This window comes from Denticeps clupeoides, chromosome 9, assembly GCF_900700375.1.
Source record: "Denticeps clupeoides chromosome 9, fDenClu1.1, whole genome shotgun sequence".
NCBI lineage: Eukaryota > Metazoa > Chordata > Actinopteri > Clupeiformes > Denticipitidae > Denticeps > Denticeps clupeoides.
Genome location: NC_041715.1, coordinates 18612922 through 18673869, shown reverse-complemented (window position 1 = coordinate 18673869; position 60948 = coordinate 18612922). Strand labels below are relative to the sequence as shown.

The following is a 60948-nucleotide window of genomic DNA, read 5'->3' as shown; positions in this document are numbered from 1 at the left end:
TATTTTAACATTTCTTCAGAACATCATTTACTTCGGTAATTCGTCTCTTTAGACCAGTTCCCATTTAGTCAGATTTCATTTTAAAGTACTTGAATTTTTCTTTTCATTTTATTCACAGCAACAGAAATACACTGAATGCCAATTATAATTATGAATTATTGATAGTTATGATTCTTTTTAATAATTATAATTGTTTTTTCATTATTATTACCTCTAATTAATCTTGGTACATAAAATGACAAAAACAGCAGATGGAAAAAGAAGTTTTAATAAGAACGAACACTGTAACGTATATATAATACTGTTGGTTTTGTTTCTTGACAAATATAACTCAGTTATAAAAGTTTCCTCTTACAGAAGCATTCATTTCTAAAACATTTCCATTTCTGCTACCTGATGTTTAATATTTAGACAAAAGTGAAATTGTAGCAGCGGAATGGAGATGAGAGGTTCTGTCCCCGAATCCTGTCACTCCTTGTGCTGTAAAATTTGTATTTGCTGTAAACTTTATCATTGGTCCTTCAGCTTTAAATCCCAAAACCACACCAAGAACACACAAAAAGACACAAACAGTGTCGTCTCAGAGCAAACAAGAAGTAACAGTGAGGGGATTCCTGTAGAAAATCAAACATCAGCCATCAGTAACAATAATGCAAAGGTGTGTAAATCCTGCACAGGTCCCGAGATCAGCTGAACCCAGTTCATTATTCACACCTCAACCCTGAACAAACTGAGAAACAGAAAAACTTCAAACTCAGGCGTTATAAACAGATTTTGTACACATCCCGTACCAACAAAATGCTGCTCCCGAATCTTTAAACAGCATTTGAAACACATCCTGCCAATAAGTGAGAACATCACTGACATCAAAATAACACAGGCCACAACAACAGAGGAAAATGTGCAGAAGTACTGAAAATCTGCTGAATACCATCGTGATCAAGAGTTCGGATGTTGGATTCTTTCTTATTCACTGATCATGTGCTTTCAGATTATTTCTGAAGTGTCGTTATTTTCATAAATAAATGCTAAAAAGCAACACAGAGGCAGGAATATCAACACTTCTACCGGTAAGTATGGCTTCAAAATAATTATTGATTAAAAGTGCTGCATTGTAAATGTATATTCTGGGTAAGATCCCAGCGTTCCTCCATTATGGAGGTCACATGACTTTAGTGACGAGTTGCAGTCACATACAAGTGACCTCAGCCGTCCCATCATCCTGCTCAAATCCCCCCTCCTCCAAGTGGGCCGAGGCACTGGGATAACTTGCCCCGAACATGGAGATCTCCCTGATCCCGCCTGGGCAGGGAGGCAAATCTTCAAGCTGACTCAAAGACGGACTTGACACATCACTGAGAGGGGATGTCTGCAGGGACAAAAGGCATTGTATAATTGTAAATTAATTAAAATAAGACTGAAAAATGAGCAGATGTGAGGAGAAGCTGAGCCACCACATGATATTAATATCCTGCATTATGGTCCTGCATGAAAGTGAAGTGATTGTCATTGTGAAACACTGCAGCACAGCACACGGCGACACAACGAAATGTGTCCTCTGCTTTTAACCCATCACCCTTAGTGAGCAGTGGGCAGCCATGACAGGCACCTGGGAAGCAGTTTGTGGGGATGGTACCTTAGTGCCACCTTGGCGGTTCGGGATTCGAACCGGCAACCTTCTGATTACGGGGCCGTTTCCTTAACCGCTAGGCCACCACTGCCCCATGTCAGCAACTCCTCTGCTTAAGAAAGTAATAATTCACAGTAAAAAGCAGGAAATTCATGAGCCAATAAAATAAACCCATCTGCACAAAGACACTTTTGTGACATTAGTGATGGAAAAAACAGAAGCTCGTGTCCTAAATCTTTAATCTGGGTGTTTTCTTCTGGTTTCTACCTGATTCTTCTGTGGTACCAGTTGAGTTCGTACTGGTCTCTGCAGAAACACAACTTGCTTGGTGGCAAGATTGCCTTCACTGTAAAGGGACAAAAGGCAATATCATCAACAACATTGAGGGCTTCAGAAATATTCATTTTCAGCAATGAGTCATACAGACAAAATATACACTACCACTTAAAATGTTTCAAACTATAATGGAGCCATTTTTGAATAATCCAGTGCAAAAAAACATATTTAATTTTTTTTTTATCAGGAGAAAGTGAAGTATGTTTGATGAATCTGTTTATTGCCGCTTTTAACCTTCATGGCTGCTTTGTTCACTATTGTCATCATCAAAAGCCGCTTGATGAGATGATCATTAACATGAGTGAATGATAAGAAAATGTTAAGTATAAACCTTTATTTACATTTACATTTACAGAATTTATCAGACGCTCTTATCCAGAGCGACTTATAATCAGTAGTTACAGGGACAGCCCCCCCCCGGAGACACTTAAGGGTTAAGTGTCTTGCTCAGGGACACAATGGTAGTAAGTGGGATTTGAACCTGGGTCTTCTGGTTCATAGGCGAGTGTGTTACCCACTAGGCTACTACCATCTCTTCAGGACTGTTGGAAACCGTCCCTGTTGAGTAAATTAATGCATGAGTGTGTCCAAACTGTTCACTGGTAGTGTATTCAAGCTGCAGGAGCCAGAGAGAAGAGTAGAAGATGCACAGAACTTTAAATTGACCTGCAGAAAATCACTGTAGACCAGAGCTGAGAGTGGGTGTGGCTGAGTCAGTGAATGTGTGTGTGTGTGTGTGTGTGTGTGTGTGTGAGAAGGTGAACTGTGCTTGTTCATTACTTGTCATGACGGATGATGGGTGTGGGGAGCACACAGGTGAGCAACCATCCAAATTCTGCAAGCGTGTGCAGAAGTGGTCCGTAATCGCTTTTCACGTTGGATCCCTGCAGGGAACATAACAAACAAAGCAATAAACACACACATTCATGTGATCTGCACTTACAGACAGAAATGCATGAAGAACAAGAACATGAAAACAAGTACAGTACAGAGACAAATGTTTAAACACACAAAATACATTAAAATAGTGATTGTGGAACATAACCTCACGCTAACTAACAAGCCACGCCCGCTTTGAGAATAGCGCTCATTGACGCTGAATTGTTGCACCTTTCCATTAGCTTTGTAAGCATCAGATCGCCATATCTGACAGAGTTGAAATGCATGGATTCGCAGCCCGACACTGGTGTTACCTCAATTACAGACCACTGCTCCACTACGATGGTGTCATTAGCTGGCAGGGAAGCGCTTCGCTCCTCGTACACAAACAGGCCCTCCAGCGACCTGGGCACAGGCTCTCCTAAGAGCGCGACAAGCAGAGCATCAGTTAAAATCAAACAAGAGGCACAAACATGGTGCCTGTATTATTCAGGCCATTACAATATAACAATATTAACTTCATACTGTCCCTCAATCAGGATGTATATATCGATCTAAAAAGTCTGACGGGATACTTACTATATAATAATCAATAATAAACAGTTCATGCAGGTTAATATTATGTACCTTTCGGTGTGTCCCAGTACACAAAGGAGTCAACAAGGGACCAACCCTTGCAGTAGTAGGAGCCAGTGAGCTGCAGCCAATCGGCTTCGAGGCCACTGATGACTTGGCCCTTCCTGGACACACGCATGGACAGCGCCCCCTGATGGTAGCAGCAAGCCGGGGTATCCACTGGGACGCAGCCAGGGGGCCAGGAATGGAAAAGCACCATGAGACTCAGGTCTGGAGGACAGAGAGAGCAGGGTTCCTCAACAGCCCTGTAATGATGAAATCTGACATGTCTACGTGCCTACAGGAACAGCGGATCACCTTGACTGTCCCTGTCGTTGCCTTGGTCCTGGTCCCCTGGTGGGGTACTTGGGGAGTTTCCAGGTGGGGAGTGGCAGCCCTTTCTAGGACTGGACATGCGACCATTACAACCTCCTCCCAACTGCACCAGGACTGAGCCCACAAATTGGATGCCACCCTGCGCAGTGCTGTTCACCTACAAAGCGACACACGGCTTCATCCCACTGTCAGAGATTTAGGGGGTGTATTAAACGACCATTTTACGGACTGTGATCTTTACTTTACTTGACTTTACTTTGCAGAACTTTATCCAAAGCGACATACAAGAGGAAGACACCAGCAATTCTCATTCGGTTTCCATAGATTTTGAGTTACAAAACTAAGAGCCCTGATAAGGCCGAACTTGTCAAGAATAGAACATGCCAGGGAATTGTTAAGTGCTACACGAATATATATATCTTTGGTGAGTGTGTGTGTGTGTGCATGCGAAAGGTACGTCTTGTCCACGTAAATGTTACCGCCATGACTGCTGGTGTCTACTGCATTTAGCAGGACCTGTTAATCAGGCGCATGAAGTGATGTGATTGTCATCGTGAAACACTGCTGCACCGCACATGGTGACACAATGAAATGTGTCCCCTGCTTTTAACCCGGGGAGCAGCGTGCAGGGACCTCAGTCTGATTACGGGTCCGATTCCTTACCGGCCAGCGCCTGCCGTGAGCACCCATTTACATTTACAGCATTTATCAGACACACTTATCCAGAGCGACTTTTACAATTATCTTATGCTACCATGACTGAGGAAACTTTCTTTTTTGAAGGCGTTGATGTTGAAAAGCAAACCTAAGACCGTACATCCATGCAAATGAATATGTTTATGTTTAAACCCCACTTATGTACTGCAGTCTGCTTTAACAGACATCAGAATTTCTGTTTTTGCTGATTATCATGCACTTTAACAAGCTGAAGCTGGTCAGACATTCCCATGAATCGTGGACTTCAAGTCCTTTAAAGAACTGACCCGGTCAGTGAGCGCTCTGACTGTATCTTTGGTCAGCACATCACCAGGCAGCGGCCACTCCTCCACCCTCAACACCGGAACATTATGACACATAGGAACCTCCTGCTTACTGCACACAGACAAAAGGGACACACACACACACACACACACACACAAATCAAATAATCAGAAATCAAGAAGGAGAGTATCCAGCAAAGAGCAAAGGAGTAAGACAAGAGCAAAGATTTTGGTTCAACTTAAATTTCAACCAATCTATTACAAATGGTCTTCTTACGAATGTGACCCTTAGCTATAATCCTTAGCTACACAGGCCACATGGAGCCATGTACGATGCAATTGGCCATAGAGCAACAGACTTTTCGGCAGTAAACCAATAAATGACCGATAGTAATGAGCCACCTCACACCAAACAGGTGCCATAAACCACTTATTAATATTAATCAGGTCGCAATTATGTTGGCAAAACTGGTATCTGGTATCTGTAGCATATCCTTTAAATGCTGTGTATTGTGACGTGGTGCCTCCATAGATGTGACTTCTTGTTCTAGCACATCCCACAGATGCTCGATTCCTTGAATAACTGCAGTGTGGCAGGGCACAGTAATCTCCTGCTGTTTACATGAAAGTAATGTTAAGGCATCATCACACTGCCTATTTCAATAGTGCTTCCTTGTGCCACGACTTCCCCAATGAAAGGAAATATGAATTAAACCAGGTCACCTTCTTTCATTGCTGTGGTTGCAGTTCTGATGCTCTGCTGCCTGCTTGCCCATTGTTAATGCTTCAATTCCAAGGACAAAATGATCTCTTTCACTTTCAACAACGAAATTCACTTCACCGGTCCATAGTCATAATGTTTTGGAGTAAAAGAGACTGTTTTTGTCATTGTGACATGCTGCATCACCATGAAAGGCACTCGGGTAGCAGTGTGTGGGGATGGCCCATATGGTTCACATGTGTATGTACTGACTGTCTAAGAAAATTTACGGCATTTATCAGACGCCCTTATCCAAAGCGCCCTTATCCAAACCAAAGTAGTTACAGGGACAGTCCCCCTGGAGACACTCAGGGTTAAGTGTTTTGCTCAGGGACACAATGGTAGTAAGTAGGATTTGAACCTGGGTCTTCTGGTTCATACTAGGCTACTACCACACAGAAAATGTTCCAAAGGTGTGTGGGTATGGCTTGTGTTACCTGGGACGTGGTCGAACCAGTACCGCTCTGTAGAGGAGGCTGAGTGGGAGGGCCCTGGTCCTGCCCACAGACAGGATGATGGGATGAACAGTGGCCAGAACGTAGCCCTGGGTGTAGTACGGCTCCAGGGCCTGGGGCAGATTAAACAGAGAGGGCAGATACTGGACAGTTGCCCGGCTCCCTACAGAGACAATGAGAAATATTAAATTATGAGATTACTAAGTAAGATTACTATTATCATCATCACAAAAATAAGCAACACTGCATTCGTGTTTCAATGAATCATATTGGTGATCAGTTGATTTACTGACTAAAAAAAATGAAACACTGTACAGTATCCAACACTTTATTATAGATACCCATAATGTTACAACTGACTAAGCATGAATAAAGAATTTAGGTGATGAATAGTGTTTATTAAGATGCTAAATTTAGCTATTTTGTGTGTTTGCCTACCGAGAGAGACCTCATACTTGTACTAGGAAGACAAGTTAGGACAGGTCAGTAGGAATGCCAATTATATACCCTATTTAAAACACTAAACTGGTCCAGGTCCTTGAGGTGCTGCAGAGTGTGGTCTGTGAAGTTTTCCATGTTTGTGTGCTGTGGGACAGGATTCTGCACATCTCTGCTCCGGGAGCATTAAAACGTTCACCAAAAACGCCCCTGCCCCCATAGCACTTCCTGTGTCTACAAAAAAGCAGCTATTACTTCCCCCCTCCTCCAACACACACTCGCAACATTCCTCAGCTGGATCATAAACCAAAAAGCATTTCACAGAATTCTGGTATTCTGACTGAACTGTGTGGATCTGGCACGAAATATGGGATCTCAATGCGTGACAGACAGGTGACAGGGACATTGGACGTGACGACAGGACAGGGAAAGCAGCTTCACAGCACGGATCCAGGAGTCATTGTTCCCCCTCCCTACTGCCCAACCACACACTGGGTGCCCTGTTCCCAGGAAGAGGAAAGGAGAGGAGATAGAAATTCCCTCCATCTGAAGCGAGACAAATCCTCATCTCTTTATTCTCTCCGTTAATCTCCAGTAATCCGCCATTTTCAGAGATTAAGAGAAAGTGGATTATACGGGACCGTGGGCTACGGTCTGATGTGCATCTCACCTACTAGACAGGACAGACGGGGTCAGCATAGCTGACCTTGTGGCCTAATAAAAAAACATGTCAGAATTGTGATGTAATGACAGAGACACAAAATCCATCCAGCCTTCCTGAGACCCACTTCTCGGGCTGCAGCAGAGCCCTACTTTCCCTCATTAGCACAGGCCGGGCCCTTCTCGCTCCTGGGGGGAGGCTGGGTCGGCCTGCAGGGGCCTTCTGGCCCAGATAGAGGGAACGAGCCTCTAATCCTCAGCGTGGCAATGCCACCTGGGCATCCAGCCTAAGCCACTTTGGCCACGGAAAGGGGGGAGCGGCCAAAAAAAAAGCCACTATTCTGCCACGTCTGCCTCGAAAACGGGAGCGATCATATTTTAAAATTTCATCTTTGAAATCCTCTTTCCTTCTAAATGACACTAACCAGCTGACTGTATTTCTCTGGAAAACGTCTTCTGCACCTCTGTGAGTAAAAGTCAGACAACTCCGCCCGGCAGTGCTCTTCGTCAACGCCTTTAAAGTGTGTACAAGAGGGGTTATGCACAATTTCATCCGCATTTAGTTCCGTTTAAACCAGAGAACTGGTGGTGGCGAGTAACTGATCTGGGTGACGTAGCATATTCAGTACCGTATGGCAAGTATAACGATCTATTAAAAATGTAGATGCTCAGTTGCCGTTATAGGACCCGTACAGTGTTTAACCCATGCAACATTAAAACATTGACGCGCTTCACTTCATTCTGTCTGGATAAGCCGCTGATCGTTCCTCCAGAGGCTTTTCACTGGTCGAAACCTCACAGCCCTGCTCCTCTGTGTCAACAGGTCATTTTACCCAGATGTGAACTTGACTTTTTACCGACATCCTGTATTGCATCCGCACAGGCGGAGCAACAATAAGCCCAGTTCCGTGCATTTATGCGTTATACGGTATGGTCAGACGGAACGAAGGTGCAATATTCCTGTTCCTTGAAGCGGAAGGAAGCACCCAACTCTCAGATCATCTAGCCTGTCGACCATCCAGGCAAAGAGGAAGAGTTTAACCTCTGCAATTTAAAAATTGCTTCTCTTCCAATTTGTCGGCGTGTCTCATCTTTAAATGTATTTTTATGTCATAAAGCGCCTGAAAGACCATGTTCGACTTGCGGCAGGTCTGTGAGGAGTACAGAGCTTTGTAATGTAAAGCAGAGACTGAGCAGTTTCCACATTTTTACACGACCTGAAATTGACTGGAATGTTTTTTTTCCTCATTAAAGCATAAAAAGAGACGAAAGATATTCCTCATCGTATCGGTGAAAAGCGGACGCTGCGTGGAGCCGGACCCCCACCTTCCATGCTGAAGTCCAGCAGCACGTAGTCGTACACGGCGCCGCTCCTCGTCTCGACCTGCGGCCTTTTTAAAGTGGAGTAGATTTTGCCCGGACTGCTGTCCTCGGGTTCCTCCAACTTCCGCAACCCGCACCCCATCGCGGCGGCGGCGGCGGCGGCCCGTCCTGCTGACCGAGGCCGAGCGCGGGGGCCCCTCGTCGGTCGCGCTGCGGGAGAAGGTCGGCCTCTAGTGCGGGGCTGCTGCAGCCGCCCTGGCTTCTGGAGACCTCATCCCGTCGGAAAGTTGTTCGGCAGCTTCGGAAACTTCAGGGACTCCGAGCACCGCGGTCGACCACGTCCCGTCACCCGCACGGCCGGAGCAGCCGAACGGCGGAGATTATGGGCGGACGGGTGGGGAGATGGGAGGTGCTGGTGGGAGATTATGGAGGAAAAACACGCAAACAGGAGCAGGGCGACCGTGAAACGTCCAGCGCGTCGTTTTCGAGACGCATTCGGTTGTTCGCCTGAGAGTTTAATTGCAGTCATTTATTTTAACAGAGAAGCAGAAATGATATAAATCCAAAAGTGACGAGAAGATGTACAAAGTATTAAAATAAAACACTGTTATATAAAGCAAAGTATCAAAATAACGTACAACATTCTGTATTTTAATTAAATGTGCTTCAGAATACCAGTACAAAACATGAAATATAGTCTATTGAAGTGTCTTTCTTATACCGCAAATACTCGTGTTACCACTGGTTCAATTGTTAATGTGTAAGGATTAAAAATTGTATGTATTAAAATGTGTTTCAGTTTTGTCACTACAGATAACTGAACAGGATCAGGAGCATTAAACAAAGAAACAAAGTGCTTTCCTCGTCTAGACGGGCGTCTTTTTCCTCTCTGTAAATACCTTCGACGTGAAATATCAGCGCATCTGTAACCTTAAGGTGCTTAAACTCCTCCTGCTGCACAATGTTCCGATCTAAGACATACAGAATATGTATCGTAGTGAAACTTGGCCATTCTGAACGGGGGCGGCATTTAATACAAAACCCACCAAATATCGACCAGTTTTCCAGATGTGTATGTAGGGGACTTGGAAAACGTGCTTGGCGGGCGCCATCAGGCCACTAGAGGGCGCTGCCCGGCTGCGTAGCGCTCCTGCGTGATTACGTCACCGTCCCACGTCGCGTTCCGGTTCTGTGCGCTTCTCGGGGAGTTATGGCGGCGTACCGGGGACCTTCGTCGAAATGGTTCTTCACCCGGGAGCAGCTGGAATCCACGCCGTCGCGTCGCAGCGGAGTGGAGCCGGACAGGGAGCTTTCCTACCGGCAACAGGCCGCCAATCTGATTCAGGACATGGGTCAGCGGCTTAACGTGTATCCTTACGTCCGGCGGTCCGGGGCCTTCCGCGGGCCCGCCGTGTGGGAAGGCGGGGAGGCGGACAGATGGTCTGCGTGGGGCCTGGTTCGTGTAAGAAGCTCGCAAGGAAGAGTGTTTTTGTCGCGCGGCCACACGCGGTTTCACGCGCGCTGTTTGAGGGAAAGTGTCGCCGTGTGACGCCGCACGCCGGACTGTGACCTGGTCAGGTGCGTTCGCGCTCCGGAGCCTGTGTGATGTGGTCCGGCTCCTCTCGTTTACCTCCTTCCTTTCCGAGAGCGGTGCGTTCGCGAGGTCCTGCTTCATCTCCATCTCCATCTTCCCGCCGAGGCTCCTGCAGCCTCTCGCCCCGGTGCCCCACGTGGCCCGGCGGGGCCTGCAGAAGTGTGGGCGACTCCCACTCTCCAGATGTCACCGGATATAGAAATATTTATCAGCTCCGCTTTTCAGGAAGCCTGCAGGGTGCTGAAAATACCTCGAACTCATTTTGCTGCACAGTGCAGCTTGCACACGCCGCACATCTGAGTTACAAATCAGTAGATCACGATAAACTGTTGTACTTTACGCAAGGTGGAGTAAAAAGTTCAAGAAGACGCCGTGTGACCCAAGATTTCAGGTCAAACTCATTTGCAACCTTCTCAGGGTGTGATATTGAGAGAGCAATATTGTTGTGTTTACTATGCACTTACAGAGTAGTATAAATGTGCTTGTGAATAGAAGTTCGGTTATAGAATGGACTATGATATTCTGCAAATATGAGCTGTAAATGTTGAAACCTTCGGAGCATTTAGACTAAAACAATTCTCTTTCACTGAACTTTCCTTAACTTCGTTCCAAAGCTCCCAACTTACAATAAACACTGCAATTGTTTACATGCATAGGTTTTACATGTACCATTCTTTCACCAAATTCCATAGAAATGTAAGTATACCTACAGTTTTATGCATCTTTATGATCTTTTTCGACATTTAGAGTAGTCTGTAATGTAGTGCATTTTTCTCCTGACAGATCATTTCTCCCACCACCCTGTTCTTGGCTGCAAAGGTTGAAGAGCAACCGCGCAAACTCGAGCATGTCATTAAAGTGGCACACGCTTGTCTAAATCCTCAAGAGCCTCCGCTAGACACAAAGAGTAATGTAAGTGGCTTTCACCAGTCGTCCGTGATTTGATACCGTCAGAGCTGCCTTGAACGTTTGCTGCAGCCTCAGTCAGACACTGTTAGCTCTTTCTAATCCCACGTCAGCCAGCTACTGTGTCTAGGTCAGTGAAAGGCTGACTTTCTGCTCTTGGTAGACAGGGTGAGGAGAGACACATTACAGGCGTCATGTAATGATTGTCTATTGAACTTCAGGCTTACCTCCAGCAAGCCCAAGAGCTGGTGATACTTGAAACCATAGTGCTGCAGACATTAGGTAAGTAAAGGCCTGAAAGAGCAGTGTACAGTGAGAGTCTGATGACGTTCACAGTCAGTATGTTCTCTCTATCGTTTTTTTTTTTTTTTTTTTTCCAAAAGACACCCTTCGTTTCAATTTTTGTTTTCTGGGGCCTCAGATGTAACGCATTTAGATCAGTCGGAAGAGCTTTTCTAAATCTTTCGGTCACTGCACAATTAGGGTGGGTAAAGACTAGTGGTGTAACGGATCACTCCCCTCATGGTTTGGCCTACAAGTGAACCACATTTATTTATTTATTTTTAAACGATAATTGCAAAGTAAAGTCATATTTCCACAAATTGTGGTGCAGCAGTTGGTGTTGTGGCCTGCCGTCTGCAGGGTGGAGAGTTTGATGCCCTCCCCGTGTTGGCACAGGCTTTCCAAATACACCCCAAAGTCTTGTACGCTAGGCGGTTTCGAAATTGGCCTTAGGTGTTAGTGTGTGACCCGGACTCCGTATTCAGCAGTTACAGAAAGTGAGTGTGTTACTTCCATATATTGAATCGCAGAGTTGCAATAAATATACAAATCAGGCAATTTTGGGTTCATAGGGAGGTGAAAACCTGGGACAGAGAAATAATGAACCTGTCAGGTCACTGAGTGCACAGATGTGACGTTGCATATACAATATTTACTGTATATAGTTTTATTTCAGGACAGCGCCTGGACAGTTGAAATGACTGTCACAAGTACACGTAGACAAAAAGCAATGTTGTACCTTTTCATTGCAAATGTATATTTATTCCACGTTCTTTTCATTGATGGCCATAGGTTCCTTTCTTTTAAAGGTGCAACGAATCAAAATAGGGTGCAGTATTTCACCTGTCTGAAATATGTAGAGCTCTATTGTAAGACACATAGATATGCATAGGTCCTCTCTATCTACATCTCGCTACCTCACAGCCGATAACGGTAAAGATGACGTGACCGGTGGAACACGGCTGCAAATTCTCATCTCAGGTGGGCCTGAGGGCCAAACTTGATGCAGCGCCATTATCCGACGTGGCTTTAAATCTAGGCAGAAGTCAAACTTCTTAATCATTTCTACTTGTTTGTCCTGTTCTTCCACCAATCCGATCTGCCAAGTGTGTTGTGAGTTTGGTGATCCGTTGCACACCTAGTAGTACTATCCAAACGTACCAGCAACACTGTAGTAGAATTATTTACAAAATGTCTCTTCAGCCATCACTGTTTATTTTTGACTCTCCTTATTCAACTTGTCACGGATTCAATTTATTATAAAGTCAGTAAAAACTCTACTGTTTGAAAAGTGTACTGCTTGAAGCTGCATCATTTTACAGATTTAGCGTCACTTGTGATGCGCTGGCTTTGCACTTGCTGTGTGTGTGTGTGTGTGTGTGTGTGTGTGTGTGTGTGTGTGTGTGTGACGTACGGAGTGCAGTGTGTTTAGAGCACACGGCGTCACTCCGTGTGTTTCAGGAACTGGACAAGCGGGTGCCTGGAGTGCCTTCAGCATCGTGCTGTTCATGTTATTACTGTGGCCATGGAAGTAACCTTCTACTCTGTTTCCAGGTTTTGAAATAACTATTGAACACCCACATACTGATGTTGTGAAATGTTCCCAGCTAGTGCGAGGTACACACTTTCTTCTAGTCTCTGCTAAAATGATGCTTCGTTAGCAAATCCCATGATTTTTTTCATTGTCATTTAAAATTCTTCTTAGCATGAGGTACATGCAGAGGTAGGCGCAGGCACGCTGCAGCTCTGACTCCCTGACCTCTAACCTGTTCTCTCGCTCTCTGTCTGTCCCCTCACAGCGAGCAAGGATCTGGCTCAGACTTCGTATTTCATGGCTACCAACAGGTTGTTATCCTGACCCTCTTTGTTGCACTGTGACCGCACACTATAGCTTCCTTTACTGCAGGGTGCCCTGTCTGTGGCCAACGCCCTCTATGCGCTGGCGGGTGCTGGGACGCCTCCCTCTCCGCTGCCCCACCCCGGGGCGCGGTGGAGCCGGTCCCGCCCCCCGGCTGCCGTGCGGTGTATTGTACGAGGGACCAGAGTTGGCACAGAGGGTTGAATGCAAAATGCGAAGTGTAGTGGTGCCCTTGACCCACACGTTTACTCGGTTCAGAAGTGCATATGTCTTTGTTTTCAAGACATTTTGGTAGCCTGAATAGCAGCTAAAGATTACACAGATGTAAACATTGAGCAATAGAAGGCTTGCTGGTAAGTACACTGACCCTTATTTTTTATTTTTTACTTTTCTGTTCATGTTCTGTAACTTTGTCTTGGTTTTATTTCTTTGAATATTTAATTCAGTAGTGTTTAAACTCTGACGTACTGTTTAGACATAAAACCAAAATGTCCTAACCCATTAAGGACCATTTATGTTCAAAAGCTGTAGGATTTGGCCGAGCCTTGTCAAATTTCATTAATAAATCAAATTGGATTTGTGCATTGAGATGAATAATGCATGAAGAACGGTGTTCTGGACAGGTTAAAGGTCCTTAAAGGGTCTGTTGAATTGCATGTGATGGTGTCTAGGAAGAATTAGTTTAGGAGCGACTTGCTTATGATGTCTGGACGTGTTGCTTCCATTTTCAGCACCCGTGTTACATCCTGCAGTTTAAGTTGACCCTGCATGCATGTATTGTTTATGCCACCCATTTGTAATCTTTTTGTGGAGCAGTCCATCTTTTATTGTATTTGTACTTTATGAACATTGCACCACGTCCAGGCATTGGGTTGACATTCTGCCTTTACCAGAATGCCGTAATTATTGTAATTATTTAGTCCTCTGTAATTCTCTTAAAATGTTAAATGCTTGTCTGAGACTGTATGAGAGACTAATTTAACGAAGGACCTTTTTTCTTTATTATGAATATTTCATGGTTATTGGTCAGACTTTACCCTGGGATTTCACCAGGCACAAGGACGTCGCTGTCGCTCGATTTCTTAAAAGCTGCCTAAGAAGCAGCATTGTTGTAATCTACTGGCCGTATATAACTGGCTGATCAGGTGGCTTGTTGAATATTTATGAGTGGTCACCAGCCACGTGTAAAAGGGAACTCCAACTTGTAAGTTGCATATTGGACTGTTGAATGTACAACACAAGTAAATAATACTTTGGAAAACATTGGAAAAAGTATTTTTAACAACTAAGTAGCTCAAATCTCAGGATAGACTAGAGGAGGACAACTTGTGCAGTCTACATGTGAGTCCTGGTGGGAATTGAGAATGGACAGACGAGAAGTTTAAGTTCGTGCCTGTTGGAATTCCATGGTTATTCTGGGTTGCACTCTGTTTTGGGCTTGGCAATATGGCTTAAAATTATATCACAATCATTTGGCTGATTTGAAAGCTGTTTTTTTTTTTAACAATCAATTGACATGAATTGAGAAAGTAATATACAAATTCATACGTTGGGAATCCTGTACAGTTCCAAAGTAGCTTGGTGATGCGACCTGAACAAGAAATCAGTACTACTGCCATGTTTTTTTTGTTTTCTTTTAAAAATCATGATCTAACTGCTTTACAAATAGTTATAGATCATGTGACCGGTGTAATGAGAAATTAGACCCATATCTTGAGGGAACGTGTAAATTTACAACATCAATTTATCAGCCATCCCTAAATGAATGGTGCCTTTGATTAGCAGGTTGGGGAGACTGTGCTGAGCCACTGTGATATTTTTTTTTAAAGAATATTGCCCAGCCTTACTCTGCAGGCGCTTGTTAGAAGTGTAACTGTAATGGAATTGGACTGAAAATGTCTTTTGTTTGAAACCTATTCTGGCATACTGTATGTCTGCCAGAACTGTGTCTGTGTGTGTGCTGGTGGAATCTCAGCAGTGCTCTGATGCCCTGCCCTCTTTCTTCCACCCTGATAGCCTGCACCTCACCACCTTCTGCCTGCAGTACAAGCCCACTGTCATTGCCTGTGTCTGTATTCACTTGGCCTGCAAGTGGTCCAAATGGGAAATCCCTGTGTCTACTGATGGGAAGCACTGGTGGGAGTACGTGGACAACTGTGTCACACTGGAGCTGCTGGATGGTGAGGTGCTATCTGTTAGGACATTTACAGGCACTGAGGAATATTATGACTGTTTTTGTTGTTGCACCGCTGTCCCTAAATGGTCTGTTATGTTCATTCCAGAGCTCACGCATGAGTTCCTGCAGATCCTCGAGAAAACACCCAGCAGGCTGAAGAGGATCAGAAATTGGCGGGTAGGACATTTGAACAGTGCACTGGCTGAAGCTAATGGCTGAAAGCAGCCGTTAAGCTGTTCTTTCATAATGAAAACTCTCTATACTTTCAGCTGTGAATGGAGTGGATGACATTCTTGGCTTTCTCAATTCCATGCAGGGCTTGTGTCTTTAAATTATATAATCAGTAAATCTATGTGTAAACTGAAGTCAAGGGCGAAGTTAAATTAATAGCTGCTGTGTTGTTGTTTTTTTTTTTTGTCCTTCATTGGCCGCAATTTGGTTTGTGATACATCCCTCTGTATATAAATTTGCATAGCTGTCAAATCATCTCCATCTTGTGCATTATGTGAGTAGAAATCTTTTCTCTTTTGTTCCCCTCTGGTCAGGCCACACAAGCTGCCAAGAAGCCAAAAGGGGAGGGTCAGGTGGCTGAGGGTGGAACATTAGCAGGACCGTCACTGGCGCAGGATCATCCGTTGGTGGTTGATGGGCCCGGCGCTGCCTCCTTGGCCAGTAATTCTGGTGCGCCCGTTTGTCTGGACACTCTCGCCAGCATGCAGGGCGGCTCCTATTCGTTCGGCGGCCCCAGCAGCTGGCCTGGGGAACAGAGCTACCCCGAGATGTACACTCTCAAGCAGGACTTGCTCACCGTGTCACAGAGCCGGTCCAGCAAAGGTGCAGACTTCCAGACCGTTAAGCAGGAACACAAAGCTGCCGACGGTGGCGCCAAGACCCAGCCTCCTGCCTTCCTGCCACCGGGCGCCACCCAGAAGCTGTCGCTAGACCAGTACCGTGAGCTGGCGGGTCAAAAGCGGAGGCAGGAGCAAGTGGGTGTGGAGGGGCGAGACCCGGCGGACCACCGCAAGCATGAGCAGCTGCAGGGCCACCCCCAAAGCTTCTCCCATGACCCGGCAGCGTGTGGCAGCGGCGCCACAGCCGCCTCTCCTGTCAGAATGAAACCTGTGGCCGGGCATAATAAACCCTCAGCAAAGGACAAGAGCATCACTGCCCTCAAGCTCCGCCTTCCGCTGCCTTCACAAGGTGAGAAAAGTGCAGGCAGGAGGGAAGAGCTGAAGATGAAGATCCGTGTTGCCTCAGAGCGGCACAGTTCCTCGGATGAGGGCGGGGCCAAAAGCAAACATTCCAGCCCCCTGGTGAAAGAGAAGTCCCAACGCCACCATCACCATAAGCATAGCCACACCAGCAAGCCAGGCCCCGAGGGGCTGGGGGTTGGAGTAGATGCGGGGGGTGGCAGTGGTGGCCTCACCCCTGGTGCCAGCTCCTCACGCAAGAGGACACACGTGGACGCCGCCCACAACCACCACTCCAAAAAGAGCAAATGCCCCGTGGGTGTCCCAGGTAGTCCCTCTCCTTCGTCCTCTGTTTGGCCATGTGTGTGTGTGTGTGTGTGTGTGTGTGCTCTCTCTGCTTTCTTCTTAACCCTCCTCCCCCTGTCACACAACAGATGGGCTGCCCACAGAAACTGGACATGGAGGTGGTGACCTGCGGGCCTGAGGCGGCCAGTGGCCAGCACGTGGTCTGCGGGGACGCTTTTCACACGCATGACTCGCCGCTAAGGGCCCAAGCGATGAGCTCATGAGTCCGCCGAGGTTCGGAGAGCCAGACGGGTCTTTGACTGAACGAGGAAAGAGAATAAGAAGCTTCCCAGTCTTCTGATGCCTCGGCGGCACAATCTACAGCCGCGCTCTTCCGTGTGCTACTGTTGAGCTACTGTTGAGTTTTGGAGAGAGCGAGCTCATTGTGTGTGTGTGGGAGACTGACCAAAACTGTTTGACCTTCATGAGGAAGACATACTGAAAAGGCAAGAGGTGCATTTTTATAAGTGATTTAAGCAGAATTTCCACAAATGTGCAAGATGCTGATCAATATTCTGAGCTGTCTCTGCTGATACATGCCTTATGGTTTGTTGCAGGGAGGCATGAATGATGCTTTTTTTTATATATATAAATCTAAACATATCGAATTGTACCATATTGTATTGATCTGCATGTTTCAGTCATCAAAGGGATCAGCAGAATGCTTGTTTATAGGAAGTGGAGATAAATGTACATACATTTTTGTATGTTTAAAAAAAAAAAAAAAAAAAAAAAAAAAGACAGAAAGACCTATATATGTACATATATACCACGAATGCTCAGGTATGGAGTTGCTTGTAAGTAAAACGGAAAATGGCAGGATGAATATTGTTTATTGTGAAAATGTAAGAGCCCATGGCCAAAGAACGGAACAGCATCGTTCCAGTGACGATGCTCGGTTGGTGCGGAGCGGGGATCAGATCGGTGGTTGACTGACCACGTGCCCACGCCCCTGTTTTGTTGCATCAACAACAAAAGAAGCGAGAACGCTGATCTACGATACGTTTACACTACCCGTGCTGTGAAGTGCTTTTAAAGAAAGCTCCTGGCTTGCCGCTCAGGCTGTAGATACAGAGCTTTGACAATTATGGAATAATGTAAGGACATATTAATGTTGGACATCTGCAGGAAGTGTTTTGCACTTGCCTGCCTGTCGCTAGTAGTTTCCAGCTGATGGGTTATTTTGAATTCCAGGTATAATATTTCTTTGTTTCAAATGTACAGAGTCTGCATGAGGCCAGAGCTCTTAAGCATTCTGTTATTTTTGGTTGGTATTAAAGTAGCTGGATCTGGAACCTTAATTTTTTTTTTCCCCTCCCTCCCATGATTTAACTAATAAAATCTAAGGTTTTCATCACCTTATCCCTGAAAATGAGTGCGACTGATCTATTGTTCTGCTTCCTTATTTCAGCAGCTGTTTCATTTGTTTAGGAAGAATGCTTGTTCAGTGAAAGCAATCTGGTAATGGCAAATCATCATGTAACCACTCAATCATTGCTCAATCATTTTGATGTACATGGCAATAAATATGTGAACCGCCATGCAACGTACATGTTCTACGTATCCAGTTCATGAATACAGTGGCTTTTCCACATTAAGTGCCGTTCTAAAACAGTGAATGGACGTTACCTTTAAATCACTGACTGCCTCAGTGTTAGTCAGGTCCCAGTCCTGGGGGCAGGTCGTTCATGAGGGCCGGTTATTTTACCCATCCCTTTTTTTTTTTTTTTTTTTTTTTTGGATGCGGCACATCAAAGCTCCCTGAACATGCTGGGTGGTAGTAGCCTAGTGGGTAACGCACTCGCCTATGAACCAGAAGACCCAGGTTCAAATCCCACTTACTACCATTGTGTCCCTGAGCAAGACACTTAACCCTGAGTATCTCCAGGGGGGGGACTGTCCCTGTAACTACTGATTGTAAGCCGTTCTGGATAAGGGCGTCTGATAAATGCTGTAAATGTAAAAGAACCTGCAACGCCTGTGTTGTATTCACTACAGAAGAGGCTTCAATCAGTTTAGTAACTGCATATAATTACTGCACATAACACGTGCTCGAATTAAATATTTTAAATACATACACATGTTATAATCATTCCACGAGAAAGCTATAGAATACCTTAATGAAGCGGCCTGCCTCGAAAATAGCTTTTTCTCACAGCTTGCCGCTGTGTTTGTACCCTACATGCGTGTCGGAGTCAGTGGGGCGGGGCTACTTTGACCACGCCCCCCTGAGTGTTGCGACGAGCGCCGCTTGGAAAAGTGCGGTAGTTCTTCGACGCTCCCTAAATTCTATCCCATGATGCACCTGAATAAATAAAGTGAACACAGCGATGGCGGCTGACAGCGACGTGAGTTGCGCCGCTCCTCCCTTTGCACCGAACGTCTAGACGGTATCTTTGATGGTTTGACGACATTAATCCGGTTGCTTTTACGGTTTCAGCCCGAGTCGGAGGTGTTCGAGATCACGGACTTCACCACCGCCTCGGAGTGGGAGAGGTAGTCATGACGAAAATACCCTCTTTTCCCCACACACGGACACGCGGGATTCGCCCGAAAATGCAGCTCCGAGCGCGTCTTCGCAGACGTGTGTGCGCGCTGTCGTTCGCGGCATGCGGCGTGTTTAGAAGGCCCGGTGGAGGATTAGTCCAGTCGGGGGTAGAGCGGCTCAGCAGGCCCCGTTCGCACGTTGTCTTCTGTCGTCGACCGCGTCGCGGTTTGCGTGTGCGACGTCTGACTGTGGAAGTGTGTGTCCGTGCCTGTAGGTTCGTGTCCAGGGTGGAGGAGGTGCTGAACGACTGGAAGTTGGTGGGACAAGATTCCAAGAATCCTCTGCAGAAGGTGGCGTCACAGTGACGTGTCGACTTTCATCTGAATTTCATGATGCATTGTGGGGAATGAATTTGTGAACAGCTTCTGCGTTTTGTGAAACAGGGTGAATTCAACAGCGGCGTCTGGGAGGAGAAATCACAAGAGATCAGCTTCGCCGACTTCCGCTTCTCCGTCACACACATCTACCTGAAGCAGGAGGCGGCTCCGAGTGATGGGAAGGATGCAGAAGAAGGTAAAACTGCCTCTTCGTGGAATGCGCTGAGATCTTGCTTTCGTTGGGACCGACAACATTTACTGATATTAATTAGGGATTAATATCAGTAATTTAATTTGATGCTTTAAAAAATATTACCGCCGCCAAATCATAATGATGCTAAAACTCTCAATTCTGAACATTCCGTAGTAACAACAATGCCGACTTGAATGTTGAATGAACATGTTTGGTATTTTGGTATTTATTATTATTATTATTATTCATTGTATATTTGTATATTTGTGCCATTGTTGGGAGTATAAATCTCAGGCCAACCATCATTGCAGTGTAACTGTGATCTGTATGAATTTGACACTCATATCTGACGTTGAATCGGTTTTGACCTTGGAAGGCTGAACCAGTGTGCTGGAGCATTTGTAGGCGACACAAAAGCTCAATGCTGCCGTTGTTGTGGAATTTAAATAACTTTATTGATCCTGAAGGGATGCGATTCTGGTGCCTCTGCAGGGGCCTGCTGCGTTCGTTCTTATTTTGTCCAGCAGGTGTCAGTAGGGTGACAGCCGAGTGTTCATTCCGGAACGCCCCGGCTCTTATCGCCGGTAAATAGCAGGGCTTTCGTTGTACGCTGACCTCTGACCTCTTTCCTCTGCCTACAGATGCCGTCCCTGTGGCCATGCAGGACCTGCTGTGCATGAAAAATGACTTTCCACCACGAGCACACTGCCTTGTTAGATGGTACGGCTTCCATTCATATTCAAATAACTCCCTACCCTGCTGTGAACTCATTCCACTGGAGTTCATGCTAGATTAGAATGACAATATATTCCTCGTAGTGTTTTAATTGTCAAGCTTATGGTGGAAAACATTTAAAAATAAATATCTCCATTGCCTTTTTTTGAACCACCTGCATAATATCTTACACATCCACATGTTATTTAGACCGTGTCTTAATTAATTAATATTATTAATGCTGATACCCTTACTTAAAACCCCTGCAAAGGCACATGTTCACTATGGATAGTTTATAAGGTGAAACTCTGAAACGAAAGAAAACTTAACTTTGTTGATGCCTGTTATGGCCCATTACAGTAGTGTAAGTTGTAGAGAACTTCATCAAAGTCCAATGGTCTGTTTATTCGGTGCTCCATCCTGGTAACTTTTTCCCCTTCTTATCAGACCAAATAGATTCTCCTCAGAACCTTGGATTCAGACATCGGTAGGCCCTCTTTGAGTGTTCCCTGCCTGACCACTGTGCCTTTCTGCTGACTTCAGGTACGGTGTGAGGGAATTCGTGGTCATATCCCCCGGTGTGAACTGTGAAGCCATCATCAGCGAGTCCAAGTGCAATCTGCTGCTCAGCTCTGTGTCCATCTCTCTGGCCAACATTGGCTGGTAAGTGGTGAACTGGCCTCTCCCAGAGACGTCTGTTCAGTACTAAATAAGTATGAATGAAGATATGGGTTCGGCAGATCATTTATTTTCAATAAGTTCTCCAACCTGTACAGTATTGCTTTTAAAAACATTAAGATTGCAAATGAAATTGCACCAAGGTAGCTCTCACCTAATTAAATGTATCCAATATATTGTACAGTTTTTATGAGGAGAGATGAGGTGGTGTTTCATTAGTGTTGGTCTCCCTGCAAAGTGACAGCAAATTTAATTAACACCATATAAACCTTATCGTCTTATTACTCCTACCTGAGTTTTACAGTCTATGACGTTCATGTTCTGTGTGCATCTCTGCACAGGATGGCGGTAATTAGATAAAATGACTGTGCTAGGTGTTTGAGTTATGAATATTTATTAATAGACTAAAAATACACCGCATACATTTCAGACAAAGCCTGCATTTTCTGGCAACACATTGACTCGCTGTTTTTGTCTGAATGTCTAAGGTCTGAGTTGACCCAGCTCCCCCCCTCACCTCACTGAGTCTTTGAGCATAAATACATTTTATTAATTAAACTCTGCAAATGTATATATTTTTTTTACTTTATTTTAAAGTAATGTATGATAGTCAGCCAGTCTGCTCCACAGAGAGAAGGCTGGTTCCATGTTTATATGGATGATTCCGGACTCCTGAATCATCTTGACATGGATGTTCTTGGTTGTTGTTAGAATAATTAATTTGTTCATCTTAATTACTGTGAGGAGCCCAGTGGTTTAAATAATATTAATAGTGTTAGTCTTTTACAAGATGGGATGACATTGGAAAAAAGGTTTGACATTGGAAAAAAGCCTTTTAATAGGCTGTGATGTACAGCAGCGCTGGATTCATTGTAATTGAAAATGTCCAACTTCTGGGACAGGGGTGGACCTGTGGCCTGTAACCCGACTGCTGTTGTGCATGTTCTGTCTGTCCTGAGATGTTTGATATGTTAACCGTGCACTTGTGGCACTGATGTCTGTAGGGTTGTGTTCAGCTGTGTTCCATTGCTTCTCTGCTTATTGTGGCAGTTCTGGAAAGTTCTGAATTCCTGAATCGTTCTCTATGTCAGTGTTGATTTTCAGCAGCCTTGGACGTCAGGGTTTTCATTGGTGGTCCTATAATATACTATAATGTACTCCTTATATATACATTATGTGAGTGACAAGGTTCCACTCTTGGAACAATTTATAGGCACAAGCAACCTAAGCAACATTGTTGCAGCATTGCACCCTGTTTTCCACGGTTTTATAGCATTCATAAAGTTAGTGAGCTGAATTTGCCATGGCACTAGAATAACCCATTTACTGAGTAATGTTCTGAGTATTGTTACATGTGACATGTCACTTTATCTTTAAAAGGCCAGTTCACAAGAGCTATTGTGGATTGTTATTATAAAAGTGTTCCCTCTCCGAAGTGAAAATGCAAGAGCACACCATGCATGGGAGTACCACAGTTCCACCTAATTATAACAGGGATTTAATTACAAATGTACTGTAAATAAAATCATTTTACCTTATAATTCATGTAACAAAAAAGGAGACAAGGACCAGAATCCCAGAAAGTGGAGAATGACATGAAGACATTTAAGTGAAGCGCTGTGTGGTGATTTCTTTTCAAACACAACCCTGAAATGTATAATTTTTTTTTCCCCTCAATATTGCACCACAAAGTCATATAGCATGTTGTTTGAGGACCTCCAAGCACGCGGCCACAAAATGTACAACACACCACCTGAAACTTGCTGGACGGCGCAGGGCAGGTTTCATAAACGGGTTCTCGATGTTTTCCAGCATTTTACTATATGGTGCTGATCGGCGCTCCTTCCTTCCTGTCTCAGCCAGGTTCCTGTGTTCGTCCAGATCCAGCAGAAATGGCGCCGGATGTACGCTGGCGAGTGCCAGGGCCCTGGGGTGCGCACCGACTTCCAGATTGTCCACCTCCGCAGAGTGCCCAGTCAGTACAACCACCTCTCTGGGCTGCTGGACATTTTCAAGTCCAAAATAGTGAGTGTGCCCCCCCCCCCCCCCCCCCCCCCCCCCCCCCCCCCCCCCCCCCCCCCCCCAACCACAGTGGTGGGGCACAAGAGCCGTGATGTGAATTTACAATTTAATGCATTTGGGTTCTCAAAAGGAACAATTTGTGTCCCAAATGTGTCATCGTGTCCCAGTTTTGTAGGCTGCTGACTAAGGGTCATTTTTTGTTCTTCAGCCTCTATTTAAGCTCTATTTAAGTTTTAGAACTTCTTTATCGCAGCTGTGATTGTCTACACAAAGCTGGTGACTGCCATGCGATCTCCCTCTGTCTCTCTGCAGGGCTGTGGTCTGACCCCACTGCCACCCGTCAGCATCGCCATCCGCTTCACCTATGTGCTGCAGGACTGGCAGCAGTGTTCCTGGCCCCAGCAACCCCCTGGTGAGCAGGAAACAGGAAGTAGAGCAGTGCATCTTGGGGGATTATTACTATAGGCAGTGTGTGACAGCAGGAACTGTGATTAAGTAGAGGCAGAAATCATTTCTCAATGATTTAAGTAACTTGTTTTTGTCATTATGGAGCACTGCATCACAGCACACGGTGACACAATGTAATGTGTCCTCGCTCTTAGTGAGCAGTGGGCAGCCATGATCAAGGGGATCTCAGTGGCACCTTGGCGGTTACAAATCTGCTTCCTTTCCCACAAGGCCACCACTGCCTAGCAGTATAGTCAAACTGGTTGGTCATAAAGTTCGCCTCTACACACATGCAGATATTACATCATCAACGGCCATTTACAACTACAAGGGTAATTTACGTCATCAGCATTGTCTGGACAGGAGTTTGGTTAGTTAGAGGTTAACTACTGTGTTCTTTCAAAAACATGGACTTTTTTTTTTTTTTAATTGCCCCTAAACCTTTGAAAAGTGGATAGTTTGTCCCACTGCTAAGAGTTTAACGTCTGGACTGTAGAAATGTCCATTCATGGTCATTTGACAGCACTGTTGTTGTTGATGGAGGAGGCAACCCTTAAAATCCAAGTTTTTCCTCACTAGTATGGGCATTGGAGAATAAGCGATCAACGAGTAGATACGTGTTTCACAAATTATGTTTGTCATGCGTTATGACATCCTAATAATAGATAATAAAAAAAGTGAAGTGATTGTCACATGTGATACACAGCAGCACAGCACACGATGCACACAGTGAAATTTGTCCTCTGCATTTAATCCACCACCCTGAGTGAGCAGTGGGCAGCCATGACAAGCGCCCGGGGAGCAGTGTGTGGAGACGGTGCTTTGCTCAGTGGCACCTTGGCGGATCGGGAATCGAACCTGCAACCTTCTGATTACAGGACCGCTTCCTTAACCGCTAGGCCACCACTGCCTATCCTGTCAGGGTTCCTACGGGTTCAGTATAGGCATTTCCAGACAGGGATTTTTTTTTTAATACAAATGTGTATTTACGTGTCTTTGTCTGTGTTTTGCTCAAACCCTCTCCTGCTCTAAAAATGTGCAACATTCTACAACGTAGTATGCAACATTCTACAATAAAATGTAGTGAAGTCTGTGACGACATGGGTCCTTACATTTGCCAACTTATCAAACAAGATATTTAAGGAAAAACTAAAACAAGATGCAGGTAGAGGATGTCAGAGATGGAGTCGAGGTTTTGGTTCGTTCCATTCAACACGGCAAACTGACAATATTCAACAATTACGTAAATGCAGTTTTGAATTCTATATCCCCTTTGAATGTCCTTTTCTGCTTAATACCCAAACGTTATATTGGACATTTCTTTATATAAAAGGTTCATGGAAAAGTCAGGGAATTGTAAGTCTGACTATCTCAGAATTAAAAATAAAACCTCAATAAATTTTTTTTTTTTTTTTTTTTTTTTTTTGTTCCTCAGATTTTGATGCACTCCTTTCAGGGGAGGTGGGGGGAGTGGAGTTTGGGAAGCTGCCTTTCGGAGCCTGTGAGGACCCTGTCAGGTGGATGCTTGGTTTTTATCTGGGTGAACTTTATAAGATACAGTCTTACAGTTTTATACAATACGGTCTCCTCTGTTCTCAGCGAGCTCCACCTTTCAGCGACCTGGCCGCACCTGACTGAGGGCATTGTTGTGGACAATGACGTTTACTCGTGAGTACGGCATCTCGCCCTCTCTCTCTCTCTCTCTGGTGCATGCTGGGAGTCGGGTCAGAGCGACTGGAGTAACGGGTGGTGAGAGTGTGCTCCTTTGGAGGTGGTTTCTACGTCGTGACTGGGTGTGAGGATGCCGTCCGCACTGTCTCTCCAGGATGGTGCGATGGTGGAGGATGTTCTGGTGTCTTTGAAAGAGCCCCAGTTGGTTGATAGGATGGTAAATGAAATGTTTGTGCAGTGACCCCGCTTTTTGCCCCCTTAACGAGAGTAACGAATTCACCTTGAGTTTGACCTGGCCATTGCTTTCCTGTCTTTTCATCACTTTCCTTTCACATGGACCAGCTTAGGGTGGGAATTCTTAATGTAAATGGTGGGAGGGATAGACAGAACAGAGTAGGAAACCCACAGTGGTGTTTATGTTGGGACAGACTGCACATCCTGAGTCATGGCACAAGCCTGAGTGCAGGGGTGGCAATATTGTCCTGGCCAGGGTTGGGGGTGAAGATGGTGGATATTAAAGACCATTTTGTCATAGCAAAGGTTGAAATGGAGGGGTTTATTTCTTATTTCTAGAATGTTTATTCCCCAAATGTTTGCACTGAACGTGTTTACTTTTTCAACATTTATGAATGATGTGTTGGGGCCGTGTCGGGTTGATTGGTGCATAGTTGTGGAGGGTGACCTCATATTCAGTCCTCAGTCTGCCTCTCCAGTATAGTACGTAGTGGATACGTGGAGGATAAAACACCCTGCAGTAAGGCAACGTTACGTTGGTCATGTTGTATGATAAGTGCAGCTTGATTGGATAGACTAAGGTAACCCGGTTACTAAACATTTTATTTTCCCAGTGGGGTTTTCTGGCCACCATTTGGTTACTGCACGTCTGAGCCTGTCCACCACCTCACGGTGGCATTTGAATGTAAAACTGTTGCCAGACGTTACCTTTTGTGAACGTTTTGTGGGTTTGTGGGCACACTGGAGGGGAAAATGGCTTCCTTTGAGACTCTAAGGCAGTGGTGGGAAGTTGGAAAAACACAGATAGGGTTGATTTGCCAGCAGCACTCTGTGTGCTCCTGCTGGATGGAAAGATCACCACAGATACTTTGGGAACGCGTCGGCATGCTGTAGGGTTTTATTCTGCACTGTATGCGGCTGAGCGCCATGACACTAGGTGTGAGGCGCATCTGTTACAAGGTCTCCCGGGCCTGGATGCAGAGCTTACCTTCCAGGAACAGACCACAGCGGTTGGCCAGCTGTCATCAGGACTGCCACCGGGACTGGATGGTCTGCCATCAGACTTCTACAAGCATTTTTTGGACTGTATTGGAGCTGGCCTGTCAGCAGGCAGTACTATCAATGTTGCCTAAGAAATGTGACTTGGAGTTCTTAAAGAATTGCTGACATCTGACTATAAAATTTTGGCTAAATGTTTATCCAACAGACAGAAAAACTGCATTTGATGGAACACAGAAATCAACCATATTGCATCCCAGAAAGGTCAATCATGCACAACCCTTCTAGATGTTGGCAGCGGTCTTGGGAAGAATCTTGGGCTGATTTCCTTGGATCAGGAAAAAGCTTTTGGCCGGGTTGATCACCAATATCTTTTTAATGTGATTGTGCGTTATCGGCTTGTGGATGTTTTTTTGAAGTGGGTACAGATGCTGTATTCAGGGGTCTCCTGCTTGGTCAGAGTTGGGGGTGGTTTAAGTCTCGGTTTGTTTTGGTCTCAAGCAGCATAAGGCAAGGCTGTCCTCTGTCAGGTCATCTGTATGCCCTGGCAATCAAATCTCTTCTGGTCAAATTAAGAGAACGATTGTCAGGTTCCCAGGTGCTAGGGGCGTGTCTGTCCCCAAAGGTTAAAGTTTCAGCTTACGCAGATGATGCCACTTTTTTTTTTAATGATGGTAAGGATGTGGAGGCCCTTGAACAGGTGCTGTCCTAATATGAAAGGGCTTCATCAACTAGTGTTAGCTGGGACAAGAGCAAAGCTTACTGGCTTAGTGGAGTGCAACAAGAGATCCAGTTCCCCAGTTGCCTGGAGGCTTGGAATTTGGCAGGGATGGAGTGGGGTCTGATATCTATCTCTGACAGAATTGGGAGGGATTAGTGGAGAAAGTGTAAACCTGATTGTCAAAATAGCGATGGCTGCCCCATCTGTCCTTTCCATTTATTTTGCAGACGCTTTTATCCAAACCGACTTACAAGAGGAAGACACCAGCAATTCTCGTTCGATTTCTATAGATTTTGAGTTTACAAAACTATGAGCCCTGATAAGGCCGAACTTGTCAGAAAAAGAACATGCTCGGAAATTGTTAAGTGCTAGATGGAAAAAACATTTTTTTTATTTTGTGCAGTGCGTGTGCATGTGCGTGTGTAAGTGTTAGACTCGTCTGAAATACTTTTTAAACAAGTGGGTTTTCAACTGCTTCTTAAAGGTGGTTGTAGTCTCGGCTAGTCGAATGGAGCAGGGCAAGTTGTCCCACCAGCCAGGGACAACAAAGGAGAATAGAGGGAATACATTGGGATCGGAGACCCAGTGAAGAGGGAATTTTCAGTCTCATTTCATTTGCAGATCTGAGAGGGCGTGCAGGAGTGTAGCTAACTAGTAGTGTGTTGATATAAGAGGGTACACTTCCATTTACAGCCCTCAAAACTCAATGCGAGCAGCTACTAGTGGAGAGAGGTGAGAAGAGGGTCCTACGGTGTTTGGTGGCCAACAACCTCATTGCCTTGTCTTTGTGGCATAAATGTACTGTGTTGCAATCTCCATTAGGACTGGTACAGCAGATCCAGAAGATGTTGGAGATGTATTTATTTTTGGTCAGGGCAGCACTTTGTTAGAGCATCTGCTTTGTACATTCAACTACACGAAGGTGGGCAGGGTCTGGTGGACGTGGCTTTTCATCTTGTGGCAGCTCAGAAACGGCCACTGGATGGACACTGCGGCTGCTCTCTTGAGGAGGGCTGGTGGTCTGGGACTTGACAGCCACCTTTTTCTCATAGACCTACCGGAGGCTGCACTGGTGAAAGGTCCTTGTGGTGCAACAAGTGCTGATGCTGATCCCTGGACCTTTGGTACTGGAAGAACCATTGTTTTGTTTTTTTTTAAACTCCTTCTCGCCGTCCCGACTGCTGTCCTCAGCCACTCTGTTGCGCTCTCGGTTGGTGGCAGCTGGCTGTGTTAAGTTGGGTCACATTGTAGACTCAAGCCTGGCTGATTTTGAGTGTGTATACGGGTGTGGCATCAGTTGGTTTTGCTGGGACAACTGGTGGTGGAAATTTATGGTTTTCTACGACCTGGCCTGCAGAACATCCTGGAGGATCCTGTGGCTCTGGGTGAATGGAGGGAGGGGAGGAGTTACCCATTTCCAATCTTTGACTCTTGCCATTGCTGCGCCGGACCAGAATGCTGTTGAGGGGCAGTTGCTGCCCCTGGATGTACCTGGGCAAATTCTCTACCTTGGCGGCACAGACTCTCTGTGGCGTTTTGTCATCCAGATGGTCTGAAATTTTGGGGTCTGGCTGTTCCCCCAATGGCTGTTGGCGGACACTGTACAAATGTCCGATAGACAAAGGAATGAGAGACCTCCAGTGGCGGATTGTACATGGGGCCACAGCTACAAACAGACCTTGATCCTAGTGTGGGATTGGGCTGCTTTTGTTGTCAGGCAGATGAGACTCTTTGTTATTTGATTCATGTCCCAGGCTGGGGGATCGTTTTCTTCCTGTTGTCCCAGTGGTTTGAGCGATTTGGATCAGTTTTTCTTTTGTCTTGTTCATTTTTGGGCCAAAATTCTATGTGAAGGGAAAAGATAGTGTTACTGAATTTTCTCTCTGGTGTCGTCAATTTGGAAGACTCATAAAAGTAAAAGGATCTGCCAGGGCACAACAGACCTCACTGCTGTGTTTAAGGGGTTAGTGGCAGCACGTCTGTGTGTGGAGTAAACTTACTACAAATTGGTGGGGAAACTGATGGCGTTTTTTAGTTGGGGGTGCAAGGAATTTTGTGCACGCGAAACTAGAACGATGAGCTTGTTTTGAAACTGGCTGCTTTCCTGGATTGTGAGTTGTCTGTTTTATTTTTTTTGTGTGGTTTCCCTTCCCCTTGTGTGGTTTTCTGATTTTATTTAATTATATTTTTGTAACCTTACTGGCTTGTAATAAAGTGGTCTTTCTCTCTCTGAAGGACTGCTTAACATCAAGTTCTCAAAGTCTTAGTGAAAGTGTGGATATTTTCATTTGGACAGCATTTTTTTTTTTTGCTTACTGAGGAGGTCTGAGGGTTTTAGTCTTAGGCTTTGAAAACTGCTTAACTACAAGCAATTAAAGTTTTAACGCATTTGTAGTCGTTACAATAAATCCACAGAAAAACTGGAATGTAATTAAGTGTGCTTTCTGGTCTTTTTCAGCGACCTGGATCCCCTCCAGGCACCCCAGTGGTCCGTGAGGGTGCGGAAAGCAGAGAATCCTCAGTGCCTGCTGGGTAAGAACGCTTCAGCTTCTAAATGCTTAATGCACTTGTTGAGTGAATTCGCCATAGGGAGTAACCCCCCCCCTTTTAAACATCCGTGCTGCCTGTTAGGAGAGTTCCTCTCAGAGTTCTTCAAGCTGTGTCTCCACAAAGAGTCCACTGAGGATCTGCTTGGCAAGAGCTCTTTGGAGGATGAGGCCAAAGGTCAGTGCAATATGACTAGAATCCTATGCACAGGTAGTGATAAATATTACCAGGCAGTACTCTCATTAGATTTGGATCAGCATATGTCCTTTATTCCAGATAACAGCGACATCAGTCATGCTCTCTCTAAGCTGACTGAGCCCACGGCGGTGCCCCTACCCAAACTCTCCGTCTCCAACATGGTGCACAGTGCGCGCAAACGCATCCGCAGACACCGCCGCGCTGACGAGTCGCCGCTCAGCAGCGACTTGCTCAACAGCATTCTGCTGGTAAGAGAGGCTAAAGTCTGCCTGAGTCTCCATATGGGTAAAGAGGTAAATGGGACGGAATGAATGCGCTGCTTCGGTCTGTTAGATGCGCTCTTCATTACACGGCTCATAATCACAATCATCATCATCACCACAATGCATTTCACTTAGTTGGTAAAATTGCTTCACACCATTCAGCTTTCTCACTTTTCTGAGATTTTGGTCCTTTTCTCCCTTAACGTAATACTACAGAGTGGTGGGGAAAGTGGGGAGTGGTGAATATCATTGTAAATCACTATTACTACTAAACAATATCTCATCACACGTAATGAGCCCTTCTTGAAGTTTTTTTTTTTTTTTTTCCCCCCACCTCCACAGTACCTCTTTCCGGATGCTGCTGAAGATAAACAGTCTGAGGGAACACCAAACAAAGGTGTATATCCCAACCTGGAGGGGCAGCTGACTCTGAAGAAGGAGCTCGACGACGCGGTATGTAAAGCTCACAGTCTGAACAGATTGCTCCTACGGGGAGTTACAAAAGTTTTCAGCACTATGGAATATTGGCATTGTGCTCATTTCATAATTAAATGAATAAATTAAGCATCCCACTACACAGTAGACATTGGAACCGCTATTAGCATCCCTTTAATTATCACAGAATAGAGCAGTCAGCATTTGCTACCCACCTAACTGCTGACTGACAGATAAAGTTTCATAGTGAGGCTTTTAAAATGTAAAATTCGAAAACAATATTAACAATAATCTCTCCCGGTGCACCACTAGAGGGGGCACCTCTTATTACAGTTTGAGAACCAAAGCTATTTAAACCAGATGATCCCAAAGTCAGAAGTCAGTGTTTTACAAGGAGGTTGCCTGATTGTCAACATATGAATAAGTTTTTTGTGTGTGTGTGTGTGTGTATATACATACATACATATATATGTATGTATGTATGTATATATATATGTGTGTGTGTGTGTGTGTGTATGTATATATATATATATATATATATATATATATATTTTTTTTTTTAATATTGCCTCCTTGTGTATAAAAGCTGTTGTTACCTAATGCCCATTCTGGTCATCTGCATTTTTCCCTGCACCCCACCACACCTTTATCTATGTGGAACATATAGAATAATCATATAGAATAATTGTTAAATGATACACTCATGAAGGTTTGAAATGAATGTTTCCCCAATACAGAACCTGTTCAGTCAGCTGAAGTCGGCCCCCCTGGACAGCCTGACTTATCGATTGGCCTTGTGTATCTGCTTGGTGAACTTCTACCATGGGGGCGCTCGCGGTGTGGCTCATCTATGGCAGGAGTTTGTGCTCGAGATGCGCTACCGCTGGGAAAACAACTTTCTTATCCATGGGTAAGAGACCCCACCTGTAGTCCCACCTCAGTTCCCGCCGTGCCCTGTTTGTGGATCAGTGAGCCCAGTAACAGCATTTCTGTTCTGATGAGTGTCTCTTTTTCAGGTTGGATGGAGGGCCGCCTGACCTCAGATGCTGTCTTCTTCATCAGAAGCTCCAGGTGAACATCTGTTCTCAATTCCATGATTCTGAATCTTATAGGTTGAAATGGGTGTTCTGTTCTGTGTCCAGCAATGTAGCACAAGTTTTTGTAGTCTAGCATACACACTGGGGCCTCTGAAAGAACAGAACGTGTATTTCATGTAATGGCTTCTGAAGTCAGGCACTTACTGAACTGTTCCTACTCCTAAAGTGGTGGATACACCAATCAAATGTGGATTGCATTAGGGTTAAAATCTGTAGTTTTCACTCTGTGTTACCCCTCTAGATGCTAAACTGTTGCATAGAACGGAAGAGAGCAAGGGATGATGGCAGGAAAGGCACAGGGGTTGAGAAGAAGGGGGGCTGTGAAAATGGACGTTTGGCCCCTCAGAGTGCCAGCCTAACATCAGCATCTCCTGGGAAGTCATGGGAATCTTGGAGTGACAGTGAAGAGGAGTTTTTCGAGTGTCTGAGTGACACTGACGAACTGAAAGAAGTTCAGCCCACCGAGCAGGAGAGAAGCGCTTCTGGCAGGACCAAGCCAGAGGGGCGCCTGCAGCCCCATGACAAGCTGACCCTTCTCAACTCCGACGAGCCCTTATACATCCCAATCACACAGGTACCCGCCACACGACTACCCGACACGTTACAACCACCCGGCTACCCGGTACGCTTATCCTAGGGCTGTGTGATATGGAATAAAATTCATATTGCAATATAAATTTAACCATAGATGGTATATTTGGCTATATATATAATTTGATAAGTAAATTTAAATGTAACTGTTTGTGAAAGGGTAATGTGTCCATAGCAAAGGCGCTGCAGCAGGAACTTGTATTATACATTTTTTACAGATACGTCAACATATAGCATAACCGTATACCAGATAAATCGATATCTGGGCAATTCTACTGAAAGTGGACTTTCTGTAACACCCATAAGCCCAGTGAAATACCAGGTATTTGTATGGTGTGAGTGATTATAGACTATTTTAGAATTTTCGGTATTAGGCTGTAGAGTTTACATTTAAAAAATTGTCCGAAAATATTTAATAACACTATGCTTGTTCATATTTTATCATGCAGTCCCTCCAGGATTCCAAGATTTTATTGTGTGATTCTTAAAATCCTAATGACTTTTTTTTTTTGCACAGGGCACCAAACAGGCTCAGACTGCTCCTGGTCATTTCCAGGCCTGCAGTGGTGCAGATTGGGCACTGACACGTGCACTGCATGTAGTGATTCTGCTGGTCACCGCGTGTTTCTGGGTTTATCCTTTAAACTTTAGATTTTAGGATTACTAGTAATTTCTAATGAAATTGAAGGCCTTTTTTTGGGGGGGGGGACTCGAATTTAGGACTTCATAATGATCTGCGGAAACCCTGCCGTGTTCTCTGTTCTCTCGCCCAACACTAATGGCTGACTAATTCTCTGTTTGTAGAGAATGCTGCACTGACCTGTAGGTGAGCTAACAAATGGTCTCCAGTCAAGAACCCCGGCCAGTGTCCGTTTGTGCTTTGGTTAAAACTTATTTTGTCTCCTGTTTCTGCTTAAAGCTATAAAACGTTTAGTGTCTCGAGTCATTAGGATGGTCATTAAGAGATTATTTTTGGAGGGTGCCGGGTTACAGGCCCTCTGGGTGCGTCTTCATTAGAGGAGTTTAGTGTTCATTAGCTGGGAGGGGCTGTGGAGACCAGAGATCCACTAATGAGTCTGGATGGACACTTCCAGCTGAGGTTCACCCTATTTTTTCCCTTTCAGGAGCCAGGTCCTATGACCGAGGACGCTCTGGAAGAGCAGTCAGAGGTGCTCGCCAAACTGGGCACGTCAGCGGAGGGAGCCCACCTGCGCGCCCGCATGCAGAGCGCCTGTCTGCTGTCAGACATGGAGTCCTTCAAGGTGAGAAGCTGCCCTCTCATAATGCACGTCCTGCATATTTATTAGTAGAATGCAAGACGTTTTGATGTACATGACCGTGAAAGTCTGAACATAATGTCAGCAACATGTTCAAGATTTCATTTATTAGAGCATGTTAAATATGACTAATCATTCATCTAAATTTAATTTTCTGTAATGTTCTGTCCAGTCCTGTTGAAATGTGGATTTGGGAATAGAAAATTGATTCCAGTTTTAGAATACTATTCTTAATAAGAACTGGAATTCTATATTTGTTAATTAATCATTATAGCTATTGTTTATTCCTCTGTGGCCTTTTTGTCTTTTATTTTATGACCTGAGGTTATTTTAAAGTTCAAATTGAAACAGGGAACTGATTAAGTTCAGAATCGGTAAGCAGAACTGTAGTCAATTAACATTCAAGTGATACCCCAACACAAGTTGAAACCCATTTTTGAGGATGTCTTACCCAAGTTCTGGAGTAAAAAAAGACGACTTGTCTTTACATCTGCAGCAGTCTTTGAAATAAATGGTAGATGCTGTGGATGGACTATATTTAGAGCAGTAATTGTGCTAGGCCAAGCATCATTTGGCATTTTGTCTTTTTAATTACGTTCTCACACTGGGTGGAGGAACCCGAGAGTTGCGCTTGTGATAAATGGTCTGACAGGATAAAGGAGAGGTGGGTGCAGCAGCGCATCTTCATCTCACAGACCAGGAGAACCGATGCTCTTTTCCCGAAAAAGCATGGCTCAGTATTTCTGATCATCCACTCCAGTCATGTGAGATGGAAGTTCAGGCTGAGGCCAGCTTCATTGACCCAGTCACCCTTTGTTTTAGTAGATTTAGTTTGAGAGGGGATGTTTCATCATGCAATGTCATGTGACTTCACAGGCGGCCAACCCCGGTTGTTTGCTGGAGGACTTTGTGAGGTGGTACTCTCCGCGGGACTATGTGGAGGAAGAGGTGACCGATGAGAATGGACAGACGGTTGTGCGTGGTGACCTAAGCACTCGAATGAAGATCCCTGGCAACATGTGGGTGGAGGCCTGGGAGACGGCCAAGGCCACGCCCGCTCGCAGACAGCGCAGGCTATTTGATGACACCAAGGAGGCAGAAAAGGTCTGTAACCCTCCTGCTGCTACATCATCTCCCTGTTCATACTGTAGGTCTCTACACAGATCAGCCAAATGTAGTAAAGGATGGATTGGAGGGGGGATGGATGCCAGCTCTGACTCTGGTTTATAAAGTGGGTCGTAGCACAAGGTGCCACTTGAAAGTGAGTTCAGGGAAGCTGAGCCAGCGTCAAAGAGACACTGTCCATCCATCTGCTGAAACATTCTGAAGATGCTGCAGCTTCACTTCTAACTTTTTTTTTTTTTTTCCTGAGATTATTTATGTTGTGCCCTTTTCTGCAGTTGTGGTCTTAAAAAAAACAGCAATATGTCAGTGAGAAGGAGAGTTTTAGCAGTGTGTGAATCAATACAGCAATATATCTAGTGATGCGTTATTGATCAAGTTTGCATTCAATACTGATGTTTGTCGTGTGAATATCATATTCAGTGTGATAATAATGATAATGATTTTTAACCAGAAAAATCCTTGATTATCAGAATAAAAGGGCCTTTTTGGTAGCAATTAATACCCATAAAGGTTTATCAGCATTCAGTGTCACATACAGAATGTCTAATAGATTTTGACTGCATGATTTGTGAGTATGCAAATAAGTCAGTTGGTGAACTCCTTGCCACCTTTTTGGCTTTTGAAGCCTCTGCTGTTCTAGACCTGGTACCAAGATGTAATTTTTGAATCGTATTTAAATGGCACCCCATTTGAACGCTTCATTTTTGCATTTGATGTGGTTCGGTGCTTCCCCAGGTGCTGCATTATCTTGCTGTGCAGAAACCGTCCGACCTCACCAGACACCTGCTGTCCTGTGTGATCCACGCCGCCATCCTGAAGGAGAAAGAGGAAGGTGAGCAGAGCCCCACATGGAGCAGTAAAAATAAACAGGACAGGACCGTATGAACTGTTTTTATGAAACTAGGTTTAGTGTTTTTTTTTTTTTTTTGTTTTTTTTCTTGTGGTTTTGTCACAGAAAAATTGCACCGATTACACAAGGCTTGCAGAAGAAATGTTGACATTCTTATGATTTTTATAAATGCTCAGCTCTCCTTCTCCATGTTTTCACTCAAATTGCCTCTGCACCTTTTTTATGGGTTAACAATGTTACATGCGCTGTATTATAATTTACCTTTTCTGCACCCTCTCTCAATGTCATGTCTATTTTTTAACATCTCTGTACCAGCAGTGAGAGAGAGGAATGGCAGAGTGACTAAAAGCAATGATCACTTTTTACAATTTCCAGAGGTAGCTGAGGACATCCCATCTGTGCGCAGGTCCATCCAGCAGTTGGTGTCCCTTGCTGGGAAGCTGCTGCACCACCCCAGTCCAGACTACAAAAAACTTGAGGTGAGGGGTTGTCATGTGTTTTTAGATTTTTTGTTTTTATTTATTTATTTATTTTCAGCATTATGCATCTGGTTTGGATTTGCATAATAATGCAAAACTGTAAAACACATGTAGGGGTCTGTGTGTGTGTGTATATATATATATACACACACACACACACACACACACAATCACATATATATATATATATATATATATATATAAATATACACATATAATGATGTGTGTATGATTGAAAAGTTGTGTATCCCTGTAATTTGCAGGATCTCATCAGCCAGGTTGCGGGGGTGGAGGCTGTGATCGCCCACGCCCGCTCCCTTAAAGCCAAGTTCGGGCTTGGGAAGAATGACACAGGGGAAGAGGTGGAGGGCCTTCGACGGTTAGTCTCTTCGCCACACCCTCTCAAATCTGACTACCCCCCTCTCCTTGGCTCGTTCTGACATAAGTGCTTGATGGAGCACAAATATAAAGAAATGTGGTCCTCTCTCTCTCTCTCACGCATGCACGGCTGCACGCACACACACCTCCCTGATTTGTTGAAGCGGTTGTTATAATAATAGCTGCTGGGATAGCTGACGGAGCAGAACATTTTGGTCTTCATTAGTCCCTAGGGTCAAACTGAGAGTCTAACCTGCCTCGTTAAGAGAACACCCAGAGCAGGCTACCAGCGTGTGTGTGTGTGTGTGTGTGTGTGTGTGTGTATTCTCGCTGAATTCATCATGTGTCTTTCGTTTCCAGTGATCTTGTGAGTTCTCTCATTATTCTCACCCAGATTTGTGATCTCATTGCTGGACGAACCAGAGGTGTCGGTGATTGATGCTGGGCGGAGTTACGTTGGCAGCATCATTCACAAGCTATTCGTCAGTGCTCAGAGGGTAAGTCCCGCCCACAGGTTCACACATGTGCTCATTTTACAGCTCCACCCAATCACTGCAGGCACTGTAGCTTACTGTTCAATCACACCATCACAGCACTGAATAGTGTGTGTGTGTGTGTGTGTGTGTGTGTGTGATTTAATTTCACTGGACCTGTAACTGACTAATGAACTATGGCCCAATCTTATTGATTTTATGTGTGTAAGTGTGACATTTAGTGTATGTGCTACAACTCACATCTCAGTCTAACCAAGAGAGCAGGACCCACAACTGTTTATTTCTGTTGTGATGCACTGGTTTAAAGGGTGGAACTGTTTCCCCCGTTCACACTGAATGTCACATTTATAATGACCCCGAGCCTTTTTGTTTATAGTCGCATAGTTTCTGTTTGTGAACTTTAAAGATGCACTCCTGTTTTTGGATGCATGTGAATGATGTTGGTATGGCTTCAGTTTGAGAAGCACGTGTGCATTCTGAATCAGGGCTATGCCTGCAGCTGGCAATCATTTTCATTTTTAATTTAGTAATTATTATGGAGGTCAAAATATTGATGTATCTATTATCAGTCAGCTCATTATTTGGTCAATATTTTTTCAGATTCTTTAAAATCGTTTGACCTTTTAAATTATACAAGGTTTGCTTATTTACTCTGATTTAATTTGTAACATACTAATATTTATTGAAAATCTGATTTTTTTTAATTGCTGTTCTGTGCATGAAAAATTCATGGAATTCAAACTTGCTATATAGGTGCCTGCAGACCATTACGTGTGACACATTCCTGTGAATTATTCACTTGAGTGTTCCGACCCTTCTTGCATCCCTGCTCTTGCATCCTCTGATCAGCTGGAATACTGTTGGTTAGCACTGTGTGGAGTCTTGTCTGGTCAGAAGCAGATATTTGGGATTTCTGCAGGGAACATGGCCCTTCATTACTCTGGCTGTGAGTGCATGCAGTGAAGGAAAAGGGCTTGCCTGATCTGTCTGTTTAAAAATATAATAATTTAAATTTCCCCCATGCTGCTTCAATTACCCTCGTCAAGCTGGCTGACTCCAGTGATGAGGTAACCGCTCGCACACGTCTTCGCAATCCCCATCCGAATCCTCCTACACCACCCACCATTTGTTCCCCCAGTAGTAAGCATGTACCCACAGGAGAAGCGGAGGGCGTTAAAGTGTATTTCTTTATTTTTTTTAAAAATGTAAAAAGCCTTTTGTAGCGCAGTGCCTACATACCGCCCCCTCCTCCCAAAAATATGATGCGGCGACTGCTGCCTCCTTGACAGTTTCCTGCCTTTCTAACCGTCATCACTCCTTTCACTGCTTTCCTTTTGGACTGGTAATAAGTAGGGCATTCTGGGTGAGATGGAGGTGAGCTGCTGAATTCTGTTGTGGTGTGTAGCTTGTTTTTGTGTTTGCACAACATAGTGAAGGTTCCCCCTTAATTTATTCCGTCTCTTGACATTTTCACAAAGAACATAACTGTAATTTGAGAATTTTTGAGTTTGATTATTTTATTACCAGGCCTCTTACATAAATGATTTAGCCATTGCTCTTGAATCATTATGCCCCTCCCCCTTCTCATTCAGGCTGCGCTATTGGCTCCTATGGAGGATGAAGTGGGCCGAACCGACGACAGGAAGGCGACAGCAGGGGGTGCTGTTGGGGCCGACTTCCCACCTCCTGCCGGGCGAGAGATCCTGCTGCGTACGTGTGTCCCGCGGCCAGCTCCGTATTCCAAGCCCCTTCCCCAGCGCCTCTTCTGCGTCCTGATGAAGGAAGACTTTCGCCTGGCTGGGGCCTTTTCATCAGACACCTCTTTCTTTTGAAGTGGTCAGTGGGCTAGATGGGCCACAGATGGCTGGGAGTTCAGGGTCCGGTTTGTCTCTGACGCTCCGTGTAGACAGGTGCCACTTCGCTAAATTAGCTCCACTTGATTTGCTCCTGATGGTCTGCTGGAAGGCCTGCGGCTCGCTTGGCGTCAGGGCCACGAACTGTTCAGCTGGTCTGACCAAGGGCCAGGCCACGCTCACCATCGCAGATCCTTTCTCCATATTTCAGATCAGACCTTTCCTTTTTATAATTAGAATTTTTGCTCTGTATATGTCTGAGAAGCTTTTAAAAAAAACATACAAAACTAGTTTGAATCCATCCAAGTGACAGAAACCGGTTCCGAACAGAGTTTACGTCCCTACTGACTGGAATGAGGAGGTTTGTATTTTAACATTGTTGTGTTTGAGCGCCGCTTTTTCTGATTACTCAACACTACTTTGACACTTCCATGTGTTTCCATATGTCCTTGTCATTCTGGCATTTTTATGTCACTGTAAAAGTGCAATTATATAGACAGGAGTATATATATCATTAAAATGTAGCCTTATGTATTAAACAAAAGATAATTATATGAGTATCCTGGTCATACGTGTTGTCATCTGTGTTTCCTACTGACGTTGGCCAAATAAAATATTTTAATGTCACAGAAAGGACGTGTTTGTTGGATCAATTTTATTTAAAGACCTATTGACTTGTCTATATTCCAATAAAATAGGGGGCAGAATTTAATCTGTCATAGAAGATCCAAATATTCTTTTGTTAAAATCATTCTACACACTTAATCAAGCACTTTAGGATGCATTGCTACATATTATGTCCATTCTCCTGTTCAGCTCAGATTTTGGTATCAAATCTATATTGTCCTCAAACACAAACTTAACTGAGTGTAATTAAACACTGGGAAGGTGGAATGTTACCTACAGGGGGTGAAATGTTGACCGCTTCCAGCCTCTTCCTGTTCCCCGTGAGGCAGGACAAGCAGGCTGATTTATTGATTTATTTCTAAAGCGAGGACACGAATGGCTAAAAGGGTAGACAGGAACACAAACAGAATAATAATTAGGGACTGAGGACAAGAACACCATGATGGGAAACGGAAGCACTCAGACAACGATTTCCAGCCCAGTCAGGGCTACACAGAGATCCTATCAAATATTCATATTCTGATTACAGATTGGCGTGTTATTTCATCGTTTCATTGATGTGTTGTTGTTTACCAATATTTACAGCCTAAAATACTCTTTGACTGCTACTTTTCAAAAGGTACCTTGATAGCAAGACTACTCATTTGAAAGGTCACAGCGCCCTCCAGTGGTGTCTCCTTAAATGACACTAAACCAATTCTTTTTACAATCAGACCTTTCACAGATTAGTGTTCAATATTTTATTTACCTTTTGAAGTGGTCAGTGGCTATGTTCCTCCTCCAGTCACCCTTTAAATTATACTTCATTTTGCAATGCAGTTACTTCACACACAATAAACACCATGTCCATATGTGTCCATGCAAGTCACATTCACACTACAAAAAAAGATAAGAAAAGATTCTTTCTTAGTCCCACAAGTGGGAAATTTACCCAATTTATTATATCACAGTTCACTTAAAATTTAAAAAAGAGCTGATATACAAGATGCTGTGCCATGTTTTGCGATTTCATAATTCAAAATATCCAGTTACAGCGCCATCTACAGGAGTGGAGGTTGTAGTCGCACACTGACTCTCACCTCCGCTGACCTGACAGCAGGACACACTCAACAGTACCACCCGGTGGACTAAATTTGTATAAAAATATCGACATTTGATGTGTAAAATATTGCTATTTATTGCTATATTGATATTTTCGAACACCCCTACATGTCACAATACAGAAATCTCAAACTTGATACCTATTCTAAGGATGCGACTGAATGCTATTGTCAATAATACAGGGGGAGAAAAACAAACATTTTTAATATATATTTTTTTAAATAAAGAATGTTGTGAGAATATTTTTAGTAGTCAGAAGGTATGTATGTGTATACATAAAAATGAACGAATAAATGAAATGAATTATTTTAATGTTTTTAAGGCAAACAAAAAATGCTTCATGCTGCAGATGTCAAAAATATACAGTACAGGCAACAGTTTGGACACACCTTCTCATTCAATGTGTTTTCTTTATTTTCATGAACATTTACATTGGTAGATTCTCACAGAATTCAGTATCTACTAAATTTCAGTGTCGATTAGTATCTCAGAATCATTTTTTAAATAATATTCATTCTTTCTCCCAATCAGTGATGAGGCTGACTATTGCAAATGTATAATTTGCCTATTTCTCTAACTTTTCTAGCTCTATCCATCTCTCTCTCACGCTTTCTCCCTCAGCATAGAGCTGTCTTTACACCAGTCTGACTGAGGTTATTACAGATTCTCGTTAGCAACCAAGATGGAGCTTCAATCTGGAAAATCTGGATTTGTGGCTTTACTCCATGTCTCTATAGAAGACCGGTCCTCTGTGGGAACAGTGGGTGGCCTCTGCTTCCACCAGTTCCACTGCAGGATGTCACTGTATGCTCATGATAGATACTGGAGAGGACTTAAAATTCTTTAGGGGTGCTGAATATTTTATGTGCATTGAATATTGAGAGTTTGGTCCAATTGTCACCACCTCTACATCATCCAGCTGTATCCTTGATTCCTACAAAATTCATAAACTGTAGACATCTGACATATATCCAGGTGGTTAAGGTGGTTCATGTCAATTTGGCCTAATTTGTTCTCAGACTCTGCTAGCTGTCTGTTCTGTGTGTGCTGAAAAAAATATGTGGAAGTGAGAAACTGTAAATCTGGATGGTTGCGAACTCTCACTCTGGCCAAGATCTAGTCAAAAAGGAGAAATCATAAAAGCTTATTTAAGTTGATGGGTGAAGCAAGGGGTTGAAACCTTTCAAGATCGATCCTGCTGGTTTCTCCAACACTGTCCTCTTCACTCTCGCTTTATAATGTCGAACACATGTCACTCAGAAACAAAATTTGTATCCCAGTTATCTATCTTATTAAAGGCCTTTTTGAAACTGACTTTTCTGTCCAAGGTAAAGTTCTAGCATAGATATGCTATTTATTACACTGGAATGATGTTTTTTTTTTTTTTTTTTTTTTACATACTAAAGTGAAAGGTCAAAGATCAGAGCACCAGGACATGACTAAAGGTCACAAGTTTCAGAGGTGCCAGAGCCTATCCTGGGTTATTGTGGCCTGTAAATTTAGCATTAAATTATACGGAAGAAGTGAATAATTCTTGTTGCAGTAATACACGTAAGCGTTCTTCCCGCTGCATACACTCTAAAGAAGAAAGTGTCACAAGGGGGAGGTCTGCTGATTCTGATTCCCAGAGCTGATCCCAGTAATGAGACGCCCAGTGGACCTCACCCCCAGTCACCAAGAACACAGGGACACTTGCCCGTTTCTGCACTGATAAAAAACCACGCAGAGGCATTCAGCAGCGGCAGAATGAGAAGCTGAGCTGAGGGAGCAGCCGCCAGCGGTTGGGTGGCGAGAGAAAATCCTCTCTGAAAAGCCCCCGTTGAATCGACTACCCACCAACACCCACATCCTACAGCTGCATATCTCCTCATCCCTCATTTCCACCCCCTCGTCCCCAGCCCGCACGCTGGCTCTGTTATTGGCTTCCTGGGGGAGATCTGCTTCCCACACAAATCCAGAACACTGATCTTCTCCCAGTGTGATGCCAAGGGCTGAAGGAAGCTACTGCTCCTCCTTCTGCAGCCTGATGCCCCCTTGGATGCTCTCCTGGCTGCTTTTGATCGCGTTCCAACCCGGTTTGTCCATGGTCATAAACCGTTACAGGAAATTGAGTGAGAACTGAACTTTTAAATCTTCCTTTCACACAAGCGGCTCACAAATAGTCAACCTCACTGGTCAACTAGCAGGAAAAGCCACTTCCACAGAGTCTCTTCACCTGCTCCACCATGGAGGCCTGAAGCAACCTCAAACAGCCCGTTTCTGCTGCATTTCCCTTGCCAATGTTTTCCAGCCAGTGACACATCTTATCTTCCTTCCAGTGGATTAGGTTCTCACCCCACCCCCCCCAACTGAGTGTTCACAGCTACAGGAGCTGTGGGAGAGCAAACAGTCTGTGGGTGACGTACAATCCTCCTACTCTGTGTGCTCCGCTATATTGGTCTTTGCCAGCAGAAGCCAAAGGAAAATACGAGTGGCTGGGCCAAAAGTGCGATGCTGAAATGCATTTCATTTCATATCTGCGGGTGCAGATTTCATATCAGAGTTTACCGTTTTTATATGTATATGACGCATGATAGGTTTATGCACAAAGATGATCAGAGCTGGACACTCCTTTTTTTATTTATGATCTAATTTTTAACTGTGACTCCAGGAAGGGACCTGAAATATATACAGATGAGAAAGAATAACATATGGGTCTGTAATATCCTGAAATCCCACCCAGTGAAATTTCTTTATAACTATAACTAGATTTATAACTATAACTTTATAAATCTGGAACTGGACTTCAGAAGGAACATTATAACATGATTCTCTGTCTCACCTGTCCAGCCACAACCTCATCCCCTGTAGAGTCTTCAGGAAAAACTTGAAACATGAATATCAGACCACAAGCCCACTGGACAACCACCCAATTTCCTCATGTCCACTTTCACTCCCATCCAATGAATTACTACATTCAGCCACAAAGTAATATGTATTAGGGATTTCTTATTTATCGTCATTTGATATTTTCTGCATATTCTAGGAACTAAATTAAATTGGGTTTTTATTGGTTTGTAAAAGGATTATGAAATATATAGGTCCTGGCAACTGACAGATCCAGCTAGTGTTGCTTTCTTATATGACACAATATTCTGACCCTTAGCAATGTAGATGATTAAGGAATCATCCATTTGAACAATCGTTGAACGATTTATATGTTTATGCAATCAAGCAATCAACTGTAATAAAATATATTGGCACAAAGCATTTAAAAATATTTTAAAATAGAGTTTAATCATAACTCTTTTACATGACTCAATTCTGGATTACATGTAATTGTTATTATATGTTCATATGTTTTACAACATACTGTATTCTGAAGTTAATTATACAGAATCTTAATTAACAATCACAACTTGTCAATATAGCCATACATTTAGATAATTCACAAATTTCTGATTCTGATGTTTTGAATCACTGAATGTTGTAGATATTGAAAAATGAAATATCTATAACAAAGGAAATACACCAATGTTATATTTAATATTATGCTTTAGAAGTGTGTACTTATAAAGCATAATATTACAACATATTACATAATACATAATATATTTAGATTTATCCGTTTCTTGCTTTTTTATTTTTACTTTTTACATTTTTTTGGATTAGTTTGGTTATTTTTAGTTTTCTGAATATGCCATTCTATTCCTAAAATCAGCAACAACCCCTGTTGGTAGCCTGCAATAACTGTATATACAGTAGGCACACACACACACTCACAGATCTTTGCACTTTATGTCTTTCATCTGAACAAACAATATCTCAACATATTATTAAAGTAAAATGTCTATATTCAGTAGATGTACAGGGGGATGTAGGTGAGTCAGTTTATTCTCAAAATAAAAAAGGTGCTGGGCATCGGTGTGGCTCATAAAAACCCCTGCACACACACACACACACACACACACACTCACACACCTGTGTGTGACCTGAGCCCCTCTTCAGCCCCAAGCAGAACAGGTTCAAGCTGGAATGAGGTGCATTCTGACGTTACTTTTGTGAATAGTACCTGATGTCTGGAACAGGTTTTGAATGTATTTCAATATATTCTCCAAGGTTCCAGAATTGTATGGGGAATGGGCTTAGAATTTTAGAGTTTGATGAGGTGACAACTTTGACTTTATGTCTAGCAGAAACTCCCACTTTAAATAAACCAACGGGTAAGGCGATGTGTGCACATCCGCATGCAGAGCCTCTGTTCAGCAATGTGCTTGACTCATGAGTTCAACAGGAAAAAGGTTTCAGAAATAGACCCTGTCTCCATGTCTCCTTGGCCTGTCATTATGGGCATTAGAAAGCAACAGCTAGGGAGCGGGGGAGGTTGCAGCGTTGGCTTTCACTCCGTTTTTTTAAAGGCACGACTGGAGGTCAGCAGGTGTTGATATCTGTGGGGTGATTGTGCTGATATTGTAACTGCGAGAGCTGATCTGCTTGCAGTGTAAAGTGCTTGACCTCCAATCTCCATTATCGCCTCACATGCAAACACTAGGCTATTCCATTCAAAAATAATCTTTATGATTCACCATGGTTAAAAGTGGTAAATATATGCTATAATACTGTGCATGCAGTTGTTGTGTGAATGGTTTGCTGTGGTCCTTTCGGCTTCAAGTCTTTTTTTGGTTAACAACCAATGCCTGAGCTAGTTTAACCAATGCAAACATATACTTGTTAATAAAAAATATTTTACAAGATCTTTCTGGCTCAATATCAGATGCCTAATGACAAAATGTGGGGATTAAATTATCTTTTGGTCTCGGCTGAATAAAAGTTTTGGTTGTCATGCACACGTGGCTCTATCAGTTTATTCCATATGGTATCACCACTGTTGCAGAATTTAATGGAACCTAAACATTGTCGGGATTCTGATTGGCTGGTGGGTATGTAATGCGTACATATTGTTCAGAATTAATGCACCAGCCAATATATAAGAATGCGGCAGCCTATATATACAGAAACCCGTACTCTTGGTCTGCATTAACAACATGAATTCACTTTAACAAACTAAAGACGCAATACAAGCATGCCACCAAACATGAATAAGGATCACCTTAAAGTATGGCTTCACACGTTTTTGTTGGCCATATTATACCAGCTACCAGCATTTTACTGCTATCCAGCAGACCTAAGGTGTGCATTAATGCCTTCTTAGACTCTGTCCCATTTAAAACACACTTCATTATATACGTCTCTCACTCTCATTCATTTCCATAATCATATATTTGCAAAGAAGCCTTGTTGCAATATTTTTTTTTGTTTTAAAGATTAATAATTATATGTTTACTGATGGGGAACAGCAAGGAGAAGAAATCTTGTTGAAGTCAAGACAAGAAAAAAGCACAAAACTGTACAAATGTTCCTGAGCCTGAGCCAAGTGAGAAAATCACAGGTGACGTGAACCCGTGGTGCTTCTGTCTAACAACTTGTGAATCGTGGTGTGTGCGAGCGCTTTCGAACGCATGTTAATGTGCTGATGTGTGACCAGCCTCTCCGTGAGGTATCGGCAGAGCAGACTCCAAGTTCCTCAGAAACCCGATTCAGCGGAGCACAGCGGTTCGCACTGTCTATAAAAGTCTGGAGGTGTCGTGTTAAGGGCGGCATCTCCAGTTTGAAATGTGTGATTTACAGCCACCTTTTTCCCGGGCTCGCCTGCCACTGGCACTCTATTTCTGTCATAATTAATTCATAAGTTTGAGAGATTGCTTCTCGGCAAGTGCAACTTTTCTTTTCAGTGTGGATGTGCTGTATAAACAACTAGGCTAAAGTCACAGTGAAGACAAGACACATGCGGCAGGCTAATGCAAACAAGTTCACACTAATCCAACAGAAATAAAGAGGCTCATTAGTCTAGTTTCATTAACTAAAACTAGACTAAAATAGTGATGAAAAAAAAGACTGAAATGCTCAGACCTTTTGTTGTGTATTTTGGACTAGTGGGGAACCCATAGTTGACTGAAAGTTGACTAAAATGAGTATGGATGTGATTAAGACTAATAAAGACTAAAATGACAGCTGGACGCAAAGACTAGACTAAAGCGCAAATTAAGACAGGCCGCCTTATATACATTATATACATTATTATCCCCACAAAAACAGTGCAGGGGCCAAATCAGAGAACAGAAGAAATCAAACTGTTTATTTTACATTTTGGGCATTTATCAGACGGCCTTATCCAGCACGACTTATAATTAGTATTTACAGGGACAGTGACCCTGGAGACATGTATTGCTCAGGGAACCTGTGAACCTTGGGCAGTGGTGACCTAGCGGTTAAGGAAGCCGGCCCCGTAATCAGAAGGTGGCCAGTTTGAATCCCGATCCGTCAAGGTGCCACTGAGGTGCCACTGAGCACCGTCCCCACACGCTGCTCCCTCGGCACCTGTCATGGATGCCCACTGCTCACCAAGGGTGATGGTTAAAAGCCATCGCGGTGTGTCACCGTGTGCTGTGTATCACAATGACAGTCACTTCACTTTCACTTTGTGGTCGTCTAGTTCATAGACGCGCTAGTTACCCACTGGACTACTACACCCTATTAAGATGTGAATCACTGTGCACCATAACTGCACCTGCAGAAATGTGGATGCTGGGGTCAGTTATGATTATTACACGGACAGGACTAGAACACTAGTTAGGATTTGCCATGCCCTTTTTGTCATCTCACTATTGTAGGTCATGGCTGTAATTGCTCTGCGTTTGGTCAGTTTGAAACGTTTTCCATTTTGGGTGCTGTGCAGCAACAGCATTCGTACCTGATACCAGATAAGATGCCGTCAGTCAAGCAAGAGCAGTGTGTGGTGCAGAAGTAAGACAGGTAGGGGCTGTCTGTGGTCCTTACGTTAAAGAGGAAAGTGCAGCCTGCGGTGCTGATGTAAGATGGGGAGGATCTGTCTTTGGTGCTGATGAAAGCCAGGAAGGAGCTGCCTGTGCAGAAGGGCTGCTGCTGCCAACAGACTGACACCCAACAGCAATAAGTGACGTACAATGCAGTCATATTTTTTATGGGTGATAAAGAGTCTAGAACGTGTCTAGAACATTCATTTTCATGCGGGCTGGAGCCACCTCAGCGTCTGTGTGAATAGCTGATCCTGCTGAGTCCCCTGACTGCTCTGAAAGGGCTGGTTGATGTGACAGAATCAGAATCTTTTGTGTAGATGACATCCACCATGACTGACTTGTTTTAAAATACGCTGGACCTGTCCAATCAGGGGTCTAGCAGCTGCATTAAAAATGTTCTGCACATCATCTGTAGTGACTTATCAGTTTAACGAATATGTGCGGAAGGTGAGGAAAGTGGAGGAAAGTTGTGAAAACTGCACCAAGTTTGAGGCTTTGACTGCTCTGAAAAAAGAAAGGCCCAGAGATTGCGGTGTTGCCGCGTATCTGAATGCGCGTTACTACTTCATTCACCTCCCCAGTCAATAGCCTTGTCTATAGTTCTCCGGTTCTGTGTGCTGTTTTCGCTGCAAGGCAAGTAGTACTTGAAATTTTTTTCATCATGTGAACCACAGCATTTCTGAACCCTCATTTTACAGTTCCGTGCACGCTTCAGGTGATTTTTAGACATTTTTGTCTATATGCATTGTTAGCCACAGCTGCACTGTTCTGAGATCAGTTATTTAAACATTTCCAGAGGCTTGTGAAAGCTGTACTTATCTTTATTATGCAATTATAGCGACAAAGGAGTTGAAAGGGTGAACAAGTACAAGTATCTAGTAAATTTACATTTATGAAATTTGGCAGACGACCTTATTCAGAGCGACTTACAACGTGGTTCCATGTTACCATCGATGAAGTGATCAATTCTGGTTTCCTTGAACCCCCAACTATGAATACAATCTTTTTATTCACTCTGTTGTAGTTTCTATACATGTGTGATGAAGATAAAACGAGGGGGCAAATTGTGTCTCTCGTTATGTTTTTGTATGCCTTTCTAGGGACTGTAGAACGCTGCACATTTGGTCTATTTACTGTTCATTCCAGTACATCTTTGGCATGGAAAGGTGAAGAAGTCCAGGTTGTGGGCATCAAGGCTCACTGTTCACTGCTGACTGGGTGTTTGGATATATTTGTTTCTTCTGCTTTTCTTTCATCTGAAAATGGGTATTTTTTTTATCCCATCGGATTTTTGTCATTTAATTAAATATTGACCAGAAAAATTAAGAATACATTCATGTATTCAGAATCTTTTTTATTATTTTAATAATTGCATTACTGTAATGAAAGGACTCTATTTCACTTTTACGTGTATACTGCATAGTAAAGAACAAAAATGAAGCGCAGTTATTCACAACGTTCGGTTTTGGTGAGGGTACAAACTGTAGGCTCATGTGGCCATGCTTACACATCAGCTCGAGTAGGATTCACATAGCAGATCAGTGATTCCCAGTTTATTTCCCATGAAGCCCCCCCAGACAAGACAGGACCTCCCAAACCCTATTCCTTTCCGCATACATGCATAAAAAGAAAGACGTGATTAATTACAAACTAATTAATTTGCAAAAATTAAACAGCAGATGTAAGTTTTTGTTCTTATCCTCCTTGTGTTACACTGTAGGTTGCATAAAGTCTATATACCCTACAAGAGTATACAGACTTTTGATTATCCAAATTCAAATTCCAATTTTATTTGTCCCATACATAGTCATACATGGTATGATATGCAGTGAAATGCTTTAAATCCCATTGGGAGTTATTGGGATTTTATAACTCGGTAACCTCAGCGGACCCCCTGCGTTGGGATCCAGTGCAGTAGATGATGATGTAAGGTGCACCTTGTTCATGGGCTCATTTACATTATGTTCCAGACAGACGTTCCCTTCTTTAAACCATTTTCTGCAAGACACTGTGACCGTAATGACTTTCTGCAGACTGAGCGCTGGAAAGGTTAAAGAAACTTTATATTGCTGCGGCGCAAAAGCTCAAATCTGACATTTAGTGTTAAATAAAAAAGCAAACTGAAATCACACCCAATTAAAACCAGACACTGCACTTTATTAGATTATGAACTTGAGCTTGTGAACTTCATGCGGTTGCTAGGTTTCCATGCCATCTTTCCTGTGCCTCAAAGCCATGTGTACATAATGCACCTCATCTTCTGTCAGGGAGTTAATGAAGGCCACTGTTCTAGATGTTTTAGTGATGAAGCCTGATCTCAAAATCACTTGTCTTGCATCTTTCTGTCAGACTGCAGTGACCCTGTGTATCATACATTAATTCAGCTTTCTGTATGCTGGCCTCTGAATATGGCCAGAGAAATAAAATTGAATTGTTCAGACTGAATCTGAATGTATTAAATTGCAAGGAAATTAACGTGACGTGAGCTGATTGGTCTATTAAAGAAATCGACCCATAAGCGAGACAGGTAGCGCTGGATAATCATCAGATAAAATGAAACAAAACAATCTCTTGTGTCCAGTTTTTATTAACGCTGTTCCTTAAACACAGTTCCTGACGGGGGCTAAATATCGGGGGAAATAAAAAAAAGATACGTAAACAAGATTCCACTCGGGATTCGAGACACGATCTAAAATGCAGCAGGACTCTGCGGCACAGACTCTCAGTAATCGGGACGTAAATCCTCCAGTGTTGTGTAGTAGCTGTGTTTGTCGGCCTTGTGTAGGGTAGTGGTAGTAGCCTAGTGGGTAAAAAGAAAACAAAACACTCGCCTATGAACCAGAAGACCCAGGTTCAAATCCCACTTACTACCATCGTGTCCCTGAGCAAGACACTTAAACGTAGAAATGAGTGCTGTTGGGAGTCTCAGCTCGATTGCTTTTTCTTGAGGACACGGATTGTGACGACTGAACTTGAATTGGGAGAAGCGAATTTGCGTTACGTGTTTTTGGGCAGTTTCAAATTCCTTGGAATTCTTATGCAATTTAATACATACAGATTCAGTACGTACAATTCAATTTCAGTTTGTGCAATTCAGATTCAAAAATATTAAATTCAATTTCAAGTTTCTACTGGCACAAATCTCCGCTCATATCTGAATTTATCATGGAATCTTGACGTTGCATCTTCATTGCTGAACAACATGCCATTAGTCCTGGTTTTGGCTCTGCCCTTGATCAGCTGTGTGATGTATTTGGTCAGATTTAGGTTTAACCACAATTACAACACTTCTGATCAAGCACTGAGTAGATATTTTTTGGAAACGCTATATTAGATGTGATGTGTTTACAACTGTCAGATTCCCTAGTTCACCAATCGGAATATAATAATACAAATATGACAATCTGCATGTCTGGTTTGGTAGAAACCATGGTAATTCAGGTGTCTATAATTGAGATCATGTTTGTAGTGTCCGCTGGTGCCCCGGTGTACTCTGGGTATTTGGAGCAAATGGAATTGCAGAAAGATGCTTTAATCATTTAGAATGAGGACGTAGGGTGCATGAGAGCTATGTTGCAGTTGACGGACAGATTGGGTGTGTCTGCCAGACAGGGAACACGTGAGTGGCAACAAATTGTTATTTCTCCCTTGTGACAATGTAAGCTGAGTAATAAATATTCGTAATAAGTTTTGATAAATGTGAAAAGTCATTTTCACATCTTTGCACATATTATTGGGTTAGAAGTGGAATCATGCATATGTATCACATTTTAGGCATATTTCATATTCATGGCCTGGGAACAAAATACTTTCTTCGGTTATGGAACAATTTTAGATGCCAGCAGAAACCGTTACAAAAGCAGAAAATCAGAGGACATAAAAATCATGTTTAAGGTGTTCCTCACGGGGGTTCATTGTTGTAAGAGACTGGTCTCCTGAATGTACTGATATCTTCACACTTCACCCCCATGGTCCCTACTCTCCTACTGTCTCCTCCAAACTGACGTGAACAGGAGTTTGGCAGCCATGCCAGGCTGAATTACGAGAACACTTCTTTCCTACGCTGCTGAGCGTTAGCCTGAAATCATCACCATCAGTCTCCCCCTCATGCTTATGTATGAGCTGGAGGCTTGCGATGATTATTGTGTAAAATTGCTACTGATGGGCCATCACTGAGCTCTGGACATCTAGGAATCAAGATCAGCGACGCAAGACAGAGTGAGATGCGAATTATAGGCAACTGTTCATCTGATTTGTTTCCCTGGAGAGATGGACCATCATCGGTCATGACTGTCCACAACACTTGATGCAAATTCAACTTGCGTTTTTGTCCAGTCACCAAAACCTCTCCATATATTTCACCAATAATTTTACTGAAATTGTTAAACTTATCTGGCAGTGTGTGTAAACAATGTAAACTAAAACTTTTATATTTGCCAGAGCGCCTATCAATCAGTATTTAGAGGGACAGTCCCCCCCTGGAGACACTCAGGGTTAAGTGTCCTGCTCAGGGACACAATGGTAATAAATGGGGTTTGAACCTGGGCCTTTGTGGTCTTCTGGTTCATAGGCGAATGTGTTACCCACTAAGCTACTACCACACTAACATAAAGTTGTAATTAATTACAATGAATTACAATTTGCCAATTAGACAAACTGCCACAAAAGCATTTTAGGCTGCAAAAATCCCAGAAAAACCAGTAAAATCCAGTAGAAACTTTGGCCGCTCATTTCTGCCTGTTTCATGTTGTCATTCTTTGTTCTTACTACAGTGACCTCTGGGCGACAGTTAATCGCGTCCCAGTCAGTCCTTGAAGCATTACAGGCAGATCACGCTGACGCTGAAGCGTCACAGCCGGACACCAGCGAAGCAGCCAGCTAACTTTAGACGCTTCCTCCCAAACTTCCCTAATGACGCCTCTTCTCACACAATTCCCCACCATGTGATCCAGTCCAATTCCGAGTCTTCGAATGGCTCTATATTTAGGCCTGTTTCTCTGCTAATTGGAGGTGAGGAATGCATGAGTGTGACAACGTTCGCGTGGGGAGGTGAGATTGCACACATCGTGGCAGACACTTCTTTCCTCCCCTCTCCCCTTTTTTCCACACCTTCTTGGCATACCATTAACCAGACGTCAAGCAGATTAGTTTCCTAAGTTGTGGAAAACTGTCTCCTAGAAGAGTGTAGTGCACACATCTCAATTAAAACAAGGCTCATTTCACCCATCATGTTATAAAAATCTTTCCATTAGATTTTTTTATTAAAAAGGGCTGTGTTCAAAACACAAACAAACCCTACATTTTGCTGAAGCAGGTCACACCACATGCGGTTCATAGTCATAGTATGAAAAAAAAATGAATCAATATAATATAATGAAATGTTTTTTTTTTTTTTTTTGCTCGTGCATTCGGTGCAGAAACCCGAAAAAACTCTCTCCTTGTGCCCCAGTGTGGTAATCAGTGAGCACAGAGTCTGTGATAAGTGGCGTAATGTGTGCGCTGCAGGTAGCTGCAGGCGGTGGTAAGCACTGAATCTGTTGATTGCTCTCGCATGTCTGAATAAAAGCTGGTCAACAGGTAAGGGCCGTTTTATTCTGTCTGAGGAGTGCTTCGTCCTGTCAATAAAAACGTGCAAGGAGCGTTGCATTTTTAAGCAACACCGTGACATCTTTGAGATGCTACAAAAACACTGAAACAGGGTCAAATTTGCAAAGTAGCACCACCAGTTACAACAATCTAAACCAAATTTTATAAACCCTTTTATTAACTGAAATTGTGTAACATTTTGACCCTTTATGTGCAATGTATAAAACCGAAACCAAATCAGTAGAACAGTTCGATTAATAAGATTTGCTGCTCTTTAATTGACGTGTTAAACTCACCGGCGGTTTCTAGCTGAAGTATGCGCTTCTGCATAATTGCAGGCAGCTGCTGCTGATGTAAATATACAGTGTTTTGACGCGGCTGCAACCTCCTGCATTCGCAGAGAGACAAGGAAAGGGACGTCGAGCATGCACCCCCCCACACACACACACACACCCCGCAGAGTCTAAGGAAGCCAAGATAAAATGTAGCTGAGAAATATTCATAGTGTTAAGAAAATAAAACATTATTACAGAACAAAGGCAGGTATAAATAAAGACATGTCTCTCTGTGGTAGTAATGATTCGCTTCCTGTACTGACTGCTCCTGTCCCGTAGCAGCTGAGCACGGAATTGACCATTAGACACTTTTAACCAAGAGAAGATTGAAGCTGAAGTCTCAAAACGTCTTTTTAAGGATGTCGGACAATGAAATCAATGAAATCTGTTGGGCATTGGCAGTAAAAAAACAATGTTAGAATGTGGGCAGATTCATCATACTCACCATCAGTCAACTGAGATTACAGAATATTTCCTGAGAGAAATGATAACTAATGCAAGTAAATATGTAAGTTTGTTGTTTTTAATGAGATTCAGACTCATGTGGCGTTGCATGTGAATTATATATGGTAAGAAAAGAGGGTTGACTTTAGCCTTCATTAAATGCAAAGCCTTGACAATTTGAAGACAATTTTGGTCCTCTGTGATGTAATCATTCAGGTTTAATTGGAGAAGGGGAAAGAAAGACAGACAAATTTGATAATAGCCTCTGGTGGATATAACGGTCCCAGCGTCTTCAAGCTCTTGTAAATAATATCAAACTTCTTCTTCCCCAGTTTGGATTAATAGATGTCTGAGTACTTCTCATCGTGCTCCTTCCACATCAACTGTGTAGGCAACTCATAAACTTCCTTGTTGTCGCCGAGCACATGAGGGACACGCTTGGTCTTGAACCAATGGTCCGACAACAGTCTATATTTCTTTTATCTTTATTCTTGCAGTAAACCAAAACATTAAAAACATTAGTATACCAAACATTAAAAAAATCACATCTACAAGAGCCTGTTGAATGTGGTCAGCAAGGTATGCATCCCCATCACCCACTCATCACTTCCGGTTCCAACGTGTGACACTACAAATTAACCATGAACACCCAACCCACGTGACCAAATGTACACATCCATACAAACTCCACCCGAGTGCCCTACACCTAGCACTGATAGAAAAGGCCCTAGTACTGAGCTTTGCGGTACTTTAAGTTGTGGGGTTGTGGGCCAGATTGTCCTCTCCCTGATGCCTGTTAGCTTCTGCTGGACAGATCTGATCTGGTGAAGTATCTGAATGATCAGAATGATCAGGATAATCATGACCTGTTCTTGAGACCTGCCATTCTATTTTGCAAATTTTTACCTGTGAAAAAGAAGAATGTATGCTTTTGTATGCAATATTCACAAAGATTTTGTGCCTTGTTTTTATTCTTGAATAAAGAGTTTAAACATTTTATCTGAAAATTGTCATGAATAGAGTTTGGATCTCATTCATTAAAACCATTGATGTTTAGATAACAGTGAAGACGGATAATATGAATTTGAGCTCGGGCGAATCTTCAAAAGAATTAAATCAATTGACTTTGCTATCGAATTTGCTACAATCCCCTTCTGCTGTCCTCACAATGGTGAGGCACCTTTACTCTCATCCCCATTTTAATTTGCTTTTCCGTGTTGCTTCGGAACCAGAAAGGGCAGAGTAGTTAATGGCAGTGTTGGCCACTGTCATACAATTCCTGTCAATCAGAATCAGGGGTAAGGAGAAGGGAAGGAAAAAACAATGAGGAGATGTTGGTTAGGTGGGTCATGCAGCTCACCCAATTATAGAACAACAATGACAACTCAGGGTGAGGATGGAAACTTGCTGTACCAACGTAATAAATCAAAAATGGAGAGCGCACTGTCAAGGTGAAAAAGGAATGCACACAAAGAGGGTTGGGAACAGTGGGGATTTCTTGAAAGAACAGAGAGAAAATATACAGTATCTGTCAATATCTGTGATATAACATCCACTAATCAGCACATATTAACACATTGTTTTCTGGACCAGTCATAAATGTCATTGCAAAAAAAAATTATTAAATAGATAAACCTGCTTTACTTATTTGTATGTATTTGAGTCATACAATGCACATTCAATGAATTTAGTACACATTACCATACATTTGAAAGTGCATGTATGAAGTGTGACTGCTTTGCTGGGTGTGTGTGCACATGAGCATTGTTCCTATGAAAGTCAGGATCATCTCTCATTACTTGGGCTGCAGTAGACAATAGGACAGTGTGGAACAATGCTAGCGTAGCCCTGAGGCACGGCCCAAATGATTGCTGGTGCTCCGTGGAAATAAATCACTGCAGTAATGGGAGAGGCTCCAATCCCCTGCTCTTTCCACACACTCAGCCCACTCCTGACAGCCACACAAGTGCCTTCTTTAATTAGCCAAAGGACTGCTTTGTACCAAAAAAACCCCAGCTATTATTATCATTTCTTTTACACAGAACAGAGATAAACCACACAATGCCAGATAATTACAGCATATCTGGAAAGGTGCTCTTTTTGCCTTTAAAATTATTATTATTTTTTTATTATTAGACATTCATTTCTGTCTGTTCCTGGCACAGCAGTCCATTGGCATGCAGTCTTGTCCATATGGTTTAGCCCTGCATGCTGGGAAACAAATGCTATGATTTTAATGTGAGGATTTGAAGATTTAAAAACAAATATTAAAGCACTTTATTTTTAACACCCCTTTTAAAAATTATATAAAATTATAAAAGGGAGTGATTTCCAATTTTTTTTTCTAACAAAAAATCACAATTTCCCAGAAAGTGCCAGATACAAGGCAAATGTGTAAAAAAGTGTGATAAAATGATAATTAGTGTTAATCTGACACCATTGCCTAGCAACAGATGATATTGTGTAATAACGCATTAATGAAGTCTATTTTTAACCTCTGTGTGTTTCTGTGCACATCCTAAACTCTGCTCTGGAGAATGCTTCTGTAAATAAGAAATGTTCATTGGCTTTGCCAGTATTCCAAGGAAAATAAATCCAGTTGGGAAAGCAAAAACCTGCCCATAATCCAGACTATACCAGTTCAAAATGTCACACGGTGAAACTGTTTACTTGCTCATCCTCATCAAAGAGTCCTTACATTGAAATGTTGAGCAGCAAAACAGACAAAAATCATTTCTATGTAACTTTAACATTCACATTACCAAGAGTTGAAATGGGCAGCAAAGTCATATTCATAATCATTATAGTAGTAAAAATACTTCAATTTGCATAATTTGTTGATATGGGCAAAACAATACATATCCTACAGAATTATGGTAACCATATCCCCCTCCTCAATCTCTCCATGGTAACCCCTCCCCCATCTCCCAGTTGTGTATTCAGTTGTGCTTGGCATTGCCTGAGAAACCGAAGTTTGACAGTAAGTCAACTTTTCTTTTGGAAATGGCCTCAAAAAAACAACAGGAATCAGGGGTGGAGAAAAGTTAAAATAAGAATCTGTGAGATGTTACCTTTGCATTGCTTGCAAGTTTTTAACCATAATTTAACCAAGTGACCCTTACTATGACTGATCCAGGGCATCAGATGTCTTTAAGCATTAAGCATTAATTTATTTTAGAATTGTGTAATTTTTAACACTTCACAAAACCATGTAATTCATTTATTTCCTCCACAAGGGAAAAAGTGTTCTTGTTAATTTCCTAATTAACACCCCAAAATGGTTCATCATAGCTGTGCTTGCCAAAGTACGGAGAGATTAAAAGATTAAAAAAGTTTCAAAAATTTGCTTTAATATTTTCTCTTCTGCCCAATTATGCTAGAGGTCACCATTTCAACCTAATAATGGGGTTTGTTATAAATATCGAGGCTTGACAGACAACAATTTAGATTAATTTTGATGTTTCAATGGCAAACAGCACGGAGGTGAACAGGTCAATCTAGATTAATTACTTAGGAGGTATTGGTTTGATTCTTCTTTACACCAATTTAGTAAATGAATCACCAATTTTTGGTGATTAAAATAATTTCACTTTTAATACGTGCTCTGCAATGTATTCTCTTATATATTATATACTGTATATGCAATGTGCATTTGTATTCATTTGAGTTCATAAGTTTTTGTTCAAAGTAGACACTAATCACTGATGAGACAATTATAACTTAATTCAGTTCAGATATACAGTATGCACAAAAATATATATTATCACCATATTCAACATTTCTGCCAAAACATTAATGCTGACACTAATATCTGCTTAAATGAAGTGAAAATCTGCATTTCATAAAAACCCATACTAACGGTGAAAACTGTGTTGTTATTTGCCCTGATTTGCATTGCATAATTGTCCAAAACCACAAACAGTCCAAAAAGATGTTGCACGGAGGGCTGCATGGTAAATAAGATTATATGCTCAGTCTCAGTCTCGTCAGGCAGATGCGTCCTGAATCTGCACCTGGACTTGAGGGAGGGTGACAGACAAAATATTCACACTGAAAAAGATAATGGGAACATTATTCGAGGGAATATTTAAAGGCCCTGCATAACAAAAAACAGCTGAACATCGAGGCACCATGTCAACGCTAGAATGGTGTCGAAATCAGATACAGACAACACATGTTTATCGGTCCTGCATCACGTATGCTGTCCATTTTGAGCACTGAATAATATGTGAGTATTTTCTGTAATCATAATTAAATGTCTCATATTTTTATTTGCAGCATTATCTTTTATTTTACAACAGAGTTGAGGTAGAAACCATCCTATGAAGTTCAAATCTTTCATGACCTTTAACCGTTATTCATTCAACTGAAAAAGAAAGTCATAAGCTGCTCATTTACATGCCATTTTGGTCCATTTGAACAGTAAGATTGCACAGTGAAGAGGGAATGCACAGCGAATGAAGACTCGGCATGTGGTCTTTCTGATAAAGCTCAAGGCCTACAGAGAAACGGTGACCCTTGTGCGTTCACTTCCGTTTTCATTAAAGCTCCTCCAAATTACTGGCAGCTCATTCGAAAGAGGCAGAAATTGATACCTGTGAACAAAAACACACAAGAACCCCGCTTTCTGCCTGCCCCCCCACCTTTCTCTTTATATAAATCCACACAGAGGTTAATTAAGGGACAGAGAAAGATGTCAAATATCGCCCTGCTACACAGCTCTTGAGACCCCACTTGCAAAGGATAAATGCCACCTTGCTGTCTTTCTTCTCCACATTTGAGATACTTATTAAAGGGGAGAACACACTTTTTTTAATACAAACACAATATTCTTAACTTCAGCTTTACCTGCGTTGGTACTCGTTTGATTTTCCTGTAAGTGTAAGATGGATGACTTTGAATCTGAGAATGTGTCCTAGCGCACATCAGTTGACCCCAAGTGTGACAGTGCTCTGTGTGCAAGAGCCAGTAGAGCCAGTACAACACAGCAAATATCTACGGGTGCAGCCATCTTGGATTTTGAGTTGGGCCTTGTTTCATGGGGATTCCAGCTGACAATGGAATATACCGTTATATCAGTGATGCATTCTATGACACACCCCACAACACACAGAGGAAAAGTCTAGCGTGCTGTTTTCTTTTGCCTTTTTTGACAACCCCTTGGATGTGGCCCATGATGTCCCAAGCTTGTTGTCTTTTCCTGATAGCAGTAATGCTAAGTGGATCATCTGTCACTGTACGGCCCAGCCAGAAACACACACAACTTAGTATTATGCATCCAGTGAACATGTCACAACAAGCTATTTTTGTTCAGTACGTCAGTTGACATTGTTCTTGTGTGCAGTGATGAGTTGTGTCTGGTTTGTATAAAGCAGTGTGCATGAATATGTAAATCATTTTACAAATGATGAATGTGATGAACATAACAGATAATTTTGTAACTGAAAACTTTGTTGAAAACTAAATAAATCAAAATAAAATTATTCACACGTTTGGTTAATTTTTTAAAGAAATATGAATGTGGATTAGTCCATTACATTTTGAATTAAGTGAACTTTAATCAGAGTACTGTCCTTTAATCAGAGTACTGACCTTGTCCCAGAATACCTGCAAGAGATGGAAATCGATTTATTAAGTGATGTATAGGTGGCACTTCATTGGTTGATCATTGACATCACAGACAGAAATGTAAGTTGTACATATACATGTAGGAGAAGCTCTACTATAAATTGGGTGTGGTAGCCCAGCTTCCAGAAGTCGAATAATTTCATTCGGATTCTGGTTTTATTCAGAGTAACATGACAATTCGATTTGCTCTGATGCCATGTAAGCATACTGAGTGTGAAGTGCTACACTCTTTATACATGGTCCTTTCCACAACGTTTACACCAATGTGACATCATTTTGAAAAGTTAATAGATATTTAAAAAAAAAGCAAAGAGGCATTTCCTGAGGAGTCAAGGGGGGACTGTAAATGTTGAGATGCATTAGAGTTTATGACACTCCGTGATCAAACTCTACTAATGTAAGGAGAAAATACAAACGCTCCCTGCAGATGTGCCGCACCGGTGCGCTTTGATGGCCGACTTACCTTCATCACCGAGAGCGCAGAGCCTCGTATATACGCAGAGTGTGATTAATCAGTTTGGATAGCAAACAGGTTTTGCTGCGCAGCAACGACAAGCGATTATTTTTGGATACACGGCTTCGGCTTTTCTCTTCTAACACCTACACAATTCATCAAAGATAAACAACAGCAGGACAATGGGGATGGGAGGGGTGAGCATGAGAAGAAAAGTAAAACTGCAGACAGTAAAACACAAAGAAAGTGAACAGACTTATTAATTCAGTTTAATGCAGTATACTTTTGATATGACATTAATGGGCTGCAGGAACAGTCAAGAAATGGACTCCACAAGTTGAAGCCCAAATCATCACACTCCCTCCACCGGCCTCCTTTGCCTTCTTCCCATAATGCATCCTAAAGCATGCCCCGGTAGCTGATGCACACTCAGTCTGCCATCCACATGCCCATTGTAGGCACTTTGGTGGTGGACACTTGGACCACAAGAGCTAGAGTTTTGGATATGCTGTGATCCAGCGGTTTGGTTTCTTGTCTTGTCTGATCCTTTTTTTTTTGAAGGAAAAAATCTTCACTTGCAGTCAAACATGTCCCCACCCACGGGCAGATGCCATAATAAGACAATCAGTAATGAAATTTGCTTGAGGAATATTAATTGTTAATCTGATTCTACAGCAGATTTGTAGCACTGGTCCACCAGCAGCACTTTATGCGGCATCTGTTTTCTGTAGGCTGCATGAACTCCCTGGCACCTCGTGCATTAATCATCCAGGTCTGTTTACCAAGGGCAGCATGTGTCTAGGGTTAGGGTGTGAGCAACATGTCGCACAGTAGGTCCGGGCGCAAGGCGTTTGGACATTCAGGAATAGAAGATCAAGCTGTTGTGAGTAAAGGCATGTTAGCATGTCAGTTTGAGCCAATTCCTACTCATTCCTTATAAATGAAAGTGAAGTGATTGTCACTGAACATGGTGCACACAACGAAATGTGTCCTCTGCTTTTAAC

The 60948-nt window shown here is 43.0% G+C and overlaps 3 protein-coding genes across 6 annotated transcripts; 2 read left to right on the top strand and 1 right to left on the bottom strand.

Annotated features, from left to right (window-relative positions):
* Positions 1-252: 252 nt before the first annotated feature.
* Positions 253-8978, bottom strand: rftn2 (raftlin family member 2). Its single transcript, XM_028990843.1, has 9 exons — positions 8416-8978; positions 5974-6154; positions 4780-4888; positions 3779-3953; positions 3473-3691; positions 3160-3266; positions 2747-2850; positions 1898-1976; positions 253-1369 (listed from the first exon to the last, which is right to left on the bottom strand). Exons 1-9 carry the CDS (start codon positions 8552-8554, stop codon positions 1190-1192), a joined length of 1293 nt encoding a protein of 430 aa, XP_028846676.1. The 5' UTR covers positions 8555-8978; the 3' UTR covers positions 253-1189.
* A 587-nt stretch (positions 8979-9565) lies between these two features.
* On the top strand, positions 9566-17524 carry LOC114796572 (cyclin-T2-like). Of its 2 annotated transcripts, XM_028990842.1 has the most exons (10): positions 9567-9780; positions 10621-10702; positions 10790-10918; positions 11134-11194; positions 12749-12811; positions 12994-13039; positions 15069-15232; positions 15335-15405; positions 15774-16746; positions 16853-17524. In XM_028990842.1, the coding sequence occupies exons 1-10, from the start codon at positions 9623-9625 to the stop codon at positions 16900-16902; spliced, it is 1797 nt and encodes a 598-aa protein (XP_028846675.1). In that variant the 5' UTR covers positions 9567-9622; the 3' UTR covers positions 16903-17524. The 2 variants fall into 2 exon arrangements, 1 of the variants encoding a protein (XP_028846675.1); XR_003750748.1 differs by lacking the exons at positions 15335-15405; positions 15774-16746; positions 16853-17524 and having other exon boundaries at positions 9566-9780; positions 12994-13405; positions 15069-15205.
* Positions 17525-19010: 1486 nt separating this feature from the next.
* On the top strand, positions 19011-39528 carry rab3gap1 (RAB3 GTPase activating protein subunit 1). Of its 3 annotated transcripts, XM_028992023.1 has the most exons (26): positions 19011-19111; positions 19204-19259; positions 19526-19601; positions 19695-19824; positions 20463-20541; positions 21079-21198; positions 23073-23238; positions 23548-23647; positions 25118-25199; positions 25282-25350; positions 29766-29839; positions 29939-30031; positions 30131-30300; positions 30658-30768; positions 31488-31660; positions 31767-31821; positions 32089-32421; positions 33563-33700; positions 34592-34819; positions 35576-35672; positions 36066-36169; positions 36433-36548; positions 36942-37044; positions 38088-38108; positions 38395-38415; positions 38634-39528. In XM_028992023.1, the coding sequence occupies exons 1-26, from the start codon at positions 19094-19096 to the stop codon at positions 38871-38873; spliced, it is 2973 nt and encodes a 990-aa protein (XP_028847856.1). In that variant the 5' UTR covers positions 19011-19093; the 3' UTR covers positions 38874-39528. The 3 variants fall into 3 exon arrangements, with proteins under 3 accessions (XP_028847856.1, XP_028847857.1, XP_028847858.1); XM_028992024.1 differs by lacking the exon at positions 38395-38415; XM_028992025.1 differs by lacking the exons at positions 38088-38108; positions 38395-38415.
* The last annotated feature ends 21420 nt before the right edge of the window (positions 39529-60948 follow it).

Excerpts from the sequence above, each read along its gene's own strand:
- rftn2 (XM_028990843.1), bottom strand. The coding sequence starts at position 8,554 with ATGGGGTGCGGGTTGCGGAAGTTGGAGGAACCCGAGGACAGCAGTCCG. Across the intron at positions 3,954-4,779 it reads TCAGAGCGCTCACTGACCGG|GTGAACAGCACTGCGCAGGG; the intron begins GTCAGTTCTTTA and ends GTCGCTTTGTAG. Across the intron at positions 3,692-3,778 it reads CAACGACAGGGACAGTCAAG|ACCTGAGTCTCATGGTGCTT; the intron begins GTGATCCGCTGT and ends TCTGTCCTCCAG.
- LOC114796572 (XM_028990842.1), top strand. The coding sequence starts at position 9,623 with ATGGCGGCGTACCGGGGACCTTCGTCGAAATGGTTCTTCACCCGGGAG. Across the intron at positions 9,781-10,620 it reads ATGGGTCAGCGGCTTAACGT|CTCCCAACTTACAATAAACA; the intron begins GTATCCTTACGT and ends TTCGTTCCAAAG. Across the intron at positions 12,812-12,993 it reads ATGTTCCCAGCTAGTGCGAG|CGAGCAAGGATCTGGCTCAG; the intron begins GTACACACTTTC and ends GTCCCCTCACAG.
- rab3gap1 (XM_028992023.1), top strand. Across the intron at positions 31,661-31,766 it reads AACAACTTTCTTATCCATGG|GTTGGATGGAGGGCCGCCTG; the intron begins GTAAGAGACCCC and ends TCTCTTTTTCAG. Across the intron at positions 34,820-35,575 it reads ACACCAAGGAGGCAGAAAAG|GTGCTGCATTATCTTGCTGT; the intron begins GTCTGTAACCCT and ends GTGCTTCCCCAG.